Source organism: Aegilops tauschii, chromosome 6 (assembly GCF_002575655.3).
Source record: "Aegilops tauschii subsp. strangulata cultivar AL8/78 chromosome 6, Aet v6.0, whole genome shotgun sequence".
In the NCBI taxonomy this organism is placed as follows: Eukaryota; Viridiplantae; Streptophyta; class Magnoliopsida; order Poales; family Poaceae; genus Aegilops; species Aegilops tauschii.
The window spans coordinates 111,702,714-111,774,802 of NC_053040.3; the positions used below are offsets into that span (position 1 = coordinate 111,702,714).

Consider the following 72,089-nt stretch of genomic DNA (forward strand, 5'->3'; position numbering starts at 1 on the left):
CATGAACTTCCTCTTCCCTAACCTAAATGGTTCTCTTCTAACCATTGTCCTTGGGAAGGATATACCCTTGAAATATGTGTTTAAACACATTTTCCTTTCCATTCTTCTGTTTAATCTGATAATCATATTTTCCTTTCCATTGTTTGGTTTAACCTTTCTGGTGATCTATATGATCTAAGCAGTAATATTCTCCTGCTTATGTAAACACCTCGGTGTACAATTCTGTCAGCAAGACCCTGTTACTATTGTTGATGACATACCGGTAGCCACCGATGGATGAGAACTTTGCCTATTGGTCCGCCTCGTGCAACGAGCAGGAAAGTGGTTCTCTTTGTCCCTCGCCCTTGGTACCTATGATGTTGCTGACATATAACTGACAGGCTACCCTTTGACATGCCTTGCTATCATGATCATGCAAGTGTTGGAAATATGCCCTAGAGGCAATAATAAATTGGTTATTATTATATTTCCTTGTTCATGATAATCGTTTATTATCCATGCTAAAATTGTATTGATAGGAAACTCAGATACATGTGTGGATACATAGACAACACCATGTCCCTAGTAAGCATCTAGTTGACTAGCTCGTTGATCAATAGATGGTTACGGTTTCCTGACCATGGACATTGGATGTCGTTGATAACGGGATCACATCATTAGGAGAATGATGTGATGGACAAGACCCAATCCTAAGCCTAGCACAAGATCGTGTAGTTCGTTTGCTCAGAGCTTTTCTAATGTCAAGTATCATTTCCTTAGACCATGAGATTGTGCAACTCCCGGATACCGTAGGAATGCTTTGGGTGTACCAAACGTCACAACGTAACTGGGTGGCTATAAAGGTGCACTACAGGTATCTCCGAAAGTGTCTGTTGGGTTGGCACGAATCGAGACTGGGATTTGTCACTCCGTGTAAACGGAGAGGTATCTCTGGGCCCACTCGGTAGGACATCATCATAATGTGCACAATGTGACCAAGGAGTTGATCACGGGATGATGTGAGTTACGGAACGAGTAAAGAGACTTGCCGGTAACGAGATTGAACAAGGTATCGGGATACCGACGATCGAATCTCGGGCAAGTAACATACCGATTGACAAAGGGAATTGTATACGGGATTGATTGAATCCTCGACATCGTGGTTCATCCGATGAGATCATCGAGGAGCATGTGGGAGGCAACATGGGTATCCAGATCCCGCTGTTGGTTATTGACCGGAGAGTCGTCTCGGTCATGTCTGCATGTCTCCCGAACCCGTAGGGTCTACACACTTAAGGTTCGGTGACGCTAGGGTTATAGAGATATTAGTATGCGGTAACCCTAAAGTTGTTCGGAGTCCTGGATGAGATCCCGGACGTCACGAGGAGTTCCGGAATGGTCCGGAGGTAAAGATTTATATATGGGAAGTCTTATTTTGGTCGCCAGAAAAGTTTCGCACTTTATCGGTATTGTACCGGGAGTGCCGAAAGGGGTCCGGGGGTCCACCAGCCCCGGGGGGCCACATGGGCTGTAGGGGGTGCGCCTTGGCCTATATGGGCCAAGGGCACCAGCCCCAAGAGGCCCATGCGCCAAGAGATAAGGAAAAGGGAGAGTCCTAAAGGGGGAAGGCACCTCCGAGGTGCCTTGGGGAGGAAGGACTCCTCCCTGGCCGCACCCTTCCTTGGAGGAAGGGCCAAAGCTGCGCCCCCTCTCCCTTGGCCCTATATATAGTGGGGGAGAGGGAGGGCAGCAATACCTAAGCCCTGGCGCCTCCCTCTCCCTCCCGTGACACCTCTTCCTCCCCGCTTGCGCTTGGCGAAGCCCTGCCGGGATCCCGCTACTTCCACCACCACGCCGTCGTGCTGCTGGATCTCCATCAACCTCTCCTTCCCCCTTGCTGGATCAAGAAGGAGGAGACGTCGCTGCTCCGTACGTGTGTTGAACGCGGAGGTGCCGTCCGTTCGGCGCTAGGATCATCGGTGATTTGGATCACGACGAGTACGACTCCATCAACCCCGTTCTCTTGAACGCTTCCGCTCGCGATCTACAAGGGTATGTAGATGCATTCCTCTCTCTCGTTGCTAGATGACTCCATAGATTGATCTTGGTGATGCATAGAAAATTTTGAATTTCTGCTACGTTACCCAACAGCAAGATGTCACCGCCCTTCCTACTTTAACCACATGGTGGGCCCTTAACCCACAGTTCCACAGGATCGAAACCTGACTCTCTTGTACACCCCCTGTTCCCAAGGTTATTCCTCACGCTTGGCTTCATATGTAATTCACGTGCCACCTTTCGTGAGATCATCAATTTTGGTATCAGACACAATACTTATTCTCGTTGCGCTGAACCCTACAGGCATCGAGCGATTGCCTGCCCGCTCGAAACTTTCCCACGATACCTCCTTACTTTGCTCTCGATATTGTCTTAAATTTCCATTCGAGAGTTACTTTCTGCCTCCTTCCCCGATGTTATCAACCAGATAGTCAACCGTTCAGAGGTCTGTTATTCCGAAGTTACCCCTTGTCCTTCGTAAGTACGATGGAGTTCCCGAAGAAAGGATGCCAGCTTCATCATGATTACCTTAAGCATGAAAAATGAAGACATCAACGTAATGGATCAACCGCTTCGAGAAGAGCAACCAAGATCGAGAACGCTCGTTAGAATTTCGTGACCAAATCCCTTTCCTGTCACTTCCCCTCTTAACTCTCGGGACGAGATTTCTTGTAGTGGAGGAGAATTGGGACGCCCGGATAATTAGGCTACAGTAATCCCACGTTAATGATGCCACGTCACCACGGTTACTGTTGTTAATCTCGTGTTAGTTCAAAATCGATTCGAAATTCAAACTTAAATAAAGTCAAACGGTAAAGATTTTCAAATATTAAAACTAAAATGTTGGGGTGTTGCCAAATAATGCGTAGGTACTTATTGTGGAGAAACCACACTTTTATAAAATGTTTAAAGGCTCTAAAGTAATTAAAACAGCAGCTATGACAATTAATTAAATGCCTTTTAAAAATAATAATAATGCAAACTATTTTAATTAGGTGTCAAACTTTTTGGGGCAGTAGAATAAATTATAACATTAATTTAGGAGTTGTATTTATATTTTATAAAAGAGAAATTAAAAGTATAAAATAGAAAAGAAAATACAAAGGAGAAAACAAACAGAAAAAAAGAAGGGAAAAGGAGCCCCCCACTGGACCCTGGCCCAATTGGGCCAACCCACCAGGCCCAGCCGGCCACCCACTCCCCCCTTATCCACTCACCAACCCCCCACCCACTCCACCGACAGCCCCCACTCCCCCCCGAAAAATCTCCCTCCTCTGCCTCCCCCGATCTGGATCGTGAGGAGACCACCGACGCCGCCGCCCTGGCCCCGTCGCCGACCGCCCCGTTGCCGTCGCCGTTGGACGCCGTCACCGGAGCACTCCCCCGCCGGCCTGCTTCCCCCTCCTCCCCTGCGCCGGTCGTCCCCGTCGCTCCTCCCCGCGCTCACTGCCAAGACCCTGCGCCCCCCCGTGAGGACCCCCCTCCTTCTCCTCTTCCCCATGCCCCGTCGGTGCGTGCCCGCACGCGCCCGCCGTGGCCGCGTCCGGCCACTGCGCTTGTCCCGCCTCCGCCCGCCGTGGCCCTCGTGCCCCGCTGCGGCAACCCCCCCGCCATGGCCACGGCCCCGCCCTGCCCCGGGCAGGCTACGGGCGCCCGTCGCCCACGCCCCGCCGCGGCGCGCTTTGCCTCGCCGGCGCCGTGCCGCTGGCCGCGCCCGGGCTCGCCCCCATCGGGCGCCTGCAACCGCGCCCGAGTCCCGTGCCCGATCGCCCGCTAGGGCTCTCCCTGGGCCACTGCCAGGTGGGGCCCCGCGCCCCTGAGCCGCTGACCCCTGGGCCCGAAACCCCCTGGCCGCTGACAAATGGGGCCAGCCCCTAAAACGTTTAAAAAATAGTAATAATAAATAAATAATAATTAAATTAATTAATTAATTAAATTAACTAAATTAATTAATCCTAATTAATTAATCTAATTAACCTGTTAGTTTAATTAAACAGAATTAGTTTAATTAAACCCTAATTAACCTAACAGAGTATGACACGTGGGTCCCACTGGACCCACGCGACAGTTTGACCCAGTCAACCCCTGTTGACTACTGACATCAGCATGACATCATGCTGATGTCATAAATCCATTTTTGAATTAAATTAAATAATTAATTAAATTCCAGAAATTAATAAAATCTTTAGAAAATCATATCTTTTAATCCGTAACTCGGATTAAAATATTTTCAACATGAAAGTTGCTCAGAACAACGAGACGAATCCGGATACGCAGTCCGTTCGTCCACCACACATCCCTAACCTATCGAACTCGCAACTTTCCCCCTCCGGTCCGTCTGTCCGAAAACGCGAAACATCGGGAATACTTTCCCGGATGTTTGCATTGTATTTACTGTTTCTTCCCCCCCTCTTCTCTCCGGTAGACTACGAGACCGACACTGCTGCTGCCCAGTTCGACTACGGAGTTGACGACCCCTCCTACTTGCCAGAGCAACCAGGCAAGCCCCCCCTTGATCACCAGATATCGCCTATTCTTCTCTATACTGCTTGCATTAGAGTAGTGTAGCATGTTACTGCTTTCCGATATCCTATCCTGATGCATAGCCTATCCTTGCTACTACTGTTGTTACCTTTACCTGCAATCCTACATGCTTAGTATAGGATGCTAGTTTTCCATCAGTGGCCCTACATTCTTGTCCGTCTGCTGTGCTATACTATCGGGCCGTGATCACTTGGGCGGTGATCACGGGTATATACTTATATACTATATACATGACACATGTGATGTCTAAAGTCGGGTCGGCTCGTAGGAGTACCCGCAAGTGGATCTTTGTGGCGGAGCGACAGGGCAGGTTGAGACCGCCTAGGTGAGAGGTGGGCCTGGCCCTGGATGGCGTCCGCGGTTACTTCGACATAACACGCATAACGAGTTCTTGGTATGTGATCTGAGTCTGGCCATTTGGTCTATACGCACTAACCATCTACGCGGGAGTAGTTATGGGTATCCCAGCGTCGTGGTATCAGCCGAAGCCTTCGTGACGTCAGCGACTGAGTGGCGCGCGCCGGATGGGACTGGAGCCACTAGGGTAGGTCTGCTTCCGGCCGCGTACGCAACATGCAGGTGTGCATAGGGCGATGGGCCCAGACCCCTGCGCGCATAGGGTTAGACCGGCGTGCTGACCTCTTTGTTGTGCCTAGGTGGGGCTGCGACGTGTTGATCTTACGAGGCCGGGCATGACCCAGAGAAGTGTGTCCGGCCAAATGGGATCGAGCGTGTTGGGTTATGCGGTGCACCCCTGCAGGGAAGTTTATCTATTCGAATAGCCGTGTCCCTCGGTAAAAGGACGACCCGGAGTTGTACCTTGACCTTATGACAACTAGAACTGGATACTTAATAAAACACACCCTTCCAAGTGCCAGATATAACCCGGTGATCGCTCTCTAACAGGGCGACGAGGAGGGGATCGCCGGGTAGGATTATGCGATGCGATGCTACTTGGAGGACTTCAATCTATTCTCTTCTACATGCTGCAAGATGGAGGCTGCCAGAAGCGTAGTCTTCGATAGGATTAGCTATCCCCCTCTTATTCTGGCATTCTGCAGTTCAGTCCACTGAGATGGCCCTTTACACATATACCCATGCATATGTAGTGTAGTTCCTTGCTTGCGAGTACTTTGGATGAGTACTCACGGTTGCTTTTCTCCTTCTTTTCCCCTTTCTATACCGGATTGTCGCAGCCAGATGCTGGAGTCCAGGAGCTAGAGATCCCGAGGATGGTTCTACGTGGAGTTCGGCTTCGAGGAGTAGTTAGGAGGTCCCAGGCAGCAGGCCTTGCCTTTTCGACCGTTGCTACTTTTGTGCTAGCCTTCTTAAGGCAAACTTGTTTAACTTATGTCTGTACTCAGATATTGTTGCTTCCGCTGACTCGTCTGTGATCGAGCACTTATATTCGAGCCCTTGAGGCCCCTGGCTTGTATTATGATGCTTGTATGACTTATTTATGCATTAGAGTTGTGTTGTGATATCTTCCCGTGAGTCCCTGATCTTGATCGTACACATTTGCGTGCATGATTAGTGTATGGTCAAATCGGGGGCGTCACAAGATTGCTCCAGGTGCCCACGGACGTGGTATCTTTATTCCTAATGTCTCAGTTGGTAGTCTCCGTTCCACGGTTAATTTTCGTCCCACTATTTTCGTCCGGTTTTTTTCCGTTGGTTATTTTTCGTCTCCGCCTCCCACCATCGCCATTCACACCGATTTTCTCCCATCCCTCGATGAAAAAATGATTCGCCCAGCGAGCCCCTCGCACGCGCTAGGGTTCCTCACGCCGCCGTCGCCGCCATCTCGCACCCAACCCTAGCGTCGCCTCGCCATCCCTCACCACGTCCCGATCCATCCCCTCTCCCCCTAATCACCCGCTGCACTACAATATGCTTTGCCTTGATGTCGCTTGCTGACGAACTGCGGCGGCGCATCAGTTGCAGACGAGCTGCGTCGGCGCATCGACGTTGCTTGGTGAGGGGAAATATTGCCTGGAGTCTGGGAAAGGCGCGGGTCTGTCGCGCCAATCACGGCTTTCAAGCAGGCGCCGCATCATGCATCTCGCCGCCCGCCGACGTGTGATCGAGTTCGCGCCATGCCCCAAGCCCAAAATCCTCTGCGATGAGACGCCGTGGGACGCGACCGCGACCACCATCCTCCTCGCTCGCGCTGCTGCCGAATCACAAGCTCGTCATGGTCCTCTTCCCCCTCAAGCACATCCGCCGGCATCATGGTGCGCCGCTTCGACCTCCCGTCCCTACTGCAGCCGCACATCTTCTACAAGGTCTGCCGTGCATTCACCGACCGCCGGAGATGCCGCTGCCCACCGCATCGACGAGGTTCGAGGTCCGTGCTGTGACGCCCGGGTATTTAAGCTACAGTAATTCCCTACTAATGATGCCACATCACCTTGATTTCTATTGCTAATCTCACCTTAGTTCGAACCCGATTTAAATTCAAGTTCAAAATCAAATCAAACGGTAAAAGTTTTCAAACATTAAAACTAAAATGTTCGGGTTGTGCCAAATAATGCGTAGGTAATTATGATGGAGGAACGACACCTTTATAAAATATTTAAATACTATTAGATGAATAAAACAGTAGCGAAAACTATTATCTAAATACTTTTAAATTCAAAAAAATTACAAAACTAATTTAGTTTGGGTAGCAAGTTAGTGTGGCTGTGGCATATTTGGTAACATCAAATTAGGTGCCATTTTGGTATTTCGCTAAAACAAAAATAAAAGGAAACTAAAATAAAATAGAAAAGAAAAATAAATAAAACAACACACACACACAGGGCAGAGAACCCCCTTGGCCCAACTGGGCCTCGGCCCAGCTGCCCCCACCTGGCCGCTAACAGGCCGGCCCACCCACTCCCCTCCATAACCCCCCACTCTCCTCGGTCCAACCCTAACCGACACCCATCCCCCCCACGATCCCCACTCCCCCTGGATCCACTCCCCCTCTCCCTCCCACTGGATCGGCGCCGCCGTGGCACCCCTCGCGCCCGATCCCGCCCGTCGCCGTCTTCCACCGCCCCCAACCGCTCCGCCCCCCACTCCCTCTCGATCTCTCTCTCGCCCTTCCTCGATCTGGATCGGGGCAACCCCCCGATCCCATCGCCCCATCGCCGCCTCGACGCCGCCGCCACCCGCCCCCATCGCTCGACGCCGGCGCCCTGCCACCTCGTCGCCCCGTCCACGACCGCGCCGTCGCTGGACCTCGACCGGAGCTACCTCGACCCCGCCTCCCCAACGCCGCGTCGCCGGACTGCCTCCTTGTCTTCCCCAGCGCCGCACGTCATCCCCGTCCTCCTCCCCAAGGGCTTCACCGAGCCACGCCGACCCTCTCCCCGGCAACGCTAGTGAGCGCCACCCCCTCTCCCCCTCGTCTAACGCGGACACGCCGTGGTCGCCGCGCCCCGCGTGCGCTCGGCCGCGTTCACCGCATCCTCGCCAGCCACCCGTGCCCGCCCGCGCCGGCCTTGGGCTCCCGCAACCAAGCACCGACGGCGCCCAGCCCCTACCGCCGCCCGGCCACCACCGCCTCCATCCCGCGACGCCTGGCCGCACCCGCCAGGGCCACCGCCGTCCGGGGCCGCCCCTGCTCCCCGCCACCTGCCGCTGTCGAGCGAGGCCGCCGGCGCAGCTGGGCCTCGTGCCCTCGCTGCGATGGCCTCGGGCACGGACACCCATCGCCCGAAACCGCAGCGCCCTACGCCCGAATCGCCCGGCGCCCGTTGGCCCGACCCGATAGGCCCCCAGGGCCAATGGCAAGTGGGGCCCACGCCCCAGAACGTTAATTAAAAAAAAAGAATAAAAAAATTAATTAATAGATAAAAATAAAAATGAATTAATAAAATTAATTATTAATTAATTAATTAAGTTAATTAATCCTGTTTAATTAATCTAATTAACTAGTTAGTTTAATTAAACAATAATTAGTTTAGCTAAACCCTAATTAACCTAAACAGAGAATGACAGGTGGGTCCCACTGGACCCACACGTCAGTTTGACCCAGTCAACGCCCTGTTGACTGCTGACATCATGGTGACGTCATGATGACGTCGGCAGGCACTATTCTGGATAATGTTGAATTAAATAAATTAAATAAATTCTAAAATGATTTAAAACTTTAGAAAATCATATAAAATAAACCGTAGCTCAGATAAAAATACTTTCTACATGAAAGTTGCTCAGAACGACGAGACGAATCCGGATACACAGCCCGTTCGTCCGCCACACATCCGTAGCATATCAAACATGTAACATTTCACCTCCGGTTCATCTGTCCGAAAACGCGAAACACCGGGGATACTTTCCCGGATGTTTCCCCTTTCGCCGGTATCACCTATCCCTACGTTAGGTCACCCCTAGCACAACGTATCGTCGCGTCTTGCTTTGTGTTACATTTGATTACTCTGTTATTTATTGTGTTCCCCCTCCGTTACTTCTTTCCGGTAGACTCCGAGACCGCTGCCGATGTTCGTGTGTTCGACTACATCGAAGACGACCCCTCCTACTTGCCAGAACAACCAGGCAAGCCCCCCCCTTGATCACCAGATATCGCCTATTCTTCTCTATACTGCTTGCATTAGAGTAGTATAGCCTGTTACCGCTTTCCGTTAATCCTATCCTGATGCATAGCCTGTCATTGTTGCTACAGTTGTTACCCTTACCTGCTATCCTACTGCTTAGTATAGGATGCTAGTGTTCCATCAGTGGCCCTACACTCTTGTCCGTCTGCCATGCTATACTACTGGGCCGTGATCACTTCGGGAGGCGATCACGGGTATATACTATATACTTTATATACATGACACATGTGGTGACTAAAGTCGGGTCGGCTCCTTGAGTACCCGCAAGTGCTTCTGATGAGGGGGCTGAAAGGACAGGTGGCTCCATCCCGGTAGAGGTCGGCCTGGGTTCCTGACGGCCCCCGACTGTTACTTTGTGGCGGAGCGACAGGGCAGGTTGAGACCACCCAGGAGAGAGGTGGGCCTGGCCCTGGTCGGCGTTCGCGGATACTTAACACGCTTAACGAGTTCTGGGTATTTGATCTGAGTCTGGCCATTTGGTCTATACGCACTAACCATCTACGCGGGAGTAGTTATGGGTATCCCGACGTCGTGGTATCAGCCGAAGCCTTCGTGACGTCAGCGACTGAGGGGCGCGCGCCGGATTGGACTGGAACGCCACTACGCTAGGTCTGCTGCCGGCCGCGTACGCAACGTGCAGGTGTGCAATGGGCGATGGGCCCAGACCCCTGCGCGCATAGGGTTTAGACCGGCGTGCTGACCTCTCTGTTGTGCCTAGGTAGGGCCGCAACGTGTTGATCTTACGAGTCCGGGCATGACCCAGAAAAGTGTGTCCGGCCAAATGGGATCGAGCGTGTTGGGTTATGTGGTGCACCCCTGCAGGGAAGTTTATCTATTAATAGCCGTGTCCCTCGGTAAAAGGACGACCCAGAGTTGTACCTTGACCTTATGACAACTAGAACCGGATACTGAATAAAATACACCCTTCCAAGTGCCAGATACAACCCGGTGATCACTCTCTAACAGGGCGACGAGGAGGGGATCGCCGGGTAGGATTACGCTATGCGATGCTACTTGGAGGACTTCAATCTACTCTCTTCTACATGCTGCAAGATGGAGGCTACCAGAAGCGTAGTCTTTGACAAGACTAGCTATCCCCCTCTTATTCTGGCGTTCTGCAGTTCAGTCCACTGATATGGCCCTTTACACATATACCCATGCATATGTAGTGTAGCTCCTTGCTTGCGAGTACTTTGGATGAGTACTCACGGTTGCTTCTCTCCCTCTTTTCCCCCTTTCCTTTCTACCTGGTTGTCGCAACCAGATGCTGGGGTCCAGGAGCCAGACGCCACCGTCGACGACGACTCCTACGACACTGGAGGTGCCTACTACTACGTGCAGCCCGCTGACGACGACCAGGAGTAGTTAGGAGGATCCCAGGCAGGAGGCCTACGCCTCGTTCGATCTTTATCCCAGTTTGTGCTAGCCTTCTTAAGGCAAACTTGTTTAACTTATGTCTGTACTCAGATATTGTTGCTTCCGCTGACTCGTCTATGATCGAGCAATTGTATTCGTGCCCTCGAGGCCCCTGGCTTGTATTATGATGCTTGTATGACTTATTTGTGTTATAGAGTTGTGTTGTGATATCTTCCCGTGAGTCCCTCATCTTGATCATACACATTTGCGTGCATGATTAGTGTACGGTCGAATCGGGGGCGTCACAAGTTGGTATCAGAGCCAACTGCCTGTAGGAATCCCCCTTTCCAACTCCTTGGCCGAAGTCGAGTCTAGTCATTGAAAAAAAAACTTTTACTAACATGGCTGTGTGGCTTACGGGCCCACGTCGTCATTGGGTGGTACTAGGATCTTTTACTCCTCGACCTTTACTCTAGGACTGTGATCTCTCTCCTATTCGGGTTAAATGAATTTTGCTAAATCTAACATTAGGATCTCGTAATCACTTTCACCCGGAGAGCCCCTTATTACTGATGATCGTCTGCTGCACGTGAAGACCCTGAAGACACTCTTCGCTGTTAACCCAAGAACTTGTGTTCATCGCGTTTTTGCAATTCCCTTCCATCGATAAACTCCTATGGATACCCACGTATACTCGCCATTCATACAATGTTTCCCCGTTGATCTTGTTATTACAAGATACCCCGAAATTCTCTCTGTTGTTCCGGAAATCCTTTGAGCTTACTGCCTTGCTGTTCCTTGTCACCTGGATACCCCTACGGATAATTCTCGCACTTACCGAGTATCCGCTCGTCCACAGTTGATTCAAGTAATTCACAAAAGTCTTTGAAATACTATTTGAACTTCCGAAAATCCTGAGCAGCCTATTGCTCTTGAAATTCTTGCTTGCTTGCATTATGGTTAATCCCATAAGTCTCGTAATCTTATTGTCATTCCTTGTCATTATCGTTTTGAGTCGGTTGATTCAAAATATTGCGGATGCTCACAATCCTCAATCAGATCCTAGAATTCTTCCTTCTGGCTCAAACGTCTTTTTAAACATGAGCTGGTATCGACCAATCAAATTGCCATCGATTGTACCCCTAAGGCTATTCAACTTCTCCATCCTTAATCAGAGCGTTTGCTTCTGATCCCTTGATTTGGGAATCATAATTCCTTTGCATTTGAGCTTTGAGTTAGCCAGTTGTTTCTATAATCTGATCCCCTTGCATGCTTTCTTCCTCTAGTTGAGTATCGATGCTCACATCTGATCCCTTGTGGACCACCAAATCCTTTGTTAGATTATTATCCGACAGTGCCCTCATATTTAATCACCTTGTGAGTTCTTTCCCTGATACATAATGCCTTTAGTAAATTGTATCCTCTCGTTTTGACACCCATGCTCTACTATCGAGCTTGAGTTATTTACCCCTGAAGCTTGTGGTATATGTTTCCACGATGCCCCGATGGGTTGAACCTATGCCTTTCATAATATGTGTGAACTCGAAAGTTTTCATGAGACATACTCTTCTGGTATTTTGCCAGATAAATTTTTTCAACACTGCAACTTCATCAAACGCGAGAAGTGAATGGAAGGTTATGCATTGAAGAAGTGGGAGTCGACCTTGAACTTTGCGTTCATGCCCATGGACACGATGTAGATCTTATCATTAAAGCTTTTCTTAAATTAATTATTCCCTTGGTATAAGTTCATCTTATATCTGGGATCTGGCCTTTTGCAATCGTGGTTCCGACCACGTTCTCCTTTAAACACCATTTCTCGTGCAGGTTTAAGCACTTGTCTTCTACAGAGTAATACCCCAGTCCAACCTCTACTTTGATTTGTCATCGAGTATTACCCCCCTGGTATCTCAAGATTATCACGGGACTTCATAACTTCTTATGAGTTCTTCATCAAGTACTACATTCTCACTGATTCAAGTTTTCCACGGGCTCTGAGTTATTAATCACGCAAAGACACCGATAACTGAACCGAGTCCGCACTACGGTTCAACAACTCTTAGTAATCTTCTTTAAGTACGAGTTTGTACCCGATCACGCCATTCCTAGCCTGTTTGGCTATATCATTATCTTGATGATTTTAACTGTGCTACCTGGTCCTTATTCCCGGAGCACCACTTTCGACGATGAGCTAAGCTTACGTCAATTATCCTCGTCATATCGTTTCACCTCGAACAACAAACTTGACTCCGATTTTGTGTAGTATCTATGGCTCCAATAATTTGTTGTTGCATCAGTCATTTTGCTTGATGCAGTCGTTGATCAGTTGCTTCTTCGTGGATCCCCTCGACAACAAAATGTCGTGATTTTCATCAACATTTTGACTCCCTCCAGGATATCAATGGAATTCTTGATGATAAGTGCCATCCTCGATCCTTGGTAATTTGAGTTACCATCGACAACATCCTTACATTCCTTTCATCACAAACTTGATCATGTTATGGAGCTCCTTGCTAACCAGCTTATGTTATGTTCTACCTTGGAGTATTACCATCCTTTATGTCAAGGATATTGTGAGAATTTCTCCACCTCTTGAGAATTCTTGATATAGAAATACTTCTCGCCATCTCCATTTGTTTCTGATCCCCGTGTTGTTTCTAACCTGAATACCGACAATTGAACTATGATGCGTGAATTCAAAACTTCTAGCAATCCTATTGCTTTGGAGTTAATGGTCGATAGTTCATGCTTAGACTATTGGTTATCGAATCACCGTTCCAACATTGATCATGCAACCCAGCCCATATTTCGGGTGCCCCTTTCAACCAATGTTTAATTGTGTATGTTTTCCTCGAGCATACATCATTATACCATTTGATCTGACAAATGTTATCTCCTTGTTCACATAGTTGTGGAAATCCATCTTTTGTTAATCTCGATGAATTGTCGCCGATTCCATCAGCCACCTCCTCATCCTCTCGTTGGTTTACTGAGGGACTCTTGTTTCGGAACTCGCTTCCATAGTTCATTTCTCGAGAATCTTACAATGTCATCTCGTCAAATTGTGCCGCACCTTTTCTTCTCAGGCATCCTAAGTCTGAGGTATCGAGACACCAATCAGATCTGGATCTCGGTCAGATATGATGGTAGGGACATATTTCGAAGAGTTATAACATTGGTCTTCACATGACCCGGTAAGGTGATGTCATGCCCAGTACACCTGGGCGGAGGACCTAATGTTATAAGTTTTCCTTTTTTAGCAAGGTTAGCTATTCTTCCATGAGGAAATTGTAAGACTTATTCTATAAGTTGTTCCTGATGGATCCTTTTTGTTTCCAAATTCTGATCTTCGCCTGTTGACCATCTCAATGCTATCTCGAAGCATGTCTATGGTACTCCGATTTTCAACAGGAACATTTGAAGCCCAAAGCTAATTGTTTCCTGCTCAATTATCCAGACACCGTTGTATGGGTAATGTCATGAAATTTCTCTCCCCTTACCTAAAGGGTTTTCTACATTATATCCTGTCATGGATATCATGCTCTGCTTGACCTTGGGAAGGTTATACCCTTGAAATATGTGTTTAAACACATTTTCCTTTCCATTGTTCTGTTTACTCTGATAATCATATTTTCCTTTCCATTGTTTTGTTTAACCTTTCTTGTAATCTGACTTAGCTGAGCAGAGATAATTCCCTGCTTAGTTGAGCACCTCGTTGTACCACTCTCTCAGTAGACCATGTTACTTTTGTTGAGGACATTTCGGTAGCCACCGATGGATGAGAACTTGCCTATTGGTCCGCCTCGTTTCAAGGAGCAGGAAAATGGTTCTCTTCGTCCCTCGCCCTTGGAACCGACGTTGTTGCCGACATAACTGGCAGGCTACCCTCTGACATGCCTTGCTACCATGACCGTGCAAGATGTTACCATTCCCCCTACTTTTAATCCACATTGTGGGCCCATAACCCACAGTTCCACATGATCGAAACCTGACTCTCCTTTACACCACTGGTTCCCAAGGTTGTTCCTCGCGCGTGACCTCGTATATAATTCACGACCACCTTCCGAGGGATCATCAATTCTGGTATCAAACACAATACTTATCCCCGTTGCTTTGAACCCCTTTCATGCCCTGTTTCAGACATCGAGCGATTGCGTACCCGCTCGAAACTTTCCATGATACCTCCTTACTTTGCTCTCGATATTTTCTTAAGTTCAATTCGAGAGTTACTTTCCACCACCTTCCCCGATGTTATTGACCGCATAGTCAACCTTGCAGAGGTCCCATTCTCCGAGAATACCCCCTTATTCTTTTGTAAGTACGATGGAGTTCCCGAAGAAAGGATGCCGACTTCAGCATGATGACCTGAAGTAGAGAAATGAAGACATCAACATAATGGATCGACCTCTCTGAGAAGAGCAACCAAGACCGAGATGACTCGTTAGAATTTCGTAACCAAATCCCTTCCCCGTCACTTCCCCTCTTAAATCTCGGGACGAGATTTCTTGTAGTGGAGGAGAATTGTGACGCCCGGGTATTTAAGCTACAGTAATTCCCTACTAATGATGCCACATCACCTTGATTTCTATTGCTAATCTCACGTTAGTTCGAACCCAATTCAAATTCAAGTTCAAAATCAAATCAAACGGTAAAAGTTTTCAAACATTAAAACTAAAATGTTCGGGTTGTGCCAAATAATGCGTAGGTAATTATGATGGAGGAACGACACCTTTATAAAATATTTAAATACTATTAGATGAATAAAACAGTAGCGAAAACTATTATCTAAATACTTTTAAATTCAAAAAAATTAAAAACTAATTTAGTTTGGGTAGCAAGTTAGTGTGGCTGTGGCATATTTGGTAACATCAAATTAGGTGCCATTTTGGTATTTCGCTAAAACAAAAATAAAAGGAAACTAAAATAAAATAGAAAAGAAAAATAAATAAAACAACACACACACAGGGCAGAGAACCCCCTTGGCCCAACTGGGCCTCGGCCCAGCCGCCCCCACCTGGCCGCTAACAGGCCGGCCCACCCACTCCCCTCCATAACCCCCCACTCTCCTCGGTCCAACCCTAACCGACACCCATTCCCCCCCCCCCACGATCCCCACTGTGACGCCCCCGATTTGACCGTACACTAATCATGCACGCAAATGTGTACGATCAAGATCAGGGACTCACGGGAAGATATCACAACACAACTCTAATACATAACGAGAGGAGCACGATAGCTACTACATAGTAGTCGGCATAACTTACAAAAGGGGTCATGCATAGAGTTCAGTACATAGAGTTCAGTACATAGACTAAAACATCATAGGCGGCACACAGGCTCGCGGCGAATGCATCTAACATTACAAGCAAACCTACATGAGTCCCAAGAGGTACTATGGAGGTAATCATAGCCCGACAGCTGGTAGTGAGGCAACGGATAGCCCTCCACGTCAGCAGACTGGGGGCCGCGGATACTCAGGTGTAGAGCCCGACGCTCAGGTGGCAGAAGAGGACCAAGTGCGGGAGAGTAGCCTCCTACCTCTGGCCAACCGACACCGTGGGGCATCACGGTCCTGGCTGGGTAGATCGCAGTATGCGGTACCTGTCCAGATCGGACAAAGGGGTGCAGCAGCGTTAGAGCACGGTAAAGGTGCTGACGGGTGGTGTACATCTCGTGGCGAAGAGCTCGGTTAGCTCGATCCAGCCCATCAGCATGCAGAACCAGGTTCTGATGGTAGAAGGGCTCTCGGGTGACAGTGGAGTAGGCAGCAGTATAGTATCCCTCCGCACCAACATCAGATGCGATAGCAATGTGCCTGAAAGGGGAGGTGTCCAACTCCCGATACTCTCCACGAAGACGTGTCAGAGCAGCATAGGCAGCATCGTGGACAGCCATATCGATGGTCACACCAACACCATGTGCGGTGTGCAGCACAGTAGTGGAGTCATACTCCCGAGAGTAGAGGTGGACGATGGCACGGTACTGCTCCTGGTTAAAGTCCTGGTACTCCTCGTAGACGGTGTACTCAGGGTGCCAGCGATAACCCAGATAGGTCATCATCTCAGCTAGCATCGCAGGTGATCCCGAGGCACCAATGGCCGTCGTGTGGCGAACGACCTGCCTCGTGGGTTCCATCTGAAAGCAAAGACGTTTCAAAGGAGTCAAATGACAGTGTGTGAATTGTTCAAAATACTACTCTAAGAAACAACTATGGCTTATCCAACTTTGGGGTGAATGCGGTCACGGGATCCTAGTGTTAGAGTTAGTAAATTCGTTTAACCCGAGTAGAAGAAAGTTCAGAGTCCCAGAGTAAAGGTCGAGGAGTAAAAGATCCTAGTACCACCCAATGGCGACGTGGGCCCGTAAGACACACAGCCATGTTAGTAAAGTTTTGTAATGTCTAGACTCGACTTCGGCCAAGGAGTGTGGAAAGGGGGATTCCTACAGGCAGTCGGCTCTGATACCAACTTGTGACGCCCCCGATTTGACCGTACACTAATCATGCACGCAAATGTGTACGATCAAGATCAGGGACTCACGGGAAGATATCACAACACAACTCTAATACATAAATAAGTCATACAAGCATCATAATACAAGCCAGGGGCCTCGAGGGCTCGAATACAAGTGCTCGATCACAGACGAGTCAGCAGAAGCAACAATATCTGAGTACAGACATAAGTTAAACAAGTTTGCCTTAAGAAGGCCAGCACAAACAGGGATACAGATCGAACGAGGCGCAGGCCTCCTGCCTGGGATCCTCCTAACTACTCTTAGTCGTCGTTAGCGGCCTGCACGTAGTAGTAGGCACCTCCAGTTTCGTAGGTGTCGTCGTCGACGGTGGCGTCTGGCTCCTGGACTCCAACATCTGGTTGCGACAACCAGATAGAAAGGAAAGGGGGAAAAGAGGGAGAGAAGCAACCGTGAGTACTCATCCAAAGTACTCGCAAGCAAGGAGCTATACTACATATGCATGGGTATATGTGTAAAGGGGCATATCAGTGGACTGAACTGCAAAATGCCAGAATAAAAGGGGGATAGCTAGTCCTGCCGAAGACTACGCTTCTGGTCATCTCCTTCTTGCAGCATGTAGAAGAGAGTAAATTGAAGTCCTCCAAGTAGCATCACATAGCATAATCCTACCCGGCGATCCCCTCCTCGTCGCCCTGTTAGAGAGCGATCACCGGGTTGTATCTGGCACTTGGAAGGGTGTATTTTATTCAGTATCCAGTTCTAGTTGTCATAAGGTCAAGGTACAACTCTGGGTCGTCCTTTTACCGAGGGACACGGCTATTCGAATAGATAAACTTCCCTGCGGGGGTGCACCACATAACCCAACACGCTCGATCCCATTTGGCCGGACACACTTTTCTGGGTCATGCCCGGCCTCGTAAGATCAACGCGTCGCAGCCCCACCTAAGCACAACAGAGCGGTCAGCACGCCGGTCTAATCCTAAGCGCGCAGGGGTCTGGGCCCATGCCCTATGCACACCTGCACGTTGCGAACGCGGCCGCGAGCAGACCTAGCAACCCACACGATCACGGCGGTTACGTCAAAGCGGTCCAACACGGCGCGCGCCACTCAGTCGCTGACGTCACGAAGGCTTCGGCTGATACCACGACGCCGGGATACCCATAACTACTCCCGCGTAGATGGCTAGTGCGTATAGACCAAATGGCCAGACTCAGATCAAATACCAAGATCTCGTTAAGCGTGTTAAGTATCCGCGAACGCCGACCAGGGCCAGGCCCACCTCTCACCTAGGCGGTCTCAACCTGCCCTGTCGCTTCGCCACAAAGATCCACTCGCGGGTACTCCTACGAGCCGACCCGACTTTAGTCATCACATGTGTCATGTATATAGTATATAAGTATATACCCGTGATCACCGCCCAGGTGATCACGGCCCGATAGTATAGCACAGCAGACGGACAAGAATGTAGGGCCACTGATGGAAAACTAGCATCCTATACTAAGCATGTAGGATTGCAGGTAAAGGTAACAACAGTAGTAACAAGGATAGGCTATGCATCAGGATAGGATATCGGAAAGCAGTAACATGCTACACTACTCTAATGCAAGCAGTATAGAGAAGAATAGGCGATATCTGGTGATCAAGGGGGGGGGGCTTGCCTGGTTGCTCTGGCAAGTAGGAGGGGTCGTCAACTCCGTAGTCGAACTGGGCAGCAGCAGCGTCAGTCTCGTAGTATACCGGAGAGAAGAGGGGGAAGAAACAGTAAATACAATGCAAACATAAACAAGATGATGCGTGACATGACAATGAGCGGTGCTAGGTGTGTCCTAACGCGACAGTAGGTGGTTCCGGCGAAGGGGGGGAACATCCGGGAAGTATTCCCGATGTTTCGCGTTTTCGGACAAACGGACCGGAGGGGGGAAAGTTGCTAGTTCGATAGGTTAGGGAGGTGTGGTGGACGAACGGACTGCGTATTCGGATTCGTCTCGTCGTTCTGAGCAACTTTCATGTAGAAAACATTTTCATCCGAGTTACGGTTTAAAAGATATGAATTTTCGAAGATTATTTGAATTTCTGGAATTATTTGAATTTAGCAAAAATGAATTATGACGTCAGCATGAGGTAATGCTGACGTCAGCAGGTCAACAGGTCGGCTGACCAGTCAAACCAGACAGGTGGGTCCTACCTGTCATAGACAGTGGACTAATCAGAAGATTAAATTAACTAAAATTAGATTAATTAACTACTGGACCCCACCTGTCATAGTCTAATTACCTAAACTAATTAGTTTTAATTATAAAAACGTTTTAATTATCGGATTAAGTGGTGGGGCCCGCACGTCAGTGGCTGGGGCCTGCCCAGTCAGCAGTTGACTGGGTCAACCCAGTCAACTGGGACCCACGGGGCCCACTGGCAGTGGCTTTGGGGTGGCCCCAGGCCAGCCACGTCGGCGGCCGGCGCCGGAGCGACTCTGGTGACCAAAACAGAGGCGGCCCCTCGCCGGAGTTGGCCGGAATCGCGCTACGAGGCTCGGGGAGGAGCGGGGCTAGGCTCATTCGAAGGAGCTCGCAGCGCCGCATCCAGTGGTGGCCGTAGCTTCGCCGGACTTGGCCGGAATCGGCGCCGGCGAGCGGCGGAGGCGGCGGCGTGCACGGGTGCCCGACGGAAACGGGGCTACGGCGTGCTATCGAGCAAGCGGAGGGGCTGGGGAGCATCTACGCGCTGTGGGGAGTGCAACGGGCTTGAGCCCGTGACCAAAAGGTCACCGGAGCCTTGCCGGCGGCGAGCTCCGCGGCGACGCGTTCGGGCGCAAGCAGAGCGGCGGCTACAAGAGCTCAAGAGGCCAGGAGAGCGAGGGGAGAGGATGAGGGGCTCACCGCGCGGCGCAAGAAAGGCCCGTGGGTGGCTTAGTAGCAGCAGCAGTCGCCGGAGTCGAAGGAGACGGCGGCGACCCGAGGAAGAAGGCGACGGCGTTGGGGGGTGATGTAGGGGGTCCCGGCTCGAGCAGGTGGTCGGGGAGGACGGGCTCGACGCGGCGGAGCTCGTGGACACGTCGGGGAGGAGAACGGGCTCGGTGGCCGCGGGAACGACGGCGGCACGTCGGCGACCGCGCTCGGGCGTGGGGAAGGAGGGAGCGGCGTGGATTTGGGGGGGGGGGGGGGAGGGAGAGGCGCAGAGGCCGAGAGGGGCAAGTGGGAGGGATGGGCGGAGGCCGAGGCGTCGGGGCGGCCTTGTCCTCCCCCGTCGCCGGCGAGGTGGTGCGGCGGGGACCTGCCCCTGTTCCGACCCCGGTCGGGGGAACAGGGAAGGGGAGGGCGACCCGGGGAGGTGGGCTAGGCCGGCTGGGCCTGGGGTCGGCCCAGTTGGGCCAGGGTCCAGTGGGGGGGAAGGGGGTTTCTCTTCTTCTCTTTTTTTTGTTTGTTTCTCCCCTGTTGCATTTTCTTTTCTTTTTATTTATTTTCTTTTCTGTTTTAATTCATTTAAAAGTATTTAGGCATTTTATAAAAATGTGTTTTCTCCACAATATTTATCAGTGCAATATCTGGCATGGCCCGAACATTTTTGTTTAAATTTTTGAAAACTTTTATTTTCCACTTTAAATTTAATTAAGTTTGAATTAGGAGTTTGAAAAGAAATGTGATTCCAATGTGATCAAGCCCTGTTTAGCAACATGATTAGCTTAATCACAGAGAGTTACTGTAGCATGATTCTCGGGGTGTTACAAATCTCCTCCACTACAAGAAATCTCGTCCCGAGATTTAGGAGGTAGAAGGAAACAGTGCGGGGTATTCTTCGCGCAGACGATCCTCTCGTTCCCAAGTGGCCTCATCTTCAGAATGGTGCGACCACTGGACTTTGAGAAACTTGATCGCCTTCTGACGTGTGCGGCGTTCAGCTTGGTCGAGAATGCGGACCGGATGCTCCTTATAGGAGAGGTCTTGCTGCAATTCGAGCACTTCATAATCCACAGCTCGGATTGGGTCCTTGAAGCAACGGCGGAGCTGTGACACATGGAACACATCGTGAACCTGAGAAAGGTTCGGCGGTAGCTCCAGTTGGTATGCCACTTTTCCACGCCTTTCGAGAATAGTGAATGGGCCAATATAGCGAGGAGCTAGTTTGCCCTTGATCCCGAAGCGGTGAGCACCCTTCATAGGTGTGACTCGAAGATAAGCCTTTTCGCCAGGTTGATAGACCATGTCTTTATGATGACGGTCATACTGACTCTTCTGACGTGACTGAGCAGTCTTGAGATTCTCGCGAATAATGCGGACTTGTTCTTCGGCATGTTGGATAATATCCGGACCGAAGAGTGGACGTTCCCCAGTTTCTGACTAGTTCAGAGGGGTTCGGCACTTTCGTCCATATAACACTTCGAAGGGGGCCATCTTGAGACTAGCTTGATAGCTATTATTATAAGAGAACTCAGCATACGGGAGAGATTCCTCCCATTTCTTGCCGAAGGAAATAACACAAGCTCGAAGCATATCTTCGAGAACTTGGTTGACGCGTTCAACTTGCCCTTGCGATTGAGGATGAAACGCAGTACTGAATGACAGATGAGTTCCCATAGCTTCTTGGAAACTTGCCCAGAATCTTGAAGTGAATAAGCTGCCACGGTCTGAACTGATAACCAATGGAATACCGTGGAGTGAAACAATCCTGGACATATAGAGCGTTGCCAACTTGCTAGCAGTGATCGTTTCTTTGACCGCCAGGAAATGTGCAACTTTGGAAAGCCGGTCAATGACGACAAGAATAGCATCATTACCTTTCTGTGATTTGGGAAATCCAGTGACGAAGTCCATCTCAACATGGTCCCATTTCCATTCAGGAATAGAGATAGGTTGCAGAGTTCCAGCAGGCCTTTGATGTTCTGCTTTGATACGACGGCAAACGTCACATTCAGCAACATAACGAGCAATGTCTTGCTTCATATTAGACCACCAGAATCTCTGACGGATGTCTTGGTACATCTTTGTACTACCAGGATGGATACATAGAGGCGTATCATGAGCTTCTTTCATAACTTCCTGTGTCATATCCAGGTTTTTCTCTGCACAAGGTACCACTAGGCGGCCCTTGAAGTATAGGGTGCCATCTTCAGCAATGGTGAAGAATGAGGGCTTTCCTTCTGCGAGGTAGCGCTTAATCTTGTGGGCTTCAGAGTCATACTTCTGTAGCCTTTTGATGCTGTCCTCGAGATCTGGTTTAGCAACTAGGGTATTGAAGGAACCCTGGGTAACAATGTGGAGGTTCACCTTGCCAAACTCCTTAGGAGGGGGAGCGAGTGCACCCGGAGGAACAATATGGAGGTTCAGCTTCCTGAATTCTTCAACAAGCGAGGGCTGAACCTTGTGAACCTGGAGGTGGTTGCAATAAGACTTGCGGCTCAAGGCATCAGCCATTACATTAGCCTTGCCTGGCGTATAGGAAATACCCAAGTCAAAGTCTGCAACAAGCTCCATCCATCTCTGCTGACGGAGGTTCAGGTCTGGCTGAGTAAATAGATACTTCAGACTTTGGTGGTCAGTGAAGATCTCGCAACGATTACCGAGAAGGTAATGTCGCCACTGCTTCAGCGCATGAATGACAACAGCAAGTTCGAGGTCATGAACTGGGTAGTTCTCTTCGTGAGGGCGCAATTGCCGAGAGGCATAAGCAATCACTTTGCGGTCTTGCATTAGGACACAGCCTAATCCTTGACGGGAAGCGTCGCAGTAAATGACGAAGTCCTTCTTAGTATCAGGTGGAGCTAGAACTGGAGCAGAAGTCAACTTGTCTTTGAGTGCCTGGAAACTTTCCTGACATTTGTCTGTCCATTGGAACTTGACGCCCTTATGTAACAGGTTAGTCAGAGGCCTGGCGATCTTGGAGAAGTTCTCGACGAATCGACGGCAATAGGTGGCGAGACCGAGAAAACTTCTGACTTGCTTAACGTTCTTGGGAGGAGTCCAATCAAGAATAGCCTGAACTCGCTCGGGGTTGACGGCAATAACATCCTTAGAGATGACATGCCCAAGATAGGTTACTTCCGGTAGCCAGAATTCACATTTGGAGAACTTGGCATATAGTTGATGCTCTCGTAGCTTTTCCAGCACAAGTCGAAGATGTTCAGCATGTTCTTCTTCGTTCTTGGAAAATACCAGGATATCATCCAGATAAACCACAACGAACTTGTCGAGGTAATCCATGAATATATAGTTCATCAGATGAGAGAAGGTGGCTGGAGCATTGGTTAAACCGAAAGACATGACGGTGTACTCGTATGAACCATAGCGAGTCACGAAGGCGGTCTTTGGGATATCCTCTTCGCGAACACGGATCTGGTGGTAGCCCAACCTCAAGTCGAGCTTAGAGAACACTGACGAACCCACCAGTTGATCATACAGATCATTGATTCGAGGAAGGGGGTATTTATTCTGGATGGTAGCTTGGTTTATAGGACGGTAGTCTTGAACTAACCGGTTTGTCCCATCCTTCTTCTTGACAAAGAGAGAAGGTGCTCCCCACGGAGAGCAACTTGGGCGAATGAATCCTTTGCGAAGAGATTTGTCGATTTCCTCCTTAAGCTCAAGGAGTTCATGCGGCGGCATTTTGTAGGGTCGCTTGGCTATAGGAGTGGTGCCTGGTTTCAAGTCGATGATGAATTCGACAGCTCTAGCAGGGGGAATCCCTGGAAGTTCTTCAGGGAAGACGTCGAGGAATTCACGTACGACGGGAATGTTTTCAATGCCCTCGAGTGGTGCAGCGTTCAATGCATTCAATGCATAGAGCCTTGCCTCGGCATTTTGCACCAGATGAGCTTGGTAAGCAACTATTTCATCTGAAGGGTGTAGCAGATGGACGGTCTTAGTGGCGCAAACTATAGAAGCAGTATGCGCTTTCAACCAATCCATACCCAAAATGAGGTCGATGTTAGACGACTTCAGGATAATGGGAGAGGCATAGAATTCCTGCCCTTCGATTTCCACGGGGACATCGATGCCAACCAAGGAGGTTTGACACTGTCCCACGGGGTTTTTGACCAATACAGAGGTGTTCATCTCCTCACATTTAACGTCGTGCTTGTATGCAAAATCTTCTGACATGAATGAATGCGATGCACCTGTATCAAATAAAACGGATGCTGGTACTGAATTTACGAGGAGTGTACCCATCACAGTAGCAGGCTGGTCTTGAGCTTCGTTGAGATCAACGTGGTTGGCATGAGCACGACCATAAGACTTAGCATTGTTGTTGCGGGGCTGGTTGTTACCACGGCCCGTTGCTGGAAGGGCAAGTTGATTCTGATTCTGATTGCAGTCCCTGGCATGGTGACCTGGTTGTCCACACTTGTAGCACAGACCATTATTGGGAGTGGGAACATGAGCTTGGGATGGTGGAGCTGGAAGTCTTGACTGCCTAGATGGTGGTGGAGGCAGACGAGGTGCAGCATAGGTCTGCCTTGGGGCAGATGCATTTGGATGGTACATGCTGTTCGGGATCCATATCTTACGCTTCTGTGCGGGCGAGCCCGAAGATGAGCCCGTGTCACGGTTGCGCCTGTGAGAGCTTTGGTATTCCTGCAGACCAGTCTCGACATTGATGGCCTTATTCACCAAGGTGGCGAAATCGGCGAAGTCATGCACTAGAAGTGCGAGCTTGATGTCAGCTTGAAGGCCATCACGGAACTTCTCCTGTCTGCGTGCATCAGTTCCAATGTCCTCTTCAGCATAGCGAGACAAGTCCAGAAACTCCCGCTGATAAGCTTCGACAGTTTTGTTGCCTTGGGTGAGGTTGCGGAACTCACGCTTCTTCCGGTCCATGACTCCCTGAGGAATGAAGCGGGCACGGAAAGCAGCTTGGAAGTCTGGCCAGGTGATGATTGTTCCAGCTGGCAGAGTACGCCTGTGGCTGTCCCACCATTGAGCTGCGGGTCCCTTCAAGAAGAAGGAAGCAAAGGTGACATAGCTGGCAGGGGCTACATCAGCAGACTCCATCTCATAGGTGATGTCACGGAGCCAGTCATCAGCATCCAGAGGCTGAGTTGAGCTGCGGTAGATGGTTGGGTTGAGGCGTATGAAATCTTGAAGAGTCACTTGGGCTGGCTGCTGGTTCATATTGGGGCGAGGAAACTGAGCCATCATATTTTCCATGAACTGGTGGTCCAGTTCAAACTGTTGGATCATACCAGCCATGTACTCAGGTGGTGGTGGGGCATCGCCACCACGACCACGACCACCCGGTCTAACCATCCTGCTAATATATAACAGGGGTAGTTCAGCATTGAGAAATATTTGCAAGGACAAGAATCATTCATGATGAAACATGCATAACGAGAGGAGCACGATAGCTACTACATAGTAGTCGGCATAACTTACAAAAGGGGTCATGCATAGAGTTCAGTACATAGAGTTCAGTACATAGACTAAAACATCATAGGCGGCACACAGGCTCGCGGCGAATGCATCTAACATTACAAGCAAACCTACATGAGTCCCAAGAGGTACTATGGAGGTAATCGTAGCCCGACAGCTGGTAGTGAGGCAACGGATAGCCCTCCACGTCAGCAGACTGGGGGCCGCGGATACTCAGGTGTAGAGCCCGACGCTCAGGTGGCAGAAGAGGACCAAGTGCGGGAGAGTAGCCTCCCACCTCTGGCCAACCGACACCGTGGGGCATCACGGTCCTGGCTGGGTAGATCGCAGTATGCGGTACCTGTCCAGATCGGACAAAGGGGTGCAGCAGCGTCAGAGCACGGTAAAGGTGCTGACGGGTGGTGTACATCTCGTGGCGAAGAGCTCGGTTAGCTCGATCCAGCCCATCAGCATGCAGAACCAGGTTCTGATGGTAGAAGGGCTCTCGGGTGACAGTGGAGTAGGCAGCAGTATAGTATCCCTCCGCACCAACATCAGATGCGATAGCAATGTGCCTGAAAGGGGAGGTGTCCAACTCCCGATACTCTCCACGAAGACGTGTCAGAGCAGCATAGGCAGCATCGTGGACAGCCATATCGATGGTCACACCAACACCATGTGCGGTGTGCAGCACAGTAGTGGAGTCATACTCCCGAGAGTAGAGGTGGACGATGGCACGGTACTGCTCCTGGTTAAAGTCCTGGTACTCCTCGTAGACGGTGTACTCAGGGTGCCAGCGATAACCCAGATAGGTCATCATCTCAGCTAGCATCGCAGGTGATCCCGAGGCACCAATGGCCGTCGTGTGGCGAACGACCTGCCTCGTGGGTTCCATCTGAAAGCAAAGACGTTTCAAAGGAGTCAAATGACAGTGTGTGAATTGTTCAAAATACTACTCTAAGAAACAACTATGGCTTATCCAACTTTGGGGTGAATGCGGTCACGGGATCCTAGTGTTAGAGTTAGTAAATTCGTTTAACCCGAGTAGAAGAAAGTTCAGAGTCCCAGAGTAAAGGTCGAGGAGTAAAAGATCCTAGTACCACCCAATGGCGACGTGGGCCCGTAAGACACACAGCCATGTTAGTAAAGTTTTGTAATGTCTAGACTCGACTTTGGCCAAGGAGTGTGGAAAGGGGGATTCCTACAGGCAGTCGGCTCTGATACCAACTTGTGACGCCCCCGATTTGACCGTACACTAATCATGCACGCAAATGTGTACGATCAAGATCAGGGACTCACGGGAAGATATCACAACACAACTCTAATACATAAATAAGTCATACAAGCATCATAATACAAGCCAGGGGCCTCGAGGGCTCGAATACAAGTGCTCGATCACAGACGAGTCAGCAGAAGCAACAATATCTGAGTACAGACATAAGTTAAACAAGTTTGCCTTAAGAAGGCCAGCACAAACAGGGATACAGATCGAACGAGGCGCAGGCCTCCTGCCTGGGATCCTCCTAACTACTCTTAGTCGTCGTCAGCGGCCTGCACGTAGTAGTAGGCACCTCCAGTTTCGTAGGTGTCGTCGTCGACGGTGGCGTCTGGCTCCTGGACTCCAACATCTGGTTGCGACAACCAGATAGAAAGGAAAGGGGGAAAAGAGGGAGAGAAGCAACCGTGAGTACTCATCCAAAGTACTCGCAAGCAAGGAGCTATACTACATATGCATGGGTATATGTGTAAAGGGGCATATCAGTGGACTGAACTGCAGAATGCCAGAATAAAAGGGGGATAGCTAGTCCTGCCGAAGACTACGCTTCTGGTCATCTCCTTCTTGCAGCATGTAGAAGAGAGTAAATTGAAGTCCTCCAAGTAGCATCACATAGCATAATCCTACCCGGCGATCCCCTCCTCGTCGCCCTGTTAGAGAGCGATCACCGGGTTGTATCTGGCACTTGGAAGGGTGTATTTTATTCAGTATCCAGTTCTAGTTGTCATAAGGTCAAGGTACAACTCCGGGTCGTCCTTTTACCGAGGGACACGGCTATTCGAATAGATAAACTTCCCAGCGGGGGTGCACCACATAACCCAACACGCTCGATCCCATTTGGCCGGACACACTTTGCTGGGTCATGCCCGGCCTCGTAAGATCAACGCGTCGCAGCCCCACCTAAGCACAACAGAGCGGTCAGCACGCCGGTCTAATCCTAAGCGCGCAGGGGTCTGGGCCCATGCCCTACGCACACCTGCACGTTGCGAACGCGGCCGCGAGCAGACCTAGCAACCCACACGATCACGGCGGTTACGTCAAAGCGGTCCAACACGGCGCGCGCCACTCAGTCGCTGACGTCACGAAGGCTTCGGCTGATACCACGACGCCGGGATACCCATAACTACTCTCGCGTAGATGGCTAGTGCGTATAGACCAAATGGCCAGACTCAGATCAAATACCAAGATCTCGTTAAGCGTGTTAAGTATCCGCGAACGCCGACCAGGGCCAGGCCCACCTCTCACCTAGGCGGTCTCAACCTGCCCTGTCGCTTCGCCACAAAGATCCACTCGCGGGTACTCCTACGAGCCGACCCGACTTTAGTCATCACATGTGTCATGTATATAGTATATAAGTATATACCCGTGATCACCGCCCAGGTGATCACGGCCCGATAGTATAGCACAGCAGACGGACAAGAATGTAGGGCCACTGATGGAAAACTAGCATCCTATACTAAGCATGTAGGATTGCAGGTAAAGGTAACAACAGTAGTAACAAGGATAGGCTATGCATCAGGATAGGATATCGGAAGCAGTAACATGCTACACTACTCTAATGCAAGCATTATAGAGAAGAATAGGCGATATCTGGTGATCAAGGGGGGGGCTTGCCTGGTTGCTCTGGCAAGTAGGAGGGGTCGTCAACTCCGTAGTCGAACTGGGCAGCAGCAGCGTCAGTCTCATAGTCTACCGGAGAGAAGAGGGGGGAAGAAACAGTAAATACAATGCAAACATAAACAAGACGATGCGTGACATGACAATGAGCGGTGCTAGGTGTGTCCTAACGCGACAATAGGTGGTTCCGGCGAAGGGGGGGGGGACATCCGGGAAGTATTCCCGATGTTTCGCGTTTTCGGACAGACGGACCGGAGGGGGGAAAGTTGCTAGTTCGATAGGTTAGGGAGGTGTGGTGGACGAATGGACTGCGTATTCGGATTCGTCTCGTCGTTCTGAGCAACTTTCATGTAGAAAACATTTTCATCCGAGTTACGGTTTAAAAGATATGAATTTTCGAAGATTATTTGAATTTCTGGAATTATTTGAATTTAGCAAAAATGAATTATGACGTCAGCATGAGGTAATGCTGACGTCAGCAGGTCAACAGGTCGGCTGACCAGTCAAACCAGACAGGTGGGTCCTACCTGTCATAGACAGTGGACTAATCAGAAGATTAAATTAACTAAAATTAGATTAATTAACTACTGGACCCCACCTGTCATAGTCTAATTACCTAAACTAATTAGTTTTAATTATAAAAACGTTTTAATTATCGGATTAAGTGGTGGGGCCCGCACGTCAGTGGCTGGGGCCTGCCCAGTCAGCAGTTGACTGGGTCAACCCAGTCAACTGGGACCCACGGGGCCCACTGGCAGTGGCTCTGGGGTGGCCCCAGGCCAGCCACGTCGGCGGCCGGCGCCGGAGCGACTCCGGCGACCAAAACAGAGGCGGCCCCTCGCCGGAGTTGGCTGGAATCGCGCTACGGGGCTCGGGGAGGAGCGGGGCTAGGCTCATTCGAAGGAGCTCGCAGCGCCGCATCCAGTGGTGGCCGTAGCTTCGCCGGACTTGGCCGGAATCGGCGGCGGCGAGCGGCGGAGGCGGCGGCGTGCACGGGTGCCCGACGGAAACGGGGCTACGGCGTGCTATCGAGCAAGCGGAGGGGCTGGGGAGCATCTACGCGCTGTGGGGAGTGCAACGGGCTTGAGCCCGTGACCAAAAGGTCATCGGAGCCTTGCCGGCGGCGAGCTCCGCGGCGACGCGTTCGGGCGCAAGCAGAGCGGCGGCTACAAGAGCTCAAGAGGCCAGGAGAGCGAGGGGAGAGGATGAGGTACTCACCGCACGGCGCAAGAAAGGCCCGTGGGTGGCTTAGTAGCAGCAGCAGTCGCCGGAGTCGAAGGAGACGGCGGCGACCCGAGGAAGAAGGCGACGGCGTTGGGGGGTGATGTAGGGGGTCCCGGCTCGAGCAGGTGGTCGGGGAGGACGGGCTCGACGCGGCGGAGCTCGTGGACACGTCGGGGAGGAGAACGGGGCTCGGTGGCCGCGGGAACGACGGCGGCACGTCAGCGACCGCGCTCGGGCGTGGGGAAGGAGGGAGCGGCGTGGATCTGGGGGGGGGAGGGAGAGGCGCAGAGGCCGAGAGGGGCAAGTGGGAGGGATGGGCGGAGGCCGAGGCGTCGGGGCGGCCTTATCCTCCCCCGTCGCCGGCGAGGTGGTGCGGCGGGGACCTGCCCCTGTTTCGACCCCGGTCGGGGGAACAGGGAAGGGGAGGGCGACCCGGGGAGGTGGGCTAGGCCGGCTGGGCCTGGGGTCGGCCCAGTTGGGCCAGGGTCCAGTGGGGGGGAAGGGGGGTTTCTCTTCTTCTCTTTTTTTTGTTTGTTTCTCCCCTGTTGCATTTTCTTTTCTTTTTATTTATTTTCTTTTCTGTTTTAATTCATTTAAAAGTATTTAGGCATTTTATAAAAATGTGTTTTCTCCACAATATTTATCAGTGCAATATCTGGCATGGCCCGAACATTTTTGTTTAAATTTTTGAAAACTTTTATTTTCCACTTTAAATTTAATTAAGTTTGAATTAGGAGTTTGAAAAGAAATGTGATTCCAATGTGATCAAGCCCTGTTTAGCAACATGATTAGCTTAATCACAGAGAGTTACTGTAGCATGATTCTCGGGGTGTTACAAATCTCCTCCACTACAAGAAATCTCGTCCCGAGATTTAGGAGGTAGAAGGAAACAGTGCGGGGTATTCTTCGCGCAGACGATCCTCTCGTTCCCAAGTGGCCTCATCTTCAGAATGGTGCGACCACTGGACTTTGAGAAACTTGATCGCCTTCTGATGTGTGCGGCGTTCAGCTTGGTCGAGAATGCGGACCGGATGCTCCTTATAGGAGAGGTCTTGCTGCAATTCGAGCACTTCATAATCCACAGCTCGGATTGGGTCCTTGAAGCAACGGCGGAGCTGTGACACATGGAACACATCGTGAACCTGAGAAAGGTTCGGCGGTAGCTCCAGTTGGTATGCCACTTTTCCACGCCTTTCGAGAATAGTGAATGGGCCAATATAGCGAGGAGCTAGTTTGCCCTTGATCCCGAAGCGGTGAGCACCCTTCATAGGTGTGACTCGAAGATAAGCCTTTTCGCCAGGTTGATAGACCATGTCTTTATGATGACGGTCATACTGACTCTTCTGACGTGACTGAGCAGTCTTGAGATTCTCGCGAATAATGCGGACTTGTTCTTCGGCATGTTGGATAATATCCGGACCGAAGAGTGGACGTTCCCCAGTTTCTGACCAGTTCAGACGGGTTCGACACTTTCGTCCATATAACACTTCGAAGGGGGCCATCTTGAGACTAGCTTGATAGCTATTATTATAAGAGAACTCAGCATACGGGAGAGATTCCTCCCATTTCTTGCCGAAGGAAATAACACAAGCTCGAAGCATATCTTCGAGAACTTGGTTGACGCGTTCAACTTGCCCTTGCGATTGAGGATGAAACGCAGTACTGAATGACAGATGAGTTCCCATAGCTTCTTGGAAACTTGCCCAGAATCTTGAAGTGAATAAGCTGCCACGGTCTGAACTGATAACCAATGGAATACCGTGGAGTGAAACAATCCTGGACATATAGAGCGTTGCCAACTGGCTAGCAGTGATCGTTTCTTTGACCGCCAGGAAATGTGCAACTTTGGAAAGCCGGTCAATGACGACAAGAATAGCATCATTACCTTTCTGTGATTTGGGAAATCCAGTGACGAAGTCCATCTCAACATGGTCCCATTTCCATTCAGGAATAGAGATAGGTTGCAGAGTTCCAGCAGGCCTTTGATGTTCTGCTTTGATACGACGGCAAACGTCACATTCAGCAACATAACGAGCAATGTCTTGCTTCATATTAGACCACCAGAATCTCTGACGGATGTCTTGGTACATCTTTGTACTACCAGGATGGATACATAGAGGCGTATCATGAGCTTCTTTCATAACTTCCTGTGTCATATCCAGGTTTTTCTCTGCACAAGGTACCACTAGGCGGCCCTTGAAGTATAGGGTGCCATCTTCAGCAATGGTGAAGAATGAGGGCTTTCCTTCTGCGAGGTAGCGCTTAATCTTGTGGGCTTCAGAGTCATACTTCTGTAGCCTTTTGATGCTGTCCTCGAGATCTGGTTTAGCAACTAGGGTATTGAGGGAACCCTGGGTAACAACGTGGAGGTTCACCTTGCCAAACTCCTTAGGAGGGGGAGCGAGTGCACCCGGAGGAACAATATGGAGGTTCAGCTTCCTGAATTCTTCAACAAGCGAGGGCTGAACCTTGTGAACCTGGAGGTGGTTGCAGTAAGACTTGCGGCTCAAGGCATCAGCCATTACATTAGCCTTGCCTGGCGTATAGGAAATACCCAAGTCAAAGTCTGCAACAAGCTCCATCCATCTCTGCCGACGGAGGTTCAGGTCTGGCTGAGTAAATAGATACTTCAGACTTTGGTGGTCAGTGAAGATCTCGCAACGATTACCGAGAAGGTAATGTCTCCACTGCTTCAGCGCATGAATGACAGCAGCAAGTTCGAGGTCGTGAACTGGGTAGTTCTCTTCGTGAGGGCGCAATTGCCGAGAGGCATAAGCAATCACTTTGCGGTCTTGCATTAGGACACAGCCTAATCCTTGACGGGAAGCGTCGCAGTAAATGACGAAGTCCTTCTTAGTATCAGGTGGAGCTAGAACTGGAGCAGAAGTCAACTTGTCTTTGAGTGCCTGGAAACTTTCCTGACATTTGTCTGTCCATTGGAACTTGACGCCCTTATGTAACAGGTTAGTCAGAGGCCTGGCGATCTTGGAGAAGTTCTCGACGAATCGACGACAATAGGTGGCGAGACCGAGAAAACTTCTGACCTGCTTAACGTTCTTGGGAGGAGTCCAATCAAGAATAGCCTGAACTCGCTCGGGGTTGACGGCAATACCATCCTTAGAGATGACATGCCCAAGATAGGTTACTTCCGGTAGCCAGAATTCACATTTGGAGAACTTGGCATATAGTTGATGCTCTCGTAGCTTTTCCAGCACAAGTCGAAGATGTTCAGCATGTTCTTCTTCGTTCTTGGAAAATACCAGGATATCATCCAGATAAACCACAACGAACTTGTCGAGGTAATCCATGAATATATAGTTCATCAGACGAGAGAAGGTGGCTGGAGCATTGGTTAAACCGAAAGACATGACGGTGTACTCGTATGAACCATAGCGAGTCACGAAGGCGGTCTTTGGGATATCCTCTTCGCGAACACGGATCTGGTGGTAGCCCAACCTCAAGTCGAGCTTAGAGAACACTGACGAACCCGCCAGTTGATCATACAGATCATTGATCCGAGGAAGGGGGTATTTATTCTGGATGGTAGCTTGGTTTATAGGACGGTAGTCTTGAACTAACCGGTTTGTCCCATCCTTCTTCTTGACAAAGAGAGAAGGTGCCCCCCACGGAAAGCAACTTGGGCGAATGAATCCTTTGCGAAGAGATTTGTCGATTTCCTCCTTAAGCTCAAGGAGTTCATGCGGCGGCATTTTGTAGGGTCGCTTGGCTATAGGAGTGGTGCCTGGTTTCAAGTCGATGATGAATTCGACAGCTCTAGCAGGGGGAATCCCTGGAAGTTCTTCAGGGAAGACGTCGAGGAATTCACGCACGACGGGAATGTTTTCAATGCCCTCGAGTGGTGCAGCGTTCAATGCATTCAATGCATAGAGCCTTGCCTCGGCATTTTGCACCAGATGAGCTTGGTAAGCAACTATTTCATCTGAAGGGTGTAGCAGATGGACGGTCTTAGTGGCGCAAACTATAGAAGCAGTATGCGCTTTCAACCAATCCATACCCAAAATGAGGTCGATGTTAGACGACTTCAGGATAATGGGAGAGGCATAGAATTCCAGCCCTTCGATTTCTACGGGGACAACGATGCCAACCAAGGAGGTTTGACACTGTCCCACGGGGGTTTTGACCAATACAGAGGTGTTCATCTCCTCACATTTAACGTCGTGCTTGTATGCAAAATCTTCTGACATGAATGAATGCGATGCACCTGTATCAAATAAAACGGATGCTGGTACTGAATTTACGAGGAGTGTACCCATCACAGTAGCAGGCTGGTCTTGAGCTTCGTTGAGATCAACGTGGTTGGCATGAGCACGACCATAAGACTTAGCATTGTTGTTGCGGGGCTGGTTGTTACCACGGCCCGTTGCTGGAAGGGCAAGTTGATTCTGATTCTGATTGCAGTCCCTGGCACGGTGACCTGGTTGTCCACACTTGTAGCACAGACCATTATTGGGAGTGGGAACAGGAGCTTGGGATGGTGGAGCTGGAAGTCTTGACTGCCTAGATGGTGGTGGAGGCAGACGAGGTGCAGCATAGGTCTGCCTTGGGGCAGATGCATTTGGACGGTACATGCTGTTCGGGATCCATATCTTACGCTTCTGTGCGGGCGAGCCCGAAGATGAGCCCGTGTCACCATCCGCCCGCCGCCGTCCGGGGCCGCCCCTGCTCCCCGCCACCTGCCGCTGTCGAGCGAGGCCGCCGGCGCAGTTGGGCCTCGTGCCCTCGCTGCGATGGCCTCGGGCACGGACACCCATCGCCCGAAACCGCAGCGCCCCTACGCCCGAATCGCCCGGCGCCCGTTGGCCCGACCCGATAGGCCCCCAGGGCCAATGGCAAGTGGGGCCCATGCCCGAGAACGTCAATTAAAAAAAAGAATAAAAAAAATTAATTAATAAATAAAATAAAAATAAATTAATAAAATTAATTATTAATTATTAATTAATTAATTAAGTTAATTAATCCTGTTTAATTAATCTAATTAACTAGTTAGTTTAATTAAACAGTAATTAGTTTAGCTAAACCCTAATTAACCTAAACAGAGAATGACAGGTGGGTCCCACTGGACCCACACGTCAGTTTGACCCAGTCAACGCCCTGTTGACTGCTGACGTCATGCTGACGTTAGCAGGCACTATTCTGGATAATGTTGAATTAAATAAATTAAATAAATTCTAAAATGATTTAAAACTTTAGAAAATCATATAAAATAAATCGTAGCTCAGATGAAAATACTTTCTACATGAAAGTTGCTCAGAACGACGAGACGAATCCGGATACGCGGCCCGTTCGTCCGCCACACATCCGTAGCATAGCAAACCTGTAACATTTCACCTCCGGTTCATCTGTCCGAAAACGGGAAACACCGGGGATACTTTCCCGGATGTTTTCCCTTTCGCCGGTATCACCTATCCCTACGTTAGGTCACCCCTAGCACAACGTATCGCCGCGTCTTGCTTTGTGTTACATTTGATTGCTCTGTTATTTATTGTGTTCCCCCTCCGTTACTTCTTTCCGGTAGACTCCGAGACCGCTGCCGATGTTCGTGTGTTCGACTACATCGAAGACGACCCCTCCTACTTGCCAGAACAACCAGGCAAGCCCCCCCTTGATCACCAGATATCGCCTATTCTTCTCTATACTGCTTGCATTAGAGTAGTATAGCCTGTTACTGCTTTCCGTTAATCCTATCCTGATGCATAGCCTGTCATTGTTGCTACAGTTGTTACCCTTACCTGCTATCCTACTGCTTAGTATAGGATGCTAGTGTTCCATCAGTGGCCCTACACTCTTGTCCGTCTGCCATGCTATACTACTGGGCCGTGATCACTTCGGGAGGTGATCACGGGTATATACTATATACTTTATATACATGACACATGTGGTGACTAAAGTCGGGTCGGCTCCTTGAGTACCCGCAAGTGCTTCTGATGAGGGGGCTGAAAGGACAGGTGGCTCCATCCCGGTAGAGGTGGGCCTGGGTTCCTGACGGCCCCCGACTGTTACTTTGTGGCGGAGCGACAGGGCAGGTTGAGACCACCCAGGAGAGAGGTGGGCCTGGCCCTGGTCGGCGTTCGCGGATACTTAACACGCTTAACGAGTTCTGGGTATTTGATCTGAGTCTGGCCATTTGGTCTATACGCACTAACCATCTACGCGGGAGTAGTTATGGGTATCCCGACGTCGTGGTATCAGCCGAAGCCTTCGTGACGTCAGCGACTGAGTGGCGCGCGCCGGATTGGACTGGAACGCCACTAGGCTAGGTCTGCTTCCGGCCGCGTACGCAACGTGCAGGTGTGTAATGGGCGATGGGCCCAGACCCCTGCGCGCATAGTGTTTAGACCGGCGTGCTGACCTCTCTGTTGTGCCTAGGTAGGGCTGCGACGTGTTGATCTTACGAGGCCGGGCATGACCCAGAAAAGTGTGTCCGGCCAAATGGGATCGAGCGTGTTGGGTTATGTGGTGCACCCCTACAGGGAAGTTTATCTATTCGAATAGCCATGTCCCTTGGTAAAAGGACGACCCGGAGTTGTACCTTGACCTTATGACAACTAGAACAGGATACTGAATAAAATACACCCTTCCAAGTGCCAGATACAACCCGGTGATCGCTCTCTAACAGGGCGACGAGGAGGGGATCGCCGGGTAGGATTGCGCTATGCGATGCTACTTGAAGGACTTTAATCTACTCTCTTCTACATGCTGCAAGATGGAGGCTACCAGAAGCGTAGTCTTCGACAGGACTAGCTATCCCCCTCTTATTCTGGCGTTCTGCAGTTCAGTCCACTGATATGGCCCTTTACACATATACCCATGCATATGTAGTGTAGCTCCTTGCTTGCGAGTACTTTGGATGAGTACTCACGGTTGCTTCTCTCCCTCTTTTCCCCCTTTCCTTTCTACCTAGTTGTCGCAACCAGATGCTGGGGTCCAGGAGCCAGACGCCACCGTCGACGACGACTCCTATGACACTGGAGGTGCCTATTACTACGTGCAGCCCGCTGACGACGACCAGGAGTAGTTAGGAGGATCCCAGGCAGGAGGCCTGCGCCTCGTTCGATCTGTATCCTAGTTTGTGCTAGCCTTCTTAAGGCAAACTTGTTTAACTTGTGTCTGTACTCAGATATTGTTGCTTCCGCTGACTCGTCTATGATCGAGCAATTGTATTCGAGCCCTCGAGGCCCCTGGCTTGTATTATGATGCTTGTATGACTTATTTATGTTGTAGAGTTGTGTTGTGATATCTTCCCGTGAGTCCCTGATCTTGATCGTACACATTTGCGTGCATGATTAGTGTACAGTCGAATCGGGGACGTCACGTGCACTCTCCATCCCTTTCCTTACCAACGAGCAACATCAGGATACAGCACTAGCCTGTTAAAACAGAACCAAATGCCTCTGTTCGTGCATCTCTCTCTGTATGTGGATAAATGGGAAGCTGGGTTATGCAGTCCACCTATTTGATAAAATGCGCACAAAGAGCATGATCTGTGGTTCTGTTTCTTCATGATTGGTTTCTTCCTTCCTTAAGATGCACAGGAACATTTTCAGAGGATGGTAGGTGGTGTTCATGGCAGCGCTATCATGGTCATCTTTCTACACCTCTACCTCCACTGCCCCTCCTTGGTCCTGCTGCGAGCTGCAAGAGCAGGAAGACACAGCAGTTGGAGTGCTAGCGAAGGGAACATGTAGCAGCTGCTGTCCGTCTGCATATGGTGGCGGCAGCGTGGGTGATAGACTATGCGGACACTGGCACCGGCAACGTCGTCTCACATCTTTTGTTCTCCTTAATTAGTTCTCAAGCTATTTGTGATGATGCAATTTTGGGCTATGTGCGCACGCTACAGTAAATAGAATAAGGATAATGTTGATGCTTATATGTTCATACAATTTTTTACTCTTGCAGTTGCTAATGCACTCATATTATTTTAAGTTCATGCTCATGTATTGTAGTTCTACATCTCTCTCCGCCTCCTTCGATTTGTTGCAGATTTCTTCCAAGCATAGTGAGTTGCTTATATTTTAATGTCAATTTTTAATTCTTGCAGCTGCTAATGCATATTTTTTGTTCATGCACATGCATTGAACAGCTCCCACATCTCTCTATGTCTCCTTCGATTTGTTGCAGATTTTTCCCAAGTATAGTGAGTTGTTATTCTCTTGCTTTCCATGTTCTATCATATACTGAACTTGGTACATCATTATATAAGCAAGTACCGAACATCAGGATGTTAAAGAAGAGATTTCAGATATCAACGCTAATATCATCAAGGTTCGGTCATATACATAATCATTTTCACACTCCAGCAACATTAGATACTACACAGTGCGGAAGATTATAATTTTGAAATTGACATTATAAGTTTCAGATATTTCTTGATATGGGTGGTGCTGGTAGCCAAAATCACGTAAATTACATATGGCAATTGAGTGAGAGGCCATTACTGTTGGCATGCCTTTGGAAGTTTGTCCACAAATCTTGATATAGTCCGAAGCTTCTCGGCTATGCACATTTTGGGAGGAACTGCTCATGAACCCAGAGTGGTATCCCTTCAAGATTAACATAGCTGGAGACATCAAGGTGCGCCGAGTTCTTTTACAGACCATAGCTATTTTCCATCGATTCTTGGAGGTGAGTACTGATAATTTATATGCTACACTGCTACTTGCACAGATTGGGCTTGTATCTAGCCTCCCTTTCTTTGTTCTGAGTCATTGTTAATCATCCAGGCAGCTGGACCAGAGGTGGACGATGCTAGAGGATTGGGCTTGTATCTAGGAGCTTGTTGAGTGATAATGTTCATGCCCTAATGTTGTTGCATCCTTTGTTCCTTCCATTCCCGATGGGGTCCGTTAGGCCTCTCCATCATCACCCACGTCCAAGGCTCCAAGCACGGTGTGATGGGTGTCCTGAACCATGTTGTTGCTCTTCGCCTGGCACTTCATGGCCTCGTGGGTGTCGACCGCTCCGGGAGCTACCATTTTTCTGGCCATGGGTGCACGGGTTGTGCGCTGTGTCCCTCACCTGGGCCTGCCAGGCGCCGGCAGCGGAACGGTGCTTTCTCCAGGACGCTGCCTGTCAAAGGGGCAAGCAGGATTAATTGATGCTAGCAACTAACAAGGTTGTGTAGGCGGCAACACAGGTGAGGGGTCGCATCCTCATCCCCATCCCAATTTCCGTCTATAATATTATAAATTAGACATACTAAACATGCACATGCACCATGGTTAATTAGTATTAAAATCCATTCTGATAGTTAATCTTTTTTTGAGTGATTCCGTTCAAACTTTTATCATACTAAGTACTAACTTATATTGATAGTATACGGACTGTATGACATAATCATCAGTTATGGTTGTGATTTTGTAATTATCTCCAAACAAAAAAATCTGTACTGTACAAAAATCACAAACAAGCTAATAAACATGAAAGACTATTTTCTGAGGTGCTATATTTTTTTTTGCTGGGTGAGGTGCTATATGTTTTCTTTTCACAAACAATGCTTTTATTTTGTCAGTTTATACATCTTTTCTTTCCAACAAAGGGAGTATGGTACTGCAATCTCAAAGAATCATATGTTAGAATTCCTATTCTCGCTGGGAGTATATACTTATGAAGTCGTTGCATTTTGCAAGTTTTGGGAGTAATAAATGAACCAGTCGCTCAGCATATCAAATTGTGAGATGAAATTGTTGTGACATATTTCAAATAAATGTAGACATATGTTTTAACCTCAGAAGACAATAAACAAGAAATTATAGTTGTTTGTTTCAGTGGAGAAGACCATCTTGTACTATCTCCTTACTGATCCTCTTTTTTAATCTTTTCATATTTTCTTTGCATTATAAGAACTGAATGGTATATTTTTTGCTCTAAATTCTAACCACAGAAAATATTGAGTTTCATCGACTATGTTATATTCCTTCTTTTATATTTATTCAAACACTATCTGAAAAATATGCTAATCTTCCGCAAAATTGAATAGTTCTTTTGGGTAATTATACATGACACAAGCTATTCTGTGGTAGCACACATGCACTTTATGTACTATGCATTTCCTATATGATTTCTTCATATGTCACACGTGTGGTTAAAAAGTTTGGAATGTGATTATCATTTCTTATTTACTTAGTTTTTTTTTTCTTATGGCAATCAAGTCGGATTGAAGGTGCATCTGCATTTTCTTTGTGCAACATGAAGATTTCAGAAGTTGAAGCGAATGGAAAGATTTCATATGTTAGAATTCCTATTCTCGCTGGGAGTATATACTTATGAAGTCGTTGCATTTTGCAAGTTTTGGGAGTAATAAATGAACGAGTCGCTCAACATATCAAATTGTGAGATGAAATTGTTGTGACATATTTCAAATAAATGTAGACATATGTTTTAACCTCAGAAGACAATAAACAAGAAATTATAGCTGTTTGTTTCAGAGGAGAAGACCATCTTGTACTATCTCCTTACTGATCCTCTTTTTTAATCATTTCATATTTTCTTTGCATCATAAGAACATAATGGTATATTTTTTGCTCTAAATTCTAACCACAGAAAATATGGAGTCTCATCTTCTATGTTATATTCCTTCTTTTATATTCATTCAAACACTATCTGAAAAATATGCTAATCTTCCGCAACATTTAATAGTTCTTTTGGGTAATTATTCATGAAACAAGCTATTCTGTGGTAGCACACATGCACTTTATGTACTATGCATTTCCTATACGATTTCTTCATATGTCACACATGTGGTTAAAAAGTTTGGAATGTGATTATCATTTCTTATTTACGTAGTTTTTTTTCTTATGGCAATCATGTCGGATTGAAGGTGCATCTGCATTTTCTTTGTGCAACATGAAGATTTCAGAAGTTGAAGAAAATGGAAAGATAGAAGAGGGTTTGAAAAATAGGGAGAACGTCCAACAACGGGTAAGCATTCTTTGTATATTGATATTGAGAAATTACTCCCTCTGTAAACTAATATAAGAGCGTTTAGATAACTAAAACAGTGATCTAAATGCTCTTATATCATTTTACGGAGGGAGTACATCTTTGTTTGATTGAAAAAACCGTGTCCGCATTTTTTAGCCGGTGGTATATTGATATTGTTTGTATATTGTCAAGTGAAGTTTTGTGGTACTACTATAAAGCACCAAAAGCTGGTAGAGTTGATTTGCATGGTGAAAATAAATGAAAGTACGGATTTTTCGGAAGAAGAGCGTGCATCAATAGGTGAAGAAATTGTGATTTTCAGTTATAATATAGTCCTTACTTAAGAGTCAGGGTTCACACCTATTCTACTCATAATGGAGCTCCTGTTGTGAGCAATAGAATATGATATAACCTTTGATTAGTAAAGTTTTGGCAATTTTATGACAAGCCTTTCTCAAAGAAATAGAGAAAACGGTGCACTTTGGGTTTCGAAGATGTAAAAACATTGCTTGTAAAAGGAACTTTTTGATGTTTCTCAACGCTTCGAGACATTAAGTGAAGTTAATGTCATTCCTATGACCGGAAGCCATGACAAAGGTATGTACAAAGTTGTAGAGGAATGTATATGTTGTGAAACCCTTTTATTTGCCAAAATTGTATTAAGTGTGCGTCAATTAATATGGATCGGAGGGAGTAGAAGATTTCTTATTTGCTTGTCTATCTTATGATTTAATATCACTGGGGCATTTATATGAGGCAAATATGTTTGTTCCCTTTTTTGTCCACTAAACGGTGAAACTACTCCAATGATAGTTTGTCAGCTTGTTTTGTAGTTTCATTGTGGGAAGCATTTAGGCTTTTTTGAACTTGGATGTTTCTATTTAGGCAGGTTAATTCAAATTCTCGTTTTTTTACTTACGTATTGCTTTTTCTTTAACCTGCTAGGCATCTTGGGCATTGTCAACGTGATTGTGTCGAACTTAAAGACCTTCATCGACAGGCACAAATAATTTAGGATGTGTTTTGACTTTGTTCTCCCGTTGTCTTTACTTTATATTCATGTATACCTTTGAACACATTCTTTATATAGTTGTATGCCCTTTTAAATAGTATTTATTAGCAAGGAGAAACTCTTGTTATAGTTGAGGCTAATGTCTTGCTAATTTCAGTTATGTTATTGTGAAGCCAGGACCTTAGAAAATATTCTTATATAAACAAATGAAAGATTTTGTTTTTGATGGGCGTCAAATATATTTAGTTCAAAACTTAGATAGCAAGGGTAATCTTCTAAGTTGGTATATTTTGATGTATTTAGTTCAATAAGGGCTTCACTGAGCTCTGGCAAGGGTGGTGGGCTGCCAACTACTCCACATAGTTATGTTATTGTTTAAACCAACTGCAACCTCTAGATTCCCGTCACTAGCTTTGTGAATTGGTAGACAGGCGTCAGGTTGGGGGAAGCATCAGAGTACTACTAAATTAGTGGGCCTTTGGACAACACCTGAAGCATTGCATCAAGGTTCTGATAAGAATTTGATATATGTACAAGAACAAGTGCTTGAAATATGCTGAACTCTTCTGGCTGGAGTTGTTGTACAGTATCACGACATCCACACTTTACATGGCTTAAGGGACTGTATAAATGCCACACACTTGGAATTCAAAGAAGGTAGGTTTAAAAGGATACCTTTGAGTTATTACTTATGGTGTTTGGTTGACTCATTTTGTGCGAAAGTTGAAGGAGGATATGTTTTTTTTAATTTGCTATTTGATTTCTCATTTTTTATCTCCGTCAATTTTCCTTTAGAGAGCCAATTTATTATAATTTGTCCATGGATCAAATGTTTTGATCGACATGTGGCATATTGATTTTGAGAAGACAAGCATACACTACTGGAATCAGCTAATTTGCCATCTGCCAGCTCTTTGCCGTCTGCTAGCTGACGACAAAGAAGCTCTTTGCCATCAGCTACCCAAAAGCAGACGGCAAAGAAAGGCAGACGGCAAAGAAGCTCTTTGCCATCTGCCAGCTCTTTGCCGTCCGCTGACGGACGGCAAAGAGTGAGGTGGCCCCCACCCCCCGCCCATTTGGGAAAAACTTAACGGGCCACCTCTTTGCCGTCCGCTAGCAGACGGCAAAGAGGCAAAAAAGCGGACGACAAAGAGGGGCGGACGGCAAAGAGCTCACTACCTAACGGCCCGTACCCCCCGCCCGTTACTCACTTCTTCTCTCCCTCGCCGTTTCTCTCCTCCCACCCCGCCGCCGCCCCGTCGCCCCCACCGCCCCGTCGCCCCCCCCGCCCCGGCCCCCCGCCGCCCCGCGCCCCACCGCCCGGGCCCGGCCCCCCGCCGCCCCGCGCCCCACCGCCCGGGCCCGGCCCCCCGCCGCCCCGGCTCGCCGCCGCCCCGGGGCCCCGTCGCCCCCACCGCCCCGTCGCCCCCCCCCCTCGCCCCAGCCCCCCGCCGCCCCGCGCCCCACCGCCAGGGCCCGGCCCCCCGCCGCCCCAGGCCGCCTCCTCCACCGCCCCGCCCCCTCCTTCACCGGCCTCCTCCAACCCCCAGGTGAGCCCCCCTTTTTTCTGTTTTTTTCCTTTTTAGTTTTAGTTTTAGTTTAGATTTAGTTTTAGTTGTAGTTTTAGGTTTAGTTTTAGTTTTAGGTTTAGTTGAGTTTGAGGAAAGAAGAAGAAGAAGAAAAAAGAGGAGAGGAGGAGAAGAAGAAGAGGAAAAAGGAAAGGAAGAAGAAGAAGAGGAGGAGGAGAAGAAAAAAGAAGAAGAGGAAGAAGAAGAAGAAAAAAGAGGAGAGGAGGAGAAGAAGAAGAGGAAAAAGGAAAGGAAGAAGAAGAAGAGGAGGATGAGAAGAAAAAAGAAGAAGAGGAAGAAGAAGAAGAAAAAAGAGGAGAGGAGGAGAAGAAGAAGAGGAAAAAGGAAAGGAAGAAGAAGAAGAGGAGGAGGAGAAGAAAAAAGAAGAAGAGGAAGAAGAAGAAGGAAAAAGAGGAGAGGAGGAGAAGAAGAAGAGGAAAAAGGAAAGGAAGAAGAAGAAGAGGAGGAGGAGAAGAAAAAAGAAGAAGAGGAAGAAGAAGAAGAAGAAAAAAGAGGAGAGGAGGAGAATAAGAAGAGGAAAAAGGAAAGGAAGAAGAAGAAGAGGAGGAGGAGAAGAAAAAAGAAGAAGAGGAAGAAAAGGAAGAATAGGAAGAAGAAGAAAAGGAAAAAAGAGGAAAAAAACCCGACCCGACACGGCACCCCGACACGACACCCCGACCCCTAGACCCCGACCCCGACCCCAACCCCGACCCCGGCACCCCGACCCCGACCCGACACCCCGACCCCGAGACGGCACCCCGACCCGACACCCCGACCCGGCACCCCGACCCGACACCCCGACCCCGAGACCCCGACCCCGAGCCTGACCCGACACCCCGACCCCGACACCGACACGACACCCCGACCCCGACCTTTGTTTCGTTTTTTATTTCCTTTCCTAATTTTTAGAATTTTTTTATTTCTAAGTTTAACTCATTTCTGTTTTTAAAATTTATTTTCATTCTATTTTGCTAATATTATTTAGCTGTCCTCTTTTTTTCTTTTTTATTTTCTATCCTAATTTTCAAACTTTTTTTGCAAACATAATAGTATTAATTCGAAAATTCAATTTGCAAACAATAATTTAAAACCACGCAAACACACTCGATATTTCATCATAGTTTTCATAAATATTTTACATAATACTAGAAATTAAACTTGACTAAACTAAACAACATTAGGAAAATAATTAAACATTACTAAACGTTATTTCGAAAATAACCTAAACTAAACTACTCGTCCTCGACGCCGCCAAAGTCCATCTCGTTGTAAAGCCCGTCGCTGTCGTCGCCGTTGTCGCTGCTGCTATCGTCCAGGTCCACCACCGGCGCAGCCATGGAGTCGGCCACAGCGGCGTGGTAGCCGCGGAAGTCCGGCGGGTCCTCTGGGTGGACGGCGACCGGGGCGAGCTGCATGTACTCCTGCACGAGGGGTGGCGGCATCGGCGCGTTCTCCGACTCCCGAATCGCCGTCAGGTAGCCCGGCATGTCCTCCGGGTCGCCGGCCTCCGCCGCCAGCCGCCTGTACTCGGCCAGCAACGCCGGCTCAGGTTGCGGCGCCGGCTCTGGCGGAGGGGCGCAGCTGGACGACCCGGCGCCGTCCCGCGCGCGTGTGCGACGGTCGCCGCTGCCGAGGCGGTCAGCGCCGCGGTCACTGTCGAGGGGCCAGCGCGGCGCCGGCGGCCGCCTGCACGCGGTACGGCGCGACGCTGGCGGAGCGGGCACGGCGCCGGCGGCCGCCTGCACGCGGTACGGGGCGACGACCTCCTCGAAGGTGCGCCCGTCCCAGAGCTGATGCCGCCGCGCGCGGTTGTGTTTCGTCGGCGGGCGCTGGCCGGCGTACGCGTGGAGGCGGCGCAGGTGGTCGTCGGCGAGGCGGTCCGCCCAGTCGGGGTTGTTGGGGGCGTACTGGGGGTCGGCGAGTTCCTCCGGCGAGAGGCGCGCCCTGTACAGGCCGACGGCGCGGGCGAAGAGGTGGGTGCCGACCTCGGGCACCGGCGCCACCGGCACGCCGTCGACGCTCAGGCGCCACCTCGCCGGGAGGCGCACGTCGGGAGCGGCGGGGATGACGAAGTGGGCGAGCTCCTCCGCCTCCTCGAGGGTCAAGGTGGAGCGGGCCATCGCCGGCGAGAGGGAGAGGTAGGGCGCAAGAGGGGCGATGCCGGCGGCAGGGGGAGAAGGAGAGCGAAGGCGAGGGGCGGTGTGAGAGCCACGGCGGGGCGAGGCGCTTTTTATAGGCATGGTGGGCGGGGTGGGTGCCAGTGATCAATGCCGGGCCAGCCGGCGCAGAAGGCTAGGCGGCGGCGTGCGAATCGGCGCCGGCGATTAATGCCGGGCCAGCCGAGCGGTCAAGGGCGCAGAAGGCCAGGCGGCGGCGTGCGAATCGGCGCCGGCGATTAATGCCGAGCTGTCAAGGGCGCAGGAGGCCAGGCGTCGGCGTGCGCGGGCGGACCGCCACCGCCGACGGGACGTCTCACTGCGCCGGCGCCGATTCACACGCCACCGCCCGACGCCCGCCTGCGCACGCCACCGCTTGACCGCCCGCGGGCGCTGACGCATTGCTGACGTCAACAGGCGGACGGCAAAGAGGCGCTCAAATTTGTCGTCCGCTGGCGGACGGCAAAGGCCGCCGTTAGCCGCCTAACGGACTAACGCTGGCGGACGTCCAGTATTTTTGCCGTCCCTCCTCTTTGCCGTCCGCCGCTGTAGGCAAAGGACTCTTTGCCGTCTGCCATAAAAAGCAGACGGCAAAGGACCTGTTTACCGTAGCCTACTTTGCCGGAGCCTTTTGCCGTCCGCCGTGGCAGACGGCAAAATAGCTGTTTCCTGTAGTGATATAAGTCGCTCAGCAAAAAAAATTATGTTGTGGAGATATTACTATACTAGAGATCCATTCCTATATTTTACTCATATATGCACGTGAGGTATAATGTAAGGTGAAGTGAAACATGGTGGACATGGTTTCGTGACCGCACTGGCAAAGAAGATTTTGGGGGGGGGGGGGGACATGCTATGGAAGATGTTGAGGGCGGGGTGGAGGAAATAGCCAAATGGGGTGTCTCGTTGAGCAATGCATGCTGCAACGACAATGTATCGGGTTCCATTTCCGTTCAGAGAAGAACTAATAAACATTTGCTGCTTATAATGATACAAGTTCATTTTTTCTAAATGCAATATTATCTTCCATGTATATGGATTGAAAAAAAATATAAGCCCAAGTGGACTGTCAAGCCTTAATTTGTACTAATAAATGATATATGTTTGCTATATGTGTAGAATAGGATTTCTTTTTGTTCCATGGAGAATCTCCTAGATGAGTGGTACTTGTGAAATATGGCATGATCTTAGCATGAACCAACTAACAATGATATCTTCAGCAGGTGCTTTATTCACTCAAACTAGCACTTTTTAGCAAAAACAGTAGGTTAAAGCCTATTGCAAATTTGTTAGAAGCAAAATATTTATAAGGATTACATGCATGCGGTTTACATGGGTCTATCTATTGTTAGAGACCCAGAAAGGTCAAAGTGTGCACAATGGTCGTGGGAGTTGTTGATAAATGATATCTTGTTATTCATTATTGTTGAACTTATGTTATCACATTCAATGAGATTGCCTAATAGTTGTACTTGATTGTTGTGCTTCTAATTAAAGCGCACTATGTGACTATCCTCAAGTAGGTGTTGTTTTATGAAGCTATTGTCCTTGCACCCGAGATGAGGGGATGGTAAAAAGAAGATGCACACTCTCATGCGCACTATAAATACTTTACTATTTAGATAGCGTATATGAAAACATCAAATATAAGTGTCATTTACGATCACTAGATCGATGACTCTTTGATGTAAGTTGAGTGTTGCTAGAGGGACCTCAAACCTTTTGAGCCAAGAAAATATATGAGGTCTGTCCAAAATTTTGTGAGCTACGAATAGTAGATGGGAAAGGCTGAAATATTTTGTGTTACCATGGTTCCTAAATGATAGGAGGTAAGCCCTTTTCCGCAGTAGATCCTAAATGGTAATATGTATGGTCCAAGTGCCTAATTTCACAAGAAATAGTTTGCCAAGTAATTGCATAATGAACTTAACTTTTTGGTTGTAGTATCTTGGAACATTTGTTTAAAAGGGAACAAAATCCTTCATGTGTTATTTTTAATTAATTAATAATAACAATGGACATGCTTCGTGAGACGATCGGCGTTAAAAATAAAAAGGCGCCCAAGTGCTATCTATTATTTGTTATATAGTGCACAATAAAGCGGAAATGCCGTTTGGAGGCCGAGCACCATGCAGCTCGTTATCTGGCTCGTCAGTCCCCTATGGATCAGCCACAGTGCCATTTACTCCAACTGTATTTCATCTGACACAGTTTTACACCACACCGTATACTCAATTTACGCACAGCGTTATACGTTGCCATGCCAGGCTGTTCACAGACGTTACATCGCCTCGCCTATTCTGTCCATGCACTGCTAGATGGAACAAACAAGTGTTGCACCTTGTTATTTTGTACCACCTGAGTTAAAATTGTAATTTCACAATTGAAGAAAAGTTATGCAAATGATTATGTTGTAGTATGAACAATAACACTTCTAATTTTCTATCCAAATTTGAAACATAGCTGTACAAATAATAATGAGAAAACATTTGCTTGGAGAATGAAATGGTCTGAATCCATGGCCTGTCTCTCATCACCAAAATACCAGCTTGTGGTTGTATATTTGTTTCAACATAAATTTTAACTTTTTGGATTGCAACTTTATACTTCCATCTCCACAAAACTTCAAGAATATTCAACCTCAGAAATGAGAGTTCTTGATAACAGGTGCACCGGATACTTCTCCCATGTTCCCCCTCGGGGATTAGATATACAGGCGATGTCACTAACCAAACGATGATCATTTTTCTCCAAAATATTTTTTTGTATATGTGGTGAATATTTCAAAAAAAAATTGATGACCTATTTGAAATACATGATGAACACTTTTTTATATATGTCATAAACATTTTCCAAATACCTGATGAACATTTGTGTTCCAATATGTGATGAATTTTTCACATACACGATGAATATTTCTCCAATACACGATGAACATCTTTTAAATACACACGGTCAATTTTTAAATCAGTGAATATTTTTACATGACAACATTTTCTAAATACGCGATGAACAATTTTCATTTATAAGACGAACATTTTCTTTCTGAGTGTGTGGTGGACATGTTTTTGAATATGCGGTGAACTTTAAAAAAAATACACAATCAAGACTGGCTCTAATGTGCCATGGACAATTTTGCAATTCCTTCGAACCTCTTTTAAAGAATAAATACAACTAGACAAAAAAACAAAAAAAACAAATAGAAAAAAAGGAAAAACAACTAAGCCTGCAAGTGCTCCTTTGTGCGTACAGCACCTATGTGCTGGACGGAAGTGCCGCTGCTTCGCCTAAATTCAAACCCACCCAGGAGGCACGTCATGTTCTTGCAATCATCGCCCAGCCGGAGGCCAACGTACAATTTTGGAACACGAGAGAATGGCACCGATGTATTTCTCCTAGATAGCATCCGTATATGACCTGGAATGTCAGAAAGTGCGGATCCCAGTGCCACACTGTACGCACTAGATAGCGGCCTTCAGGCAGCCCGGCCTCCAAAACGTCCCTCCCACAATAAAGAGTTTTATGTTTTTGTACTTCCTCCGTCCGGAATTACTTGTCATCAAAATGGATGAAAATGAATGTATCTACAACTAAAATACATCTAGATACATCCATTTCAATGACAAGTATTTCCGAACGGAGGGAGTACCATTTTTTATTTTATGCATTGGATCTAATAAGTCTTTCTACGTATACATCGTCGAATTGCAATTTGCTTTATCAAAATACATTGCAATTAAAGTGGATCTAAATTACTTTTCGTCTATTACTGCCCATCTGTTCTATACATGTAAAAGTTGACATGCATTATGTTACATATACAACTAGGGAATCTAAAAACGTATGCTATCAATTAATTTTTTTAAAAAGCCCGTGACAACGCACGGGCATTATACTAGTCATGATCAATGATTCAATGACTCTGTTCGAGCCCCATGCAACCAGATTGCATCGACGTACAGGCCAGAACAACACGGAGTACCCGCGGGCTTCATCGTCCAACCCCGCGCCACTGGCATCCACGCATCATCATCGCCCCGCGCCACTGGCATCCGGGGTTCGCGTGGTGCCTCCGGACGAGTCAGCGCACGCTCGGCGACCTCCCGGGCAGTACGCGGCACTTCCACCCCGAACGGGCGGGCAAACAGGAGATCCAGCGGCCCGGTGCATGCATGCAACGGCGGGTGCTACATCGAGCCTGCGATCGAGCGGCCGGAGACATCCACGCACGTGGAACCGGCAGCCATACGTCCGCCTCCATACACCCGTACAAGCAGCAGCCGTACGGAACTAGACGATGGCGCAGCCCAGAGTCCGTGTGCTCCATGAGATCTACGCAACTCCAGTACGTGCATCAGCTTTATCCCCTTGAAAGATCCAGTACGGACATGTATCCAGTACGAGATCTAGGTTCTTCAAGTTTCGTGCCATAGAAACCACATGGACCGGGAGACGATCAACCCGATGGACGAGTCGGTGCATAGATCACGGGAGGACACTACATCAGCATTGGCCACGGGCATATATATCAAGCACGCTACATCGATGCCATCTGCACCTGAATATTCTTCATCGAGCCGACTGCATCAAGCTGTATGACTACGCCATGCTACAAGCCAACATACTTCCACACGGCACCCACATCTCATCACCGCGGAGGGACGCCTTCAAGCTAAGCATCATCATGACACTGCTGCAATGTCAATACCGACACTTTCGTCAAGGTCTTCATCAACGTGGTTTTTATCAATAATCTCGTCAACACACTGCCACCACCTCTACAACTTGATCCACAAGGATGGACGCACGTCCTTTGACAATACTACTACAAGACGCGAACGACACCGACAAAGGCATTGACCTTGTCGGCGGCTAAGACTGCATCGACACACCGACATCACTTTTGTGAAAGCCACTACAACACAGTTCTGGCAAAATCATTTTGTGCTCGGTGGGCTTCCTCCAGTCTTGGCAAAACTGGTGGTCTCACCAACAACCGCGTCCCCCAACATCCGCAAGACGCCCACGATGGTACCTCTCAAGGTGCAACACGTCGCCCCCGATGGCACCTCTCCAGGTGCAAAACATCGGCTAAACAATTGCACCTCCGTCATACACACCGCGCATTTTGTTGCGCCTCCAGGGATTGCGGTTATGCCAACTATGATGAATTCTGCACCGATCACGACTATTTCGACTACGGCTACATCACGATCGGCGACCTCAACATCGACCACACGACTATGTCTACAGGAACACATTGGTAACAACTCCAGTCAACAGCGTCCGCGTCGTCACTAGCGCCCACGCCACACAATTTCCCACATCTTCCACCCGATCACACCCATTATGTTGCACAACTTTCTTCCACCCGATCACACCCATTATGTTGCACAACTTTCTTCCACCCTTTCTTCAACATATTGTCTCTGGTTATCCTTGAGAGCAATCCATAAGAAAATCCGGTGCTTGTGTGGGATAAGCTTGTCCCAAACATGTGGAGCCACCGGACATAGCACTCCTCTGAAGGAGGGAGAGAAGCTTGTAGAAAAAAGCAGTAGACAGCTTCTCATTGGAAAAGCAGCAGGGCGTCTCGCATCCGTTTTAGTACCATCAGGTTGTGCACTGTCAAGGAGACCGGTAAGTATCCCAAGCTCCTGGGTAGCCGTGGCAGACAAATTGGGGTGCAGCTGAATAATCCATTGACCATCCCTGAACTGAGAAGCGACAGTGCAGTATTTGGATGATGAGAAGGAGAAGAGCGTCGGGAATGACAGCATAAGCTGGCCACAACTCAGCCAGTGGTCAAACCAGAAAGAAATCCTTGAGCCATCCCCAAGGTCACACTTGGTGGATTTCGAAAACCAAATGAAGTGACGACTTGAAACAACTCCAAATAGCAGTGTCACTGCAATGTTTGTCCAAGGAAATAATCTGCCGGCACTAAGTGGATTTAAACCAAGTGTAGCACGGGGCATTGCTATGCTGCAAGATCCTAGCCATAAACTTGCAAATCATCGCCACACTGTGAGCACGAACATCTCTGATTCCAAGCCCACCGTTCATCTGAGGCAATGTGACAAAATCCCAAGCAACGAGACACTGTCCCCCTTTTGCAGAATTCTTGCCTTGCCAAAGAAAGCCCCTCAGAATTTTCACAAGCTTCTCTAAGGACTGTTTAGGCCACAGGAAGCATGCCATGATGTAGCTCACTACTGGAATAACAGCCAATGCCGACGGCTTTTCCTATGCCGACGGCCGGTATATCTCTGTCTATGCCGACGGCAGCCGTAGGATAGGTCGGCCGGCATATCTCCGTCTATACCGACGGCAGCCGTCATTATATATGGCCGTCGACACATATGTGGGCCTGCCGACCCGGACTCAGACGGCAGGCCGACGCCGTCAAATCTATGCCAACGGCCCCGACGGCAGGCCGTCGACATAGATATTATATGTTTTCTTTCTGCAGTGGGCGCCACATGGCACACTATGGCCGCAAGCACAGCGTTAATCAAAGTAAGCCGCCCCCCAGGAGAGGAAGGTTGCAAGCCTTCCAGATAACCGTTTATCCACCTTGCTGATAACTGGCAGTAGGAGACCATGAGTAATTTTGAGAGTGGAGAGCGGGAGGCCAAGATAGATACACTGAAAAGAGGAAACAGGGCACTGAAAAATAGGAGCAACTTCCTGGCAAGTAGCTTGATCCATGCATATAGGAACAAAGGTACTCTTGCTAAAATTAATTCGGAGGCCCGTGAAGTCTGAGAAGACATGAAGCACCCTTTTAATGACCTGGGCTTGTTGAACATCTCCCTGTAACAGCAAGAGCGTATTGTCTGCATATTGTAATACCGGGAAGAAACCATCAACTCCAAGGGGGTGCTTCAGAGCGTCCCCTTGCTTCAAGCCACTCTTGGACGAAATGGTCTCCCCGAGCATCCCGTTGATCATAATTCTAGAGGAACTAGAGTTCAGAAGATCATGAATCCATCGTACCCATCGTTCCCCAAAACCCCTAGCACGAGGATTTTAAACAAGGCATCCCAACTTACACTATCGAAGGCCTTTTGGAAATCCAGCTTCAAGACAATCATTGGTTTTTTCCTCTTCTTGGCCTGCTGCACAAGTTCAGCAGCGAGGGCGAAATTCTCAATGATGCAACCTCCAGGCAGGAAGCCTGACAGTAGCGGGTGGACCAGTGTTGGAATTCTGCGCTGTAGCTGCATTGCCAGCACTTTAGTAACGAGCTTGGGCAGGCTGTGCACGAGGCAGATGGGCCTAAAGTCCCTGATGTCCATTGGGGCCTCCTTCTTAGGGATAAGAACGATGTTGGCAGAATTGATACCCTGGATGTTATTGTTGTGGTCATAAAACTCATGGAAAAAACGCATCAGATCTTCCTTCAAAACATCCTTGAACACCTTATAGAATTCATTAGTGTATCCATCAGGCCCAGGACTACAGTTATTAGGAGATTTCTGAATTATGGCAGCAGTTTCGCCCCAAGAGAAAGGCTCCTCCAAAATGCTCAAGTCTGTTTGATCGTAAAGCAGAGAGATATCCAGTGTAGGTAAAGACATGGAGGGCTGACTGAAAATAGTAGTGAAAAAAATCAGTGGCGATTGCCAACTTGTCCTGATTCCCATAAAATTCAATACCATCCTTTGTCAGTACTCTGATGCTGTTTTTTCCTATGGTGACAATTTGCAGCAGCGTGGAAGAACCTTGTATTTTCACCCCCTAGGTTACAGACTTACAGTCCCGTATTTTTGCCCGGCGCCTCCAAACACTTGTTTGCCACAAAATAACTTGCTGGGCCTTAATATTTGCATGCTTTCTCAGGGAAAACTCCAGCTTGGACATGCTTCGTTTTTCTTCGACCGCGTCCGGATACTGAATAACATGCTTGCAATTATCATGACTGACAAGAGAGGTGATCTAGACCTGTCCCACTTCTTAACGGCTGCTCTAAGCCTTCTCAGCATGCTTGCAATTATCAATGACTGACAAGAGAGGTGATCTAGACCTGTCCCACTTCTTAACGGCTGCTCTAAGCCTTCTCAGTTTGAAGCTGAACAGCGATGATGCAGAAGAAAAGGGCCTGGTTCCCTTTTTCCATAGGTTAACAACTAAATCAAGTACATCTGGGATTTCTAACCAGTGGTTCTCAAACCTGAAGAACTTACACTTGGGTGGGTCCTTATTGAAATCCACACAGATAGTTACATGACCAGACGTGGTGGCAGTAAAAACCGCAGCAGTGGTGTTCAAGAAACCCAGGCTCCACTCAGCATTAACCAGCACTCGATCCAGCTTAGCGAGAGGCGGTTTCCTTCTTTTATTTGACCATGTAAAGCTCCGGTTGGTGATGTTAATATCATCCAAGGCATTTTCTCTGACCCAACTGTTAAAACTGTCCATTACAGCCCAATTTTTTCTCCCTCGAGATTTCTCATGCTCGAACCTGTACATATTAAAATCCCCTAGAATGATCCAGGGTCCATCGATGACAGCAGCAGTCTGATCCATTTCCAAAAAGACCAAAGCGGACGTTGTTGCTGACCAATGGACCCTGGAAAGTAACATGACAAACTGCAGATACAGGAGCCACACTGGCAACAACACACTAACATGAGCCAAAGATGAAGCTAAGCTCAGACTGAAAAGCAGAAGGACCAAGTACACTAATACGATGAAAGTAACATGACAAACTAGACTACGATGCATGCAAATGGCAGGATCCTTGAGGTATAAACTGTGCGTTTATTTTTCTGCAGGAACCTTTATCACATTTTTTTTAGAAAAACAGGGAGAGCTCTCCAGCTCCATTTCATAGAAAGAAGCCTGAACAAACAGGTCCACAAGTCACCTTATTACATTTTGCAGCTGGGATAGACCACCCAACCAAAGCTACAGAACATATACTAATAAAAGAGCAAAAAGCAAAAGAAGTTCCAGCACCGCGCTGCTAAATTTTTATTACAATTACTTTGACATATTACACTTAAGCAATTTTCTATGAAACTAAGCATCATGCCACACCAGGGGAGAGCGCCTTTGCCGCCTCCAAGATGGAAACTGGCTTCTCTGTTAAGCCAGTTCCCCACTGTGTCTTGCTCCAGAGCTTGTCATCGGTTCCTCTGGTGATCAGCACCTTGATCTTCACCCCCACCCAAGCTGGAAGACGACTTCATCTCAGTTTGCTGATAACGGATGGAAGACGATGAAGACATTTCTTCATTGTAGTTGCTGAGAATGGTCTACTTGGTGTCGGTGAGGCCCTCCTTATTTTGAATCGCTGGATATTTTGAACTGCGGCATCCACATCCATGAAGTTCTGGCTCGGAATATCATGTAGCAGCTGCATACAAGAATTAGGATTAGGTGGCTATGTTATGGCTACAAATACTAGCATATCGGTGAACTTTAAAGCAAAGTAAACTGGCATCAAACCTGCTTATTAAACTGCCATCTTTCTCCGAAGATGCTGCTCAGGTGATGTGGTTGGCCACCGGCTTCTTCGGCGCCTCTATCTAGTGGGAAACACTTCCAAGTTCTTGCGCGTGTCTTCCACGATGGCCTTGGGATGGCGTTATAAGGATAAATCAAGAGACATCTCATAGCATCCTCAGCAGTTACAACATCCTCTGTTGGAGGAAATTTCGCCTCATATAAGTCAGCAGGATATCTGAGCCTCATCAAGAAGCAGTGAAGACTGCCTTCACTGAACTTCATCCACCTCTTATTCTTTTTAGATACCAACCAATCCATGTAGGTATTGCCCTCTGATATGAGTGAATCACAATTCAATTTCATTGATGGATTCTGCTTATACCCTTCACAGGCATAATTGACAATTATCCCACACGCTGTTTGAAATTCCAGTGTGGTAGGCATTTCTGCTGTATGCTTTGCGGCTACTTTGATAGCCCACTGAATGGAAGGTACGCCAAGTTGCATCTTGGTATGACCATCTGGTGACAAGTTCGCATAATCTCCTGGGAAATCCAACATCATCTCGTTTTCTTCTGTCATGTATCGCATATAAGAATGATGGTACTCGAATCGACCATGATCATTTATGATACCGTAGGTCCAACCCTCCCTGCCATCAATGGGCACTGTCACCCTGTAGTTTTCGTCATCCTCAGCATCATAGTACTCAAGGGTGAGATAGAAGGTTCCCTCAACTTCTGTTGTGGACAGGAAACAATCTTCACCCAATAATTTGCTTACATCAAGCTGTTTTCCTTTCAGGAAATTCCACATCAATATATTTCCCATGCATTGTTTGTAGCTTTCACAAATCAAGTTCCTTGGACCATTAACACTCCAGGTGCATGCATTCTGCAAGGAAAATCAAAAGTACCAAAGGAAAAGACATAGCTAAGAACTTTGTACGCAGAGATTAGCAAGAATATAAACAGAGAGTAGGAGGTATTCTAGATTCTCACGTAAACTTGTGACCCTCCAAACATAAGTGGATCAAGGACTCGTTCATATGATATATGTTCCTGCAGAAAAATACCTTAGGAAATTAAAACTGGCTGTCCATTTTCTTTACTACTAATAGAAGAAGTAATGAATTTACCTCGCCATCCATCACTTCAGAGTTAGTATCCTGGCTTTTGCTGCAGCCAATCCAGCTCAAAACTGCACAATAGTAGCAAAAACAGGCAACATGATGAATATTTTGGTTTAAGTTACTGAAAGCAAAAATGTTGTGAATCCAGCAATAGATCATGGAACTAGCACAGTAGGGAATTTGTAGTCACCTTAAAAGTCATTTCAAATATCTCTCTCTCACAGAACATCTTTGTTCTGACGTGTTTTTAAAGTAATTTTGAGGATACTACTAAGTCGTATCACAAACTTTTAGTTAAGACTTGAGATTCAAATATATTGGCAGAAAAAGGACATCGAAACTGCAATCTATCAGTTTTAGAGCAATTCTACTCTGAACCGCAACCTATCAAGATATTATCACCATTCTACTCCGAGAGAGCAATAGTAGCATTATTTTGTTCCCATTTAATTAAAACTACCGTAACATAGCTTAATAAGTGGGAAGCAGTATTTATTAAGATGGATCGACGTTAAAAACTTGTAATGTAATTATGAAATCTTGTTTCAGTAGAAACAACAAAGGATGGTCACTTGTGCTGGTAAAAGAATTGCAGTTACCTCTTTTATCTGATAGCGCCACATCTGCCAATCCTGCAGTTTCGTTCATCGCATCTTCACATGTGTCAGCCTTGAGCATCTCTTCCTCTTTGTGTAATGTCTGTAAGAAATTTTGCCTTGTTAGTGCCCCACCCATTAACAATTTTAGGAATTAAAAGTAAGATTAGTGTCAAGGAACCGAAAAATAAAAATCAATGGCACACAAAATACCTCCAGGTTCCTTATCTGTCTGTTGTCACCGTTTTGATGGTCCATATGCTTTGCTTGGGAGAAAATTGAGCTGAAAACAGCATCAATCTTTGCATCACCAATTGTCTTTCCAGGGGCATTCACAGCATGAACAATATCTCTTTTAATATCTCTCTGCAAAGAAGGTTTTCAGTTAGCACACATATAAGTAGTGGAGCAAACAGATGGTATAATTAGAGGAGCCAAGCATTCCAGATTTAAACCAACCCATCGAAATGATCCTGCAAGGGGAAGTATGACTTGACGATAATCCATAACTGAAACTTCAACAAACTTAAGCAGCATCGCTTGTATTTCCAAGCAACAGTCGCCAAACTGCATGTTCAACCAAATCAGTAATTAGTATGATAAAACATTATTATAGGCAGACAGTCAGGTAAGTAACACATGCTAAACTGAATCGAGTGTCAAGTGCTAGACCTCCGTGCTAGATGACTCTTCCGGCAGCATCTTCAATTTCTCTTTCATGTCCTCCAGGATCTGCAAAGCTTCGCTGCATTTCCTCCGTTGCATTCCGGCAACCGGCTCTGCTTCCATTCCAACAGATGGCCAACATAGCAAGGATTCAAACACATCCTGTATCCTTGGTAAGCGGAAAACGTCACGCTGATGGAGTGAATCCTCACTGAGAGTTACCCCATTCAGCAAGTGATCCTCCTTCAATGAATCTGCACGAAGTGCAGTTCCTAACATTGCCTGAAGTTTCTCCCAGTTATCGTCCCGGTGCTTGCTGCACATATGTTGCCAGAGTGTGTGAGGGTTCAGAAACTTCTTGGCATGACAACTCGAATGAGGGCACGTCCAGAACCTCCAAGCATCGTGCCTCTTAACAAAGCGCTGCACATCAGCTATGGTATTTGCCGCAGACTTGTCGATCCTGTGATAATGTGCATGCAACTCGTCAACACTCACTGATCTGATACAGTCCTGCTGCTGCGTGTTTGTCATAGAGCACCAGTAGGTTGCAGCCCCCACTGTGATCTGCTTATGTAAGACATGTAGCTGCTTCTTCATAGATAGTACTCTGGAAGCGTAATCTTCCCCAGAGACAGAAAGAGGAGGGATGGCTTCGTTACTGGGGTCATCTGGGGTAGCAATGCGAAGTGCTCGGAGGCACTCGCTCTCAGCAGCATCAAATTCATCCAAAGCGAACAAGAGCTTGGCGCGGAACAAAGCGATGACGAGCGAGGAATCAAACTTTGCTGCGGCAGGACTAATGATGCCAAGAGTGCGACGCAGGAGTTGCTTCTTGCAGGTTGGCAGATGGAGGGCACGAGCTTGCGCCAAATCGGTGTATGCAGCAAGGAGCTGGGCACGCGCGGAGTAAGGATAGCTGTGGGAGAGGATCCTTGCTTTCTCTCGCGTTGCAGCAGCAGCACTACCGCAGAGCTTCCCGGGATCCAGCAATTCCTTGGCCTCTCTAGGTACAGTCTCTTGGCAGATGATCTTGGCGAATCGGTCCATGATGGCTTTCCTCTTCCTCGGCTTCTCCATGTCGCGGCACAGCAGATCGGAGGACTCAACCCGCACGTTGTGAAGAGCAGGGTCGTCGTGGTCGGCGTCGGTGATCGCGAGGGCGCGCAGCAGCTCCTTGTGCGCGTCGCCGTGCCGATGGCAGGCGGCGAGCGCCTCCGCGTGGGCCAATGCTGTGACGATGCAGTTAGGAGCGAGAGTCGCCGCGGCGGAGAAGGACTCGAGCGAGGCGGAGTAGTGCTCGGACGCGGCCTGCTCGTCGCCGAGGGCGCGGCCGGTCGATGCGCGACGCCCGCCTGCTTGTGCAGATACCCGGTGAGGTTGCGCGCGAGCGCGGAGCCTGGATGAGCGCCGGCGAGCTCCACGGCGCGGGCCAGCGCCTCCGCGTGGTTGCCCGCGTCGTGGAGCTTTAGCGCCTCCAGGGCCTCGTCGCGGACAGCCGCGGTGTCGGATGCGTCGCGGTCAGCCATTGTTGGGGGCGCGGGGAGGCGAAATGCCGAGTTGCCGCGCGCGCGAAGGTATGGAAACGGGGCGCCCGATGTGTTCGTGGAAATGCCGCCAAGCAGGAGAGGGCGGGAGCTTGGGAGGCTTAGGGTTTGGGCGAAAGAGGAGGCGGGTGGGGTGTTGCCAAATCGGAGATCGCGACTGGGGTGTTGATGATGAGGTGGGTGGTTTGTTTGCTGGTTTGGTGAAGGAGAAGGGGGGATGGCGGTGGGAATCTGGATGACGACAAGTGGGCGATTAATACGGGAAACGAAACGTCTCTCCTTGGCTTACTGTTTTGAAACGAACCAGACTGCTTTCGTCGGAACAATGTGTGCATAATGTGATGATGGGCGATCTGCGTGAGTATATAGTTTTAGAATGTGGAAGCTTCAGTATGAGCATATCAGTTCATTTCACTAGCATATCAGTTCATTTTGGACTATTGGAAGCTTCAGTATGAGCAGTGAAAGGAGAAAGCTTGTGATAATTGCTATTTTTTTTTTGGGCAAACTAAAGCGTACATCACATGCACACGTTTTAGAAGCCGCCATCATCATCATCGAACCGTAGACCCATCTTCAGGAAAGAGATCGGCATCATCCTTACCAGTCCGGCCATCCATTGACGCCACCACGGCGCCCAACAACACCACCTCCCTGCGCACAAACTTCTGAGCACGTCACGGTTGTCGCCGGTACACCGCAACACCATGCCGCCAAGTACCACTAGCGGACACAGCTTGAAGTTTTTGGAAGATCTATTGTGCGTAGAACCTGCTGAACAGGCATGACACAGCGTAGCACCTGTCGGCCATGCATGACTTGACATCTTCACCAAAGCTCCGTGCAAGACGAAGTAGATCCACCTCCTGCCTCGGTTTCCCAGTGCTACTCCATGAACGATGCTCCTAAGAGAGAATTGACATTGCAGTGCCGCCATCATCCAATCTGGAAGACCAGATCCTAGGGTTTCCCCTGGAGCTGCACGAGTGGGTCGACAGTAGTTACACGACGATGCCTTCATCAAGGTAACGACGGAGAACGCCGCCATCACCCGCCGTCGGCTCGGTTTTCATCGGCAACTATGTCTCCCCAACTCGCATCTAGGACTAGATGACGGATCTCGGGATCCGACCACCCAGCCTCAGACCGACCACCTCCGATGGAGGAGATGACCACCACCGCCAAGCCCAGGGTCGCCGCCCCGAGCGTCCGCGTGATGCAGATCATGACCAATAGCGCCACCGTGATCCGAAGCTGAACCGGAGGTTGAGCGACTGCAACATGGCAGCCGCCACCTACTGCAACGACTATAGACCCGTCGCCACACTCCAGACGTCGTTATCCGCCGTCACCGTCGAGGAGATCAAGATCGAAATCGCCGCAACGATCTTGAGTAGCCAACGCGCAAGAAGAAGGCCGCCGCAGCCGAGCCACTCAGGCTTTGGCCTGGCGTCGTCGCTGGCGGCGGCGACGGGGACGCCCTGATGTGCCGCGGTGGCGCCGTACGGGAGCGGGGGTAGGGTCCCTTCGGAGGAGGGAGCAGCAGCGTGTCGCAGGATGACGGCTTGGTCAGTCGCCGCCTGGAGATTAAAGGGATGGGTCATAATTGCTATTTACTAAGCTACTGGGTCATAATTGCTATTTACTGAGCTAGAGTATTTGGTTGGCCAGAAGTAGGAAGTTTTTGGACAACGTTGTGCGGTGACGGTGGCAAATCCATATGCGGCATCCATATGTGGCTACGGTGAGACTTTGGGTTCGGCTTTATGAGTTCGTGCACGTAAAACCTATGAACCAATCTTCACAAAGATCAAAGAAACTTAGAAAAGATGGACACATATAGCTAACAAAGAGGAGGAGCTTCATCAGATGGCCTGTGTTTTTTCTTAAGATTCTGTTTGCACATAATGTTGCGTTGGATCCATCTTATATCACTGGTAGAAAAAAGCCCTTTAGTCCCGGTTCGCAACAGCCTTTAGTCCCGGCTGTGCAACCGGGACTAAATATGCGCGACTAAAGACCCCCCCTTTAGTCGCGCCTCTTACGGACCGCGACTAAAGGCTTTAGTCCCGGTTCTTGTGGCTGACCGGGACTAAAGGCCCGTCCACGTGGGCGCCCGTGGTCCGTCGGGGCGGAGGACCTTTAGTCCCGGTTCTCGTGGCCAACCGGGACTAAAGGCCTCCTCCGCAGGTTTAGGGTTTTAGCCCCCCTAAACCTGGTTTCTTTTTAGTTTGGAGTGTTTTATTTCTTTTATATTATATTTTGTGTTTTATTTTAATTTTGATAAAGTTTCAGTACACATATTCTACGCTACTATATACATGCATATGAAATTTCAAACAAGAAGAATTCAAGAGGAATATATAATATATATTCAATCTCGGGTGACCATATACAACTTCGAACAAGTTTCCATACACAATTAGGATGGATGACCATATACAACTTCGTACAAGTTTCAATCTCGGGTATGCATATAAATTTCTTCGTCCTCGGTATAGTGTTCTTCTTTAGGATTGATGACTTCCCTCATGAAAAATCCTGCTAATTCTTCTTGAATTGGTCGGAAGCGAGCTTCTGGACTAAGCCTCCTCCGCAAGTTATCCGTCGCGTTCCGCATGCTATCCGATGCCTTCCGCTCAGAGGTGTGTCTCCGGATGTTCTCACAAACATAGTATCCACATAGATTGGTCCCCGGTGGCTGCTTATCCACATTAACTAACCTTCTGAAATCTAGCTCATGTTTGAATTCACCGACAATTTCTTCTGAGAACCGTCTCCAAACCCTACAGGGCAAAGAAAATTAAATGAACAAGGGAGTTATTAGTTACTTGATATTAGGAAATGAACGAAAGAGACCGATCGATATAGAGCTCAAATGATTGAAAATAATTACTTTTGCAGCATTTTTCTCATGTCGGCCCAACGCTTTGGATCCGAATCCATAGAGTCCATGATTAGAACTCTGGAGGTGTGAAGTTCAATATTTAGCAGAATCCAGTGGAACCTGCGGACACGTTACATGCACAGTCATGCATAACTCATCGATTAGACATACCATGCATGGAGTAAACAAAAGAGAATGGGCACAAGAGAGAAACACTCACCCAAAATGGTAAGGAAATAGAATATGACTTTTGAGTTGATGCTTTCTAAGAAACTTGTACAAGTCTTTCTCCACGTCTTCGGGGTGATGTTGTAACACATGTCCATTAACGATATGTGGGTCAATGAACCCAACATCATGGATGTTTCTTATTTTGCATTCCCAAATCTTCAATCTGCATAATAGCGTACGCAACAATATAGTTAGGACAATATATATATATATAGTGCAGGCAATGAAGAACGAGATGAGGTAGAAATAAATCACTTACAGAACGTAGCAACTCAGCATAGATTTGTCGAGGTCGCGCAGATTGAACAGCTGGAACAATTCACTCATATGAACTTCTACAGAGTACCGTTTGGTGTGATGCTCATCTGTAACATCCGCATAAATATATTCTTTGTCGGCCCATGTTATGAATTGCTTGTACCAACGTAGCAGATTTCGCATTTGTGGTGGTAGACTCTTTTCCCGCGCAGGCTCGACGAGAGGCCCATTCCGCACATATTGTAATGCTATCTCACATACTGGCGCATCCTCAAGGCCTAAGAAGGCACGAAGAGTCAAACCCATCTCGGACGCTTGTTTCATGGCACTCGCTACAGTCAATCCAAGTGCTGCCGCAGCTGCTATGATCTCGGGGTCCTCTTCCGGACCGGCTTTCACTATGAGCGGGGGGATCGATTGTTTCTTCTGCATCCCGAGCTGGTCTACTTGTTTCCCGCTTTTTTTACTTTCTTCTTTCTCCTCCTTCAATATTTTTGCTTGCCTACGAAGTTCATGTCCATAGTCGTCAGGCATATTCAGCTCGGCTTGGGACGGTGTCGTCAAAAAATCCTTAGCCCACTTCTTTTGCTTCTCAGTGAATACTTGCTTGGGGGCTCTTTTTTCGCCTTCATATCCGCCTTCCATTTCTCATAATCAGCAGACGCGGCCAATTTGGTTTCAGCTTCACTAAGTTCCCCAGGCCTTGGGAGGAGAGGCTTCAGTGATGGCTCCGGTACCCTTGTGGTCTTAGGTACATAAGGGTCCGGGTTAATAGTCCAGGAGCGGGTTTCCTTGCTGTCCGCCTGCTTCTGCTTCTTCGCCGGAGGTGGATTGGGGGGCGTCGTACCCGCCGGAGGAGGATTGGGGGGCTTCGTACCCGCCGGAGGTTGTGGATCGGGGGACGGCGTCGAATGGCGTGAAGGAGGTGTAGGTGAACCACCACGACCACCACCACCGCCACCACCGCCACCACCACCACCACCACCATCGGAGGGGGGTGGACTTGCTAGCCTTGGCGCCTCGCCTGGAAACACTATGTACTTCTTTTTCCATAGAATGAACTGGCGCTTGACATCTCCAAGTCTTCTCTCCCCTTCGGGTGTAGGTTTGTCAATCTCCAGGTCCTCAAACCCTTGGACTATGTCTTCCACCGTGACACGAGCATAGCCATATGCAATGGGGTTGTTGTGGTGGAGTGCTCCAGGTGTACAGGGTAAAGCACTGCCGCTAGCTACCTTCGTGGAAACGTTCCCCACGGGATAATGCAGATCACATTCTTTCATCTCCTTTACACATCCACGGGGTAGTGAGGCTCCGGTGCACGAATCTCGATCATCGGTGCACTAGCACCAGGCGGGGCATCCGTGGAAGCCACGCTGCTTCTCCGCTGCTGGCTTCCGCGATCCGCTTCATGATCTTCATGCGGCCCTGCAGCCGATTTTTCTTTCACTAGTTCATGCACGGTTTGCTTCAACTCATGGAGTTCCGATGCAAACTTCGTCATAAGATCTGCATCCCGGTCCGTCTTTCTCTTACGGCTTCTGTAACAGTATGGGTCATTGTCCTGGGAAAACCCTACTTTCCACGGAACTTTGCCTTTGCCTCGTACACGTCCTCCGTGTTCATCATTCCCGAGGGCTGTTGTCAGTGCGTCTTTCTCTCTGTTGAACTTGATCAAGCCCTCTTGAGCTTGGGTCATTGCGTCAATAAGGGCTTGGGTGGGAGCACACTGTCTCTGCCGGTGAACACACACCCCTGTCTCCGGGTCTAGCGATCCCCCATGCCCGTACCACCAGCTTTTGGCCCTTGGGTCCCATCCCTCTGTACCTAGAGGGATTCCTCGCACCCTCAGGTCCTCCTCCATCTTCTGCCACCTAGGCTCCGAAAGGCGGTATCCTCCTGGCCCCATAATATGATGGAACTTTTTCTTACTCGCATTATCCTTATTTTTTTTCGATATTTCCTTGAAATGCTCCGATTGCTTTTGCCTCACAAATTCTGGCCAATCATCTTTCAGTTTCTCATGTTGTCCATTGAAATCCGGAGTCTTGCCCTTGTTGACATAGTCACGGGTTAAATTTTTCTTGAAGTTCCGGAATGCTTCGCCCATCTTCTGAAGAGCGAACTCTTTAACTAGCCTCCTCCTCTGACGTCCACCCGGAACCTCGTTACCGAATTCATCGACTTTGTTGTATTCCGGAGGTAGAATGAAATGTTCCATAAGCTTTCTCCAGCAATCCTTTTTCGTTCACTTGTCGACAAAACTGAAACCAAGACATGCCTTCTTGGCTCCTTCCATTCCTGGACGGTGATCGGGACGTTGTCTCTAACAACGACTCCGCATTGGTTAATAAACTTTGAGGTGTGCTGTAGGGGCTTGCCGGTTTCACTGACAAACTCAATGGCATATGTTTCTCCTGTTTTCATCGCCTTGGATTTGCCACGCTTTGTCGTACTCGATCCGGAGGGCTAAAAAAAGAAAGAGAGTCGCGCGCGTTAATACATATGTATTCACATTTCAGTAAGTTTGTATCACGAGAGGCTCAATGTATATATATACCTCGCCGGAGGTGGTTGCTACTTGCAATTCGAGATCGTCGGTTGTTGACGGTTGACCTCCGTCGACAATGTCCGTTCCTTCACCTTCTTGATCATCGACAATCTCTGTTCCACCGTCAAGGTTCAGAAAAGAAGAGACTACATCCTCTTGTTGCTCATATTCTGAGCCCGGCACATAAGGAATCTCGTTCTTGATAATGCCCATTAAATAACGTTCAGCCTCCGGATCCCTAAGCGGCTCGGTTCTATCGTCCGCCATATGTCACTCCTGCATGTAGTAAAAATTCTTTAAGTATAAAGGAATTAAAAAATAAGATTAAGGGGACATAGAGGAGGAGGAATTAAAAAATAAGATTCTTTAAGTAAAAATTCTTTTTTTCTTCTTCTTCCTTTCTTCTTCCTCTTTCTTCTTTCTTTCTTCTTCTTCCTTTTTCTTTTTTCTTTCTTTCTTCTTCTTCCTTTCTTCTTCTTTTTTTCTTCTTCCTTTTTCTTTCTTGTTTTTTCTTCTTCCTTTTTCTTTCTTCTTTCTTTTTTTTCTTCTTTCTTTTTTTTCTTCTTCCTTTTTCTTCTTTCTTTTTTTCTTCTTCCTTTTTTTTCTTCTTTCTTTTTTTCTTCTTCCTTTGTTTTTCTTCTTCCTTTGTTTTTCTTCTTCCTTTTTTTTCTTCCTCCTTTGTTTTTCTTCTTTCCTTTTTTCTTCTTCCTTTTTTCTTTCTTCTTTCTTTTTTTCTTCTTCCTTTGTTTTTCTTCTTCCTTTTTCTTTCTTGTTTTTTCTTCTTCCTTTTTCTTTCTTCTTTCTTTCTTCTTTCTTTTTTTCTTCTTCCTTTTTCTTCTTTCTTTCTTCTTTCTTTTTTTCTTCTTCCTTTTTTTTCTTCTTTCTTTTTTCTTCTTCCTTTGTTTTTCTTCTTCCTTTGTTTTTCTTCTTCCTTTTTTTTCTTCCTCCTTTTTTTTCTTCTTTCTTTTTTTCTTCTTCCTTTGTTTTTCTTCTTTCTTTTTTTCTTCTTCCTTTTTTTTTCTTCTTTATTTTTTTCTTCTTCCTTTGTTTTTCTTCTTCCTTTGTTTTTCTTCTTCCTTTTTCTTTCTTGTTTTTTCTTCTTCCTTTTTCTTTCTTCTTTCTTTCTTCTTTCTTTCTTCTTTCTTTTTTTCTTATTCCTTTTTCTTCTTTCTTTCTTCTTTCTTTTTTTCTTCTTCCTTTTTTTTTCTTCTTTCTTTTTTTCTTCTTCCTTTGTTTTTCTTCCTCCTTTGTTTTTCTTCTTTCTTTTTTTCTTCTTTCTTTTTTTCTTCTTCCTTTGTTTTTCTTCTTCCTTTGTTTTTCTTCTTTCTTTTTTTCTTCTTCCTTTTTTTTCTTCTTTCTTTTTTTCTTCTTCCTTTGTTTTTCTTCTTCCTTTTTTTTTCTTCCTCCTTTTTTTCTTCTTTCTTTTTTTCTTCTTCCTTTGTTTTTCTTCTGTTTTTTTCTTCCTTTTTTCCTTTTTCCTTTTTTCTTCTGTTTGTTTTTCTTGTGTTTTCTTTTGTTTTCTTTTTTTCTTTCTTTTTCCTTTTTCTTTTTTCTTGTGTTTTCCTTTTTTTTGTTTTTTTCTTCTGTTTGTTTTTTTGTTTTGTTTTGTTTTTTTCCTCTTCCTTTGTTTTTCTTCTGTTTTCTTGTTTTCTTTTGTTTTTTTCTTCTGTTTGTTTTTCTTGTGTTTTCCTTTTTTTTCTTCTTTCTTTTTTTCTTCTTCCTTTGTTTTTCTTCTGTTGTTTTCTTCCTTTTTTTTGTTTTCTTTTTTTCTTCCTTTTTCCTTCCTTTTTCCTTCCTTTTTCTTGTTTTTCTTCCGTTTTTCTTTTGTTTTCTTCTTCCTTCTTTCTTCTTCTTCCTTTTTCCTTTTTCTTTCTTCTTCTTCTTCTTCCTTTTTCTTCTTCCTTCTTCTTCTTCTGCCGGCGCGCGGAGGACGGCAGGCAGGGCCAGCGGGCGGCGGGCGGCGGGCGGCAGGGCGGCGGGCGGCGGGCAAGGGCAGGGCACGGGCGGCGGGCAAGGGCAGGGCACGGGCGGAGGCGGCGCTCACTGGGGACGGGGGCGGCGGCGCGCAGGGCTTCGGCGTCGGGGCAGGGCTTCGGCGTCGATCGGCGTCGGGGCAGGGCTTCGGCGTCGAGAGAGGAAGAATGGGAAGTGGCGGAAACTGCTAAGTGCAGTATTTATAGACGCACCTTTAGTCCCGGTTGGGGAGGCGGACCGCGACTAAAGGTACCCTTTAGTGGCGGCTGGCCACACCAACCGCGACTAAAGGGTACCCTTTAGTCGCGGTCCGCCTCCCCAACCGGGACTAAAGGGTTTTGGCGCCGCTTTCGTTCCCGCGCAGAAAGACCCTTTAGTCGCGGTTGGGGACAACAACCGCGACTAAAGGGTACCCTTTAGTCGCGGTCCGCCTCCCCAACCCGGACTAAAGGGTCTGTGCTGGAACTGGCGCGGTGCGGTGGGATGTTTAGTCCCACCTCGCTAGCCGAGAGGCTTCGACAGTGGTTTATAAGCGCGGCTGCGCTCACCACTTCGAGCTCCTCTCAAATGCAGGCTTACGGGCCTATTCTGTCACTATGTGCTTGTGGGCCTACTGGGCCTTCTGCGGGCCTGAATCCTGGCCCATTGATGGGTTTCTAGTCGTATTCAGGCCGTTGTGGCCCAGTAGGAGGCATATTTTTTATTTTTTGCCTGTTTTTTGTTTTCTTTTTTGCTTTATTTATTTTGTTTTGTTTCTACTTACAACAAAAAACATATTTATTTTATTTTATTTTGTTTCTAATTACTTATTTATTTTACTTTATGATAATTATTTTTGCTATTAAAGTTTCTAACAAAAAAAGTTCTTTATGAAAATTCTTTTAGCTTTCAATGATTTTGAACAGAAAATACTTCGATAATTTTAGTTGAATCAATTTTATTTATGTTATTAAAATTTATTAAAGTTTATATTATTTTGTTTCTAATTCATTTTAAAATCTTAAAAATACAATTATATATCAAAAAAATCAGAAAATAAAACTAATTCATTTTAAATTCTTAAAAATACAAATAATATATCAAAAAAATCAGAAAAATAAAACTAATTCATTTTAAAATCTTAAAAATACAATTATATATCAAAAAATCAGAAAAATAAAACTAATTCATTTTAAAATCCTTTGAAGGTTTGACAAAAGGTTTGATACATCATTCAGTTCATCGACCAAATACAAAGTTTGGTACAATAAATTATTACACATCAATTCTTCCCTTGTGTCCCTGCTTGCTTACGATTGTGCCGTATCCATGGAGCATCCTCATCATTTAACTTAATGCTTGGGTCAATGTTCACTTTGAATGGCGGAATTTCACCAAACATATTATAATCTTCTGACATGTCTGTCTTGTCCTCCACTCCCACGATGTTTCTTTTCCCTGAAAGAACAATGTGCCGCTTTGGATCATCGCATGATGTACTGATCGTTTTCTTATCTTTCCGTTTCCTCGGTTTGCTACTCATGTCCTTCAAGTAAAAAACCTGAGCGACATCTTTGGCAAGGACGAATGGTTCGTCAAGGTAACCAAGATTGTTGAAATCCACCATTGTCATTCCGTATTGCTCGTCCACCTTTACCCCACCTCCTGTTAGCTTGAACCATTTGCACCGGAACAAAGGGACCTTAAAGGAGGGTCCATAGTCAAGTTCCCATATCTCCTCTATGTAACCATAATATGTGACATTTTGCCCATTCTCGGTTGCTGCATCAAAGCGGACACCACTGTTTTGGTTGGTGCTCTTTTTATCTTGGGCGATGGTGTAAAATATATTCCCATTTATCTCGTACCCTTGGAAAGTCGTTATAGTCGAAGATGGTTTCTTGGCCAACATGTACAGCTGATCTCCAACATCATTGTCATTCATTAAATGTTTTCGCAACCAACTGCCGAAAGTCTCCATGTGGGCCTTTCTAATCCAGGATTCAGGCTTCCCCGGGTTGTCCGAGCGTAAAATATTCTTGTGTTGCTCGAAGTACGGAGCCACCAAGCTGGAATTTTGCAGAACTGTGTGGTGTGCTTCAGTCATAGAATGACCGTCCATACATATCGTGGATTCCCTTCCGATCTTGCCTTTTCCACTTAGTCTCCCCTCGTGCCGCGATTGAGGAATACCAATCGGCTTAAGGTCAGGAACATAGTCAATACAGAACTCAATTACCTCCTCATTTCCATAGCCCTTGACGATGCTTCCTTCTGGCCTAGCACGGTTACGAACATATTTCTTTAATACTCCCATGAACCTCTCAAAGGGGAACATATTGTGTAGAAATACAGGACCGAGAATGGAAATCTCTTCGACTAGGTGGAGCAGGAGGTGCATCATAATATCGAAGAAGGATGGTGGGAACACCAACTCGAAACTGACAAGGCATTGGACCACATCGTTCTGTAACCGTGGTAGATCTTCTGGATTGATTACCTTCTGAGAGATTGCATTGAGGAATGCACATAGCTTCACAATGGCTACTCGAACATTTTCCGGTAGGAGCCCCCTCAAAGCAATCGGAAGCAATTGCGTCATAATCACGTGGCAGTCGTGAGACTTCAGGTTTTGGAACTTTTTCTCCGCCATGTTTATTATTCCCTTTATATTCGACGAGAAGCCAGACGGGACCTTCATACTGCTCAGGCATTCAAAAAAAATGACCTTCTCTTCTTTGGTAAGAGCGTAGCTGGCACGACCTTGAAACCATTCCGGATGCCGGTCATCTGGGTCTTTCAAAAGTTGCTGGTCCTGTCGTGCTTCCTTTGTATAATTTGTCTTCCCATACACGCCCAAGAAGCTTAGCAGGTTCACGCAAATATTCTTCGTAACATGCATCACGTCGATTGCAGAGCGGACAACTAGGACTTTCCAATATTCTAGCTCCCAAAATATAGATTTCTTCTTCCACATGGGTGCGTTTCCGTCAACTCCCCGCGGAACTGATTGTCCGCCAGGACCCTTTCCAAAGATGACTTTCAAATCCTTGACCATATCAAATATCTCAGCACCAGTACGTTCCGCAGGCTTCGGCCGGTGATCTGCCTTGCCGTTGAAATGCTTGCCTTTCTTTCTTACGTTATGATTTCGGGGAAGAAATCGACGATGACCCAGGTACACGTTCTTCTTACAATTAACCAAACGTACACTTTCAGTCTCATGTAAGCAGTGCGTGCATGCATTGTATCCCTTATTTGTCTGTCCCGAAAGGTTACTGAGAGCAGGCCAATCGTTGATGGTTACAAAAAGCAACGCTCGTAGGTCAAATTCCTCTCCTTTGTGCTCATCCCAGACACGTACACCAGGTCTGGCCCACAACTGTAAAAGTTCTTCAACTAATGGCCTTAGGTACACATCGATGTCGTTGCCGGGTTGCTTAGGGCCTTGGATGAGAATTGGCATCATAATGAACTTCCGCTTCATGCACAACCAAGGAGGAAGGTTGTAGATGCATAGAGTCACGGGCCAGGTGCTATGGCTGGAGCTCTGCTCGCCAAAAGGATTCATGCCATCAGTACTTAGACCAAATCTTATGTTCCTTGCGTCAGCTGCAAAATCTTTGAACACTCTGTCGATCTTTCTCCATTGCGTTCCATCAGCGGGGTGTCTCAACTCCCCGTCGGACTTACGGTCCTCTTTGTGCCATCGCAACGACTTGGCATGCTTTTTGTTCATGAACAGACGTTTCAACCGTGGTATTATAGGAGCATACCACATCACCTTGGCGGGAACCCTCTTCCTGGGTTTCTCGCCCTCAACATCGTCACCAGGGTCATCGCCTCTGATCTTATAACGCAATGCAGTGCATACAGGGCATTCATTCAAATTCTCGTATTCACCGCGGTAGAGGATGCAGTCGTTAATGCATGCATGTATCTTCAGAACCTCTAAACCTAGAGGGCAGACAACCTTCTTTGCTTCGTACGTACTGGCGGGCAACTCGTTATTCTTCGAAAACATATTCTTCAACATTTTCAGCAAATTTTCAAATGATGAGTCACCTACACCTTCCTGTGCATTCCATTTTAGCAAATCCAGTGTGCAGCCCAGCTTTTTCAGACTATTATCGCATCCTGGATACAACGACTTTTTGTGATCCTCTAACATGCGATCCAAATTCTCCCTCTCCTTGTCAGTTTCGCAGCGTCTCCGTGCATCAGCAATGGTCCGACCAAGATCATCAGCGGGCTCATCATGTGCCTCTTCTTCACCTTCACCTAACCCTTCCCCACCTTCAGCATCATCCTCCATGAAAGTATCACCGAAATGATCATGATAGTTGTCATCGATATCATCCCCTTCTTCATCTTCTTCCATTCTAACCCCTCTTTCTCCATGCTTGGTCCAACAATTATAGCTTGGCATGAAACCGTGCCGAAGCAGGTGCATGTGAACATCTCTTGAGGAGGAGTAACCCTTCTGATTCTTACAGACAGCACATGGACAGATAATAAAACCTTGCTGCTTGTTCGCATTTGCCACTATGAGGAAATCTTTCAAACCCGTAGTGAACTCGCCGGAGAGTCGGGGACCGTACATCCATTGCCGATTCATCTGCATTATTATTATATAAAGTATATAATTAACCATCATGCATTTGTTAAACTAACTAGCTAGAAATAATACAAATTAAACAATGAACTACACACATGCATATTTTATCAATGACACATGAAAGGTTCAAGTTGCTAACCGCGATCGCGGAGGAAAAATAAATGAGAAAGCTCAAGTGTGGCTCGGACACTTCATATCATGTTTGTTTCAGGCTCTCGGGCATTTCATCGAACACCTTGTGTGCATAGGAGGAACCAAAAGCAAACCCACCACCCCCTTCTGAAAATTGTGAAGTGAGCTGAGTGAAGTGAAGTGAGCTGAGTCCTATATATAGGGATGGGCCTTTAGTCCCGGTTGGCCTGGCCAACCGCAACTAAAGGCCTTCGGGGACCTTTAGTCCCGGTTGGCCAGGCCAACCGGGACTAAAGCCCCTCCCGTCCGCCAGCTGGATGGGCCTTTAGTCCCGGTTGGCCTGGCCAACCGCGACTAAAGGCCTTCGGGGACCTTTAGTCCCGGTTGGCCAGGCCAACCGGGACTAAAGCCCCTCCCGTCCGTCAGCTGTCGACCGAGCGCGCTGGGCCCAGATAGTTGGTCGCGGGTCTCCTCCCGAACCGCGACTAAAGACCCCTTTTGTCGCGGTTCGATTGTTTTGGGGACTAATGGGGGCGTATGGAAGCCTCTTTTTCTACCAGTGTATTTCTTAACTTTTGCAACAAAGATTAGATGGAGGCGTGAATGCTTCTCTATACAAACCTTCCTCTCATGAGGAAATCAGTACTGCTTTATTTCATATTGCTCCCCTAAAAGCTCCAGACCCCGGATGGCGGTCCGCATTCTGATGCCCACCGGAGAGCCAACCATGGCCAAACACTGCCTGAAGCAATCGTCCATACGCTTTGGATGACCGACTTTCTTGTTCCGACCAAGTACTATATGCCCATGCTCTGGACCTTCCCACTTTGGTTTCTGGTTTACCATGGTGTCTGCATACAACACAATAGCCATTTCAAGTTCTTCATCCTCATCCAAGCTTGAGTCTTCAAAA

General features: G+C 47.8%; 1 long non-coding RNA gene across 11 annotated transcripts; it reads left to right on the forward strand.

Moving 5' to 3' along the window:
• The first annotated feature begins 6,290 nt into the window (after positions 1 to 6,290).
• LOC109784435 (uncharacterized) lies at positions 6,291 to 42,295 on the forward strand. 11 transcript variants are annotated; one of them, XR_006665128.1, is made up of 5 exons: positions 36,808 to 38,115; positions 38,214 to 38,626; positions 39,642 to 39,720; positions 40,310 to 40,410; positions 41,359 to 42,295. It is a non-coding gene; the product is annotated as an uncharacterized lncRNA (long non-coding RNA). The 11 variants fall into 11 exon arrangements; XR_012187316.1 differs by having other exon boundaries at positions 36,808 to 37,489; positions 37,612 to 37,755; positions 37,853 to 38,115; positions 39,642 to 42,295; XR_006665126.2 differs by adding an exon at positions 6,291 to 6,928 and having other exon boundaries at positions 37,015 to 38,115; positions 39,642 to 42,295.
• Positions 42,296 to 72,089: the final 29,794 nt, after the last annotated feature.